The sequence below is a fragment of the Anabrus simplex genome, chromosome 1, assembly GCF_040414725.1.
Source record: "Anabrus simplex isolate iqAnaSimp1 chromosome 1, ASM4041472v1, whole genome shotgun sequence".
In the NCBI taxonomy this organism is placed as follows: domain Eukaryota; kingdom Metazoa; phylum Arthropoda; class Insecta; order Orthoptera; family Tettigoniidae; genus Anabrus; species Anabrus simplex.
Genome location: NC_090265.1, coordinates 989,205,505 through 989,277,593, shown reverse-complemented (window position 1 = coordinate 989,277,593; position 72,089 = coordinate 989,205,505).

The window sequence follows — 72,089 nt, the reverse complement described above, 5'->3', positions numbered from 1 at the left end:
ACCTTTCTGGAGTTTGTGGGCGTTTCCTTTCCAGTTTGATCGTATATACTATTAATTACGTTAATTTATTTTTTGCGACGTAATGCAAATAGTAAAAACATTATATATATATATTGTAACAGTAAATTTGGTACTTCGGTAGAGATGAAACGCAGGGCGTGTACCAGTCGCTGAAGTGCATACAGAGGGAGAGGGTTTGTTTAAAATAAATCCTAAAAACTTTTGTTTCAGAGTTTATTAAAAAATTGAAATTAATATCACCTCTGTACAGCGTATACAGTCGAAAATGTTCCTCGTCCTATGGCTGGCGATGTCCTTGGATTCCGGCAGCTCCACTTTCCATAGCAGCGAACCACCATTCGTCCCCCGATGGAAGTTCTAGAAGATCTATTCGGTGCTTTGAAGATCCACGGCGTCGAGGTAGTCCTTGTAAATGGTGAACATGAATGAACATCGTTCAGCTCTGGGGCGAGTTAGTGCAAAGGCTGCTTCTGCACAGATGATAGAGTGTTTATAAATGCTTTTAACAAAGTCCAAACACAAATGTCTCGGTGAAATGTCACTTAATTTTATCACGTGTCAAGTGAAAGAAATATTCATAAAATAAAGTCCACTCGGAACTGATTGTCGAGTTTAAAGTTACTTAAAGTTCGTTGCACCTATAACAACGTAAAGTAATGTCACATTACTTAGTTCATTGAAGCACTGTTCAATTTAAATGAAATAAAGATGTTCCACTCGTGAATCAAAACTCATTCACGTATTGAAACCAAAATACGAAATTAACTGAGTACTGACAGTCCTTGGTCTGACTGTTCGTAAACTAAATGTTCGCAGAATTGAAATACACTGTTCATTAGAATGCACTGTTCATTAAAATAGAAATGCACTGTTCACACCTGCACAGTTCACAGTTCATGACCTAAAACGTCGACACAGTTTATGGATTGGTAAATTAAATTTGGATTCAAACACAGTTTATAACTTAAAGTATCGAGTCCTCGGCAAGGAGCAATCAGTTCTAAGTCCATAAAATTTCAATTTCGAACACTCGAAAATGTTTGCGGGTCTTGGACACTCGTATAGAGTAACAGTCAATAAATAATGTCCAGACGATACACAATTCACCTCACGTCCTATCGAAGTAAAAAGTTGTCACTATAAAGAAATTTGGATAGGTCCACATTCAACATGACTATATTAAAGTCCACGAACTTGAAACTTAGCAGCGGCTTCACGCCCGATTACGGTATCCGCGAACTGACTGTGTGAATACTACGGTCTAGTGTGCTTATAGAAATCCCGGCCACAAACTGGTATCACATTCTGCAGCGTACTGCTGCTCACTATAACATGCTGTAACACACACTGATCTGCTGAGCGAAGCAGTACGTATTTATATTTGATCCGGGCCTCCACCTCTTGTTCCATAACTTTATAGTCTCAAGTCAGATTCACGTGAAATTTGGCAGGAACATAGCTAAAGGATTACGTTATGTGGTGATGTAGTTCAATTTGTTAAATTATCATCGTGGGAAAAGTTATTACCCGTCGAAACTCGTAGAACATTCTACATCAGTCCAGGCTCTGTAGTGCGGCGAGGCATGCTGTGACGTCACCCGCTCACTACGTCATACGCGCGCAGCTGTTGCTCGCTGCCTAGTCAGTCCTTCGTAAGCGGTCCGGAGCATAACACGTAAGTTTAAGATTTTTATGACGGGGACTTAGTCTGTACCGCCGTTACCGGTACAATATATATATATATATATATATTTCTTTTCCATTAGCCAAGAGATCGAGCTCAATAGGTACAGTCGCTTAAGTGCGGCCAGTATGCAGTATTCGAGAGATAGTGGGTTCGAACCCCACTGTCGGCTGGCCTGCAGATGGTTTTCGGTGGTTTCCCATTTTCACACCAGGCAAATGCTGGGGCTGTACCTTAATTAAGGCCACAGATGTTTCCTTCCCACTCCTAGCCCTTTCTTGTCCCATCGTCTCCATAAGGCATATCTGTGTCGGTGCGACGTAAAGCAAATTGCAAAAAAAAGAAAAATCACCCAAGGGAAGGATATGAATATAATGTGTGTACTCAAGACATTTAGTGACAAGAGGAATCTAAAGAGAAGGTAGAGAACAAATATAGGTCTTAGTTCACATGTTGGGCTCTTCTATTCCTTTTTCTCCTCTTTAGTTCGCGTGGGAAGTTGTTCAATAACGTTAAATGAACTTAAACTCCTACCTATTGGAAACTATTCGCGAACGGGACAGAACAGTCAATGTACAGTAATGGGGAACGCTTTTCAATTATCAACCTGAGTCTACAGACGTGCTAGAATAATTTCTGTGACCGAGTAAATGAAATAGAATAAGACTGCAAAAGTTTCCGTTTATATTGCAGAGATGCAAAACTCCATAGCTACTTTCCTGTTTTTGCCTTTGTTCTTTTTTCAGGGGCTTGTACATTATATTAATGGTGATCTTGAATTTCCATCGTGTGTAATATGTTTGGCAACCTGTGGACATTGATAGACCTATATAAATATAGGCCTATCAACTAACCTTAACAAGCATCATCTGGACAACAACTCTGTACATGGACTCAGGGTCGGCGTTTGGGGGACGGTTCCCAAATTTCTTGTGGAATTCTGGAATCGTCTGAATCTCAACTGGACTGGACTGGACTGGACTTGCATGACATGGCCATCAGTGTTGTAAGAGAGTCACTGACAATACTCCGGCATCACCTGAATAGTTAACCACAACAGTGCACATGTGCCTTCGTCTTCATGTACACAAGGTATTGTATTTTCTTTCGTTTCTGTTTTAGCCATCTTTCAATACATAATCCTGTGTTGATTATACTTTGTCCTTGTGGTAGCCTCGTTAAGAAGGGATTTGAAATAAATTAAATAAATAAAAAATAAATAAATTCATATGTTACATTATTGTTTGTTAAATCTTCAGTCCGGAGTCTGGTTGGATCCCTAAATTGTGATACCAAAGATGTTGTTGTTAGAGGGAAACCACAAAAACCGATGACGGCGCCATAAGGAGGCACCCAAGACTTGCTGAGGAGTGATGTAGTTGACCGTTGTTTTCCTCGATGGACCAGAAAATTCCATTACATCATGACTGGTCCTATGAGCAGCACACTTTTTCCTTCTTTTATTTTCAATTTGTTTTACATCGCACCGACACAGATAGGTTTTAATGGTGACGATGGGATAGGAAAGGGCTGGAAATAGGAAGGAAGCGCCGTGGCCTTAATTAGGGTACAGACCCAGCATTTGCCTCGTGTGTAAATAGGAAACCACGGAAAGCCACATTTAGGGCTGCCGATAGTGGGGGTCGAACCCTCTATCTCCCATATGCAAGCTCACAGCTGCGCGCCTCTAACCTGACGGCCAAGTCGCTCGGTAGCACACTTTTCATAACCAAATTGAAGATGAGTATTCAACAATTGGTGAAAGGTGGAAAACGTAGAACTTTCTGAGGGCATGTGTATCTCTGTACAGCAACCGAGGAGTGACCTTGTTTATGGGGAGGGGGAAACTATAAATTATCAAAATGTACTCCCAAGACTGTCTGCTCATCAAGAACTGAAATCGGTTTGTTAAATATCTAAATACTTGCGGAATACTTGTCTACTCTTTAATACTTTTTATCCAAGATCTTTCGTGTTCAGTACCACCCATTTTAGCTTTCAATTCTTCTTCTGCTTTTTCAATCCCTGCCCGGTATTCCGGACACTGGTTTTTTTTTAATTTCATGTGGCTATTTCTAGCCGAGTGCAGGCTTTTTAAGGCAGACCCTCCGATGAGGGTGGGCGGCATCTGCCATGTGTAGGTAACAGCGTGTTATTGTGGTGGAGGGTAGTTTTATGTGTGGTGTATGAGTTGCAGGGATTTTGGGGACAGCACAAACACCCAGCCCCCGGGCCAGTGGAATTAACCAATGTAGGTTCAAATCCCCGACCCGGCCGAGAATCGAACCCGAGATCCTCTGAACTGAAGACCAGTACGCTGACCATTCAGCCAACGAGCCGGACTCCGGACGTTGGTGATCAATATGGAGAGTTCTATTCAATCTTCAGCAACACGATATAGTCATTTCAATTCTTTTTTTCATGCTCGTCGAGTCCTGAGTAGAGCATGATATTCACCTCATATCTACTCCTCTGCGTCCTTCAATTTTGCCTTTCAGAATTAGATGTAACAAGCTTTAACAGCTTCATTTCTAATAACAATAACAATAATAATCGCGTATTGGCTATATATCAAATAGAGAATAATTAAGATAAACTTAAATACTGTATTATAAACAAGTGGTCCGCCTATTCAATACAATTTATAATTCATTATATTAGAACACGTTCTGTTCCCCAAGGGACATTATCAGCTATAACAAATTAACATTAATATATCAGAATACAAAATAAATATTGTTAAAATTGACAAGACACATTATAAGACATTGATGTATGGCACGACATTTAAAATACAATTTAGCAAATTTTGTTAAAATTATAAGTCATATGTTCGATAAAAACAGTTGAATTGACAATTAAACTCTTGATAATGTTATTGAGAATAACAGTTGTGCTTTATATATATATATTTTTTTTTTTTTTTTGCTAGTTGCTTTACGTCGTACCGACACAGATAGGTCTTATGGCGACGATGGGACAGGAAAGAGCTAGGATTGGGAAGGAAGCGGCCGTGGCCTTAATTAAGGTACAGCCTGGTGTGAAAATGGGAAATCACGGAAAACCATTTTCAGGGCTGCCGACAGTGGGGTTCGAACCTACTGTCTCCCGAATACTGGATACTGGCCGCACTTAAGCGACTGCAGCTATCGAGCTCGGTTTATAAAATCTTAAATGATGACTGTTGTGAATAGCACTCTTGATTTAAAGTTTTTCTTGATGAAAGATTGTTAGGTCTTTGATATGCATTTCTTAAATAGTATATACAGTACATTGAATGCTTCAGAATTTAAAGTCAACTCGGCCCCGAATTGCGAAATTTTTGTCCCTCCGTCTGTTCCATGTCCGAGTAGGGAAGGCATATTCACAATACCACCTTCAAGAAAATGGAGTTCCACAGGGATCGGTTCTTAGTGTCACTCTGTTCGCGATTGCCATAAACGGTATTGTCGCTGCTGCTGGTTGAGCAGTAATACCGTCGCTATTTGTGAACAATTTTGCTCTGCATTATAGCTCGCATAATATGGCAGTCACAGAGCGACAATTACAGTAAGCTATTGGGAGAGTGAGACAGTAGACTTTGGAAAATGGCTTTCTGTTTTCAACCGCAAAGACCTCTGTTATGCACTTTTGCCGGAAGCGCACTCTTCACTCGCATCCTGAGCTTTATTTAGGAAATGTCGCTCTTCCCGTAGTTGACACCGACTTCTTGGGCTCCTTTTCGATAGCAAATTATCGCGGGAGCCACATGTGCGGCAGTTAAAAGTGCAATGAACTAAGAAGTTGAATATTTTGAAGTTTCTTAGCAGTACTAATTAGAGGGTTGACCGCACGGTGCTCCTACGATTTTATAGGGCATATGTTTTAAGCAGGTTAGACTACGGCAGTGTAGCATATGGATCAGCAAGGCAAAGCGTCCTTGCGAAACTGAATAGCATCCACCACAGCGGGTTAGGCTGGCAACGGGAGCTTTTCGTACAATCCTCATTGCTAGCCTGCTCGTTGAATCTGGTGTACCGCGTTTAGACCTGAGGCGCCAGCAAATGCTTCTGTCCTATGCTGAAAATTTGCGACAGATGCCTTCACCAACTATCCTTGCGTGTTCCACAATGGAAAACGTCGGCTGTACGCTGTTTAACCTCGAGCAACGCGGCCGGTCGGAATACGCTTAGATAGCAGTCACAGATAGATTGATGTACCTTTGGTTCCCTGCCTTGTCAGACAACCAAGTGGGGTACCTCCGTGGATAATACGACAACCTGAAATAATCCTGGATCTGCACACTGGCCCGAAGAAAAGCAAGGACCCTTCGATTTATCGGAAGTTCTTCCCGTCCGTTCTTGGCCGGTATCCAGGTTCAGTCATCGTTTACACAGATGGTTCGAGGGCAGGAATGAAAGTGGACTGTGCGTTCGTTGTCGACAATGATAGGTTTCTTTTTGCTCTCTCGGAAACCTGTAGTGTGTACACAGCAGAGCTCTATACTATATGTGAAGCTCTGCATTACGCCCTGTCCGATGAGCGCCGACCCTTTCTGCTGTGTACTGACTCCTTGAGCTCGCTACAGTCTATTGATACCTGTTTTCCTCGGCACCCTCTGGTGCAGCGGATCCAGGATCTGCTGGTCGGGTGTTTGGATGCCAGCACCAGAATCACGTTTATACAGCTCCCAAGCCACATGGGTGTAGAAGGAAACGAGTTAGCAAATAAGGCTGCCAAGGTGGCAGTTACATTGGCCCCGTTGCCCTACAAGGTTCCAGCAACTGATATTCGCTCTCAGCTGAGACATTTGGTTCTGTCCCGTTAGGAGATGGAGTGGCAGGCCACTCCACTTCCAAATAAAACTGAGAGTGATAAAAGGTACAACGAATTCACTCGCCGCCGCACACTGCCGTGCAAATGTGCTCGGTTCAGCAGAGTAGAGGAGCCAGTACAGTGAAGGCGATGGAGTCACGTTATGTCAGAGTATTACCTCTTGGTTTCAAGCGGGAAAATAATTTTCATGAAACAACACACCTTTGAAACAAACTTTGAAAATGCAGGTCTCGAAATCATAAAAGAATGGGAAAAGGTTCGATAGCTGTTCCCGGAAGCTAAAAAAATAATGTAACCTCTAGCTTCACTCTTGGGGCTGTTGAATACCGCAATAACGTGTTTTTTCTTTTGATTTTAGCATCCCAATCTTCAGAACATATTTCACTGAGGTCATCCTTAGGCACATTTAATATTCCAACAAAACATCCAAGGCTAGCTTTCTTCCTTCTTTTAAAACACTTCTTTCTTTGTCTCTTTTCCTCCATACCGATAGCTTCAGTGATGGTGTTGATGGTGATTATATGGTTTCAAAGTACTGACGCTAGTATAGTTTTGTGCTTGATGAAAATGAGTTCTGTAAGAAACAGAAAGTTCATTCAAAATTGTTTAGCTACATTCTTAGATGCACTTCTTCGAGAAGTCACTGAGGGCCTTTCTTTACAATTTGTTTTACGTCGCACAGAGGTAGATAGGTCTTATGGCGACGATGGGATAGGTCTTATGGCGACGATGGGATAGGAAAGGAAGCCTTAAGGTACAAACCCAGCATTTGCCTGGTGTGAAAATGGAAAACCATGGAAATCCATCTTTAGGGCTGTGAATAGTGGGGTTCGAACCAGCTATCCCCCGTATGCAAGCTCACAGCTGCGAGACCCTAAACGCACGGCCGACTTGCTCCGAACTGAAGCTATTGACATGGATGTAAACAGACTGAGTGAGAGAGATAGGCTTAAAAGAAGGAACACGAACGCAGCATCAGCTCTCCTGCTGGGAGAGCTAATCTAGAGGATGTGTTGACCGATGAGAGTGGCTTCGGCTCTACAGGTCTACGTTCCCACAGTCGGCTGTACTCACAATGACTTTCCGTGGTTTTCTCTTCACTAAAGGCCGGTTTCATCAAACGTGGGTTAAACCTTAACCCTGAGTTATACAGTTTTAACTCTGAATTTGACTATTCATTCTATTTCATCAAGGAGGGTTAATTTTATCTCTCGGTTAAGGCCGGAGTTAAGTTAACCCCTCCTTTCACCCGGGTTAAACCGTTAACTCGAGGTTAACAACAAAATGGCGCCGTAAATCAAGCGTTTGATGTAGGGTTACAATATTTAGATTTGTTAAATGCTGTTCCCTACAGAAATAGGCCTATAATAAGGAGGAAGGACTTTCAAAATCTATCTAAGGAAGAATTTCTGAAGAGGTAAAGACTGCCAAAAACCGTCGTCAGTAAAGTCGTCGATGAAATTCGCGAAAGGTTAGAATACACAACTGACCGAAACAACCTCTATCTCCAATACTAAAGGTACTGATTGCATTAAGGATTTATATCAAACGGTCGTTTAATATAATGGTTGGAGATAACAGGGTTATATTTCTGTCAATTGTCAAGTAATCAGTGATTCTAACCTCAAAATTCGTTATATAGTTGCAAGATGGCCTGTAACGTGGGCAACGCTATTAAGTTCCCCTATTAATTTTCATGTGTCCTCCTTTTCTTTTAATTTTACACCGTCAGTCTTCTTGCATTCTATAATGCTTTGGTACTTGGTGGCTAATTCATAAGTAATGTTTTTTTTCTAAAGCAGAAAAATTCGTGCCCCTATTTCTCTTCTGAACTTCTTCCACTTTTTTCGATCACTGCAATCAGTTTTAGGGGCTGACTGGCCGAAGCGGTAAAGGCGTGTTCGGTTTGCCCGGAAGAACGTGGGTTCGAATCCCCGTCAGGAAGTCATAAATTTAAGAAACGATGTTTCCACTTCTAGAGGATCACATGGCCCTCAGGTTCACTCAGCCTACATCAAAAATGAGTACCAGGTTAATTCCTGGGGGCAAAGGCGGCCGGGCGTAGAGCTAATCACTCTACCCCCTCAAGTGCCGAGGTTACGGATGTTGGAACCTTTACCTTCCACCCCTCCAAGGGCCTTCATGGCCTGTACGGAGATCACTTTGCTTTGCTTTTTTGCAATCAGTTTTATCACTATCACGAAAGAATAATATCTGCCACGGAACTGAGGAATAAAAGGAAATACTGGAGAAAAAATAAACAATGGAATCACGCAAGAAGTGCGTTCATAACCTCCGATTTTTAGTCACGGCCTTCTTGATCGGTATGGCAGCTGTTTCCGGTGAGGGTTAATACGGTGTTAGTTAACCCTTTGCCGAAATAGCTTGGTGAAACGCGTGACTCGTAAGAATGAGTTAAAATACTACCCCTAAGTTGACAAACCTAGGTTTAGAGTATATTTAACCCACGTTAAATGAAACCGGTCCTGAGGCGATGGCCGGGACAGTTCCTTTTATAGGTCACGGACGCTCCCCCTCTTCCGTCTCTCCACATCAAATCGGAGAGGACGTCACGGTCTAAGAGGTTCACCGTAACCCATCAGGGTATGATATGGAAACTTATTGGCTTACGTCCCACTAACTAATTTTATGGTTTACGGACGTGCCGAAATAGTCCTGCAGGAGTTCTTTTACGTGCCAGTAAATTTACCGACACGAGGCTGACGTATTTGTGCACCTTCAAATACCGCCGGATTGAGCCAGGATCGAACCTACCAAGTTGGCGTCAACTTTAGTAGGTAGGTAGGATGTGTTTGAATAAAAATTGTTTCTTAGGATGACCCCAGCGAAATATGAAGAACATCTGAACATGGAGAACGACAAAATCTATTTTATAACAACAAGAGTGAAGCTCGAGGTGTCCGGTTTCTTGACTGAATGGTCGGCGCACTGGTCTTCGGTTCAGGGAACCCCTGGTTCGATTCACCGCAGGGAATATGGTTAATACCTCTGGACCCCAGCGAAATATGAAGAACATCTGAACATGGAGAACGACAAAATCTATTTTATAACAACAAGAGTGAAGCTCGAGGTGTCCGGTTTCTTGACTGAATGGTCGGCGCACTGGTCTTCGGTTCAGGGAACCCCTGGTTCGATTCACCGCAGGGAATATGGTTAATACCTCTGGACCCCAGCGAAATATGAAGAACATCTGAACATGGAGAACGACAAAATCTATTTTATAACAACAAGAGTGAAGCTCGAGGTGTGCGGTTTCTTGACTGAATGGTCAGCGCACTGGTCTTCGGTTCAGGGAAGCCCTGGTTCGATTCACCGCAGGGAATATGGTTAATACCTCTGGTTCGGGAATTAGGTGTTTGTGTTCCTCTTAATACACTTCTCTGCATAAACACACAACTGTGAATATATTTCTCCACAAATCCATATCAAATGCCGACCCTCATATACTGGGGAGGAGGGTAAGTCCACGAAGAAGAAGACTGAAGCTCGAGTTTACAGCTCTACAAGTTGCAACGTTTCATCTTCACATATGAAGCAAAAATCCACAGTGCTAGATCTTCAGGCAAGCTACTCATTGTTGAAAACATCCTAAGGATATGAGCTGCGAATTTTAGGTAAATGCAATAGAATAAAGTATGAGTATATTTATTTTTTATGGATTCCTAAACATTACAAATCTTTTCTTAATCATCGTTATCCGATCGATTAGATTAGCAGTTTACATGTCTTCTACCACTACATGCGCTAACGTGAGTCAATGCATTGTTTCACTTAAGCACCACTACAAGCGCTAACGTGAGTCAATGCAAAGCACCACTACAAGCGCTAACGTGAGTTAATGGAGAGTTTCACTTAAGCACCACTTCAAGCGCTAACGTGAGTTAATGCATTGTTTCACTTAAGCACCACTACAAGCGCTAACGTGAGTCAGTGCAGAGTTTCACTTAAGCACCACTACAAGCGCTAACGTGAGTCAATGCAGAGTTTCACTTAAGCACCACTACAAGCGCTAATGTGAGTCATGAAGAGTTTCACTTAAGCACCACTACAAGCGCTAACGTGAGTTAATGCATTGTTTCACTTAAGCACCACTACAAGCGCTAACGTGAGTCAGTGCAGAGTTTCACTTAAGCACCACTTCAAGCGCTAACGTGAGTTAATGCATTGTTTCACTTAAGCACCACTACAAGCGCTAACGTGAGTCAATGCAGAGTTTCACTTAAGCACCACTACAAGCGCTAACGTGAGTCAATGCAGAGTTTCACTTAAGCACCACTACAAGCGCTAATGTGAGTCAATGCAAAGCACCACTACAAGCGCTAACGTGAGTCAATGCAGGTTTCACTTAAGCACCACTACAAGCGCTAACGTGAGTTAATGCATTGTTTCACTTAAGCACCACTACAAGCGCTAACGTGAGTCAATGCAGAGTTTCACTTAAGCACCACTACAAGCGCTAATGTGAGTCAATGAAGAGTTTCACTTAAGCACCACTACAAGCGCTAACGTGAGTTAATGCATTGTTTCACTTAAGCACCACTACAAGCGCTAACGTGAGTCAATGCAGAGTTTCACTCAAGCACCACTACAAGCGCTAACGTGAGTCAATGCAGAGTTTCACTTAAGCACCACTACAGGCGCTAACGTGAGTCAATGCAGAGTTTCACTTAAGCACCACTACAAGCGCTAACGTGAGTCAATGCAAAGCACCACTACAAGCGCTAACGTGAGTCAATGCAAAGCACCACTACAAGCGCTAACGTGAGTCAATGCAAAGCACCACTACAAGCGCTAACGTGAGTCAATGCAGAGTTTCACTTAAGGACCACTACAAGCGCTAACGTGAGTCAATGCAGAGTTTCACTTAAGGACCACTACAAGCGCTAACGTGAGTCAATGCAGAGTTTCACTTAAGCACCACTACAAGCGCTAACGTGATCAATGCAGAGTTTCACTTAAGCACCACTACAAGCGCTAACGTGAGTCAATGCAGAGTTTCACTTAAGCACCACTACAAGCGCTAACGTGAGTCAATGCAGAGTTTCACTTAAGCACCACTACAAGCGCTAACGTGAGTCAATGCAGAGTTTCACTTAAGCACCACTACAAGCGCTAACGTGAGTCAATGCAGAGTTTCACTTAAGCACCACTACAAGCGCTAATTTTAATTTCGTGTGGCTATTTCTAGCCGAGTGCAGCCCTTGTAAGGCAGACCCTCCGATGAGGGTGGGCGGCATCTGCCATGTGTAGGTAACTGCGTGTTAATGTGGTGGAGGATAGTGTTATGCGTGGTGTGTGACATGCAGGGATGTTGGGAACAGTACAAATACCCAGCCCCCGGGCCATTGGAATCAATCAATGAAGGATAAAATCCCCGACCCGGCCGGGAATCGAACCCGGGACCCTCTGAACCGAAGGCCAGTACGCTGACCATTCCGTCAACGAGTTGGACACTACAAGCGCTAACGTGAGTCAATGCAGAGTTTCACTCAAGCACCACTACAAGCGCTAACGTGAGTCAATGCAGAGTTTCACTCAAGCACCACTACAAGCGCTAACGTGAGTCAATGCAGAGTTTCACTCAAGCACCACTACAAGCGCTAACGTGAGTCAATGCAGAGTTTCACTTAAGCACCACTACAAGCGCTAACGTGAGTCAATGCAGAGTTTCACTCAAGCACCATTACAAGCGCTAACGTGAGTCAATGCAGAGTTTCACTCAAGCACCATTACAAGCGCTAACGTGAGTCAATGCAGAGTTTCACTCAAGCACCACTACAAGCGCTAACGTGAGTCAATGCAGAGTTTCACTTAAGCACCACTACAAGCGCTAACGTGAATCAATCCAGAGTTTCACTTAAGCACCACTACAAGCGCTAATTTTAATTTCGTGTGGCTATTTCTAGCCGAGTGCAGCCCTTGTAAGGCAGACCCTCCGATGAGGGTGGGCGGCATCTGCCATGTGTAGGTAACTGCGTGTTAATGTGGTGGAGGATAGTGTTATGCGTGGTGTGTGAGATGCAGGGATGTTGGGGACAGTACAAATACCCAGCCCCCGGGCCATTGGAATCAACCAATGAAGGATAAAATCCCCGACCCGGCCGGGAATCGAACCCGGGACCCTCTGAACCGAAGGCCAGTACGCTGACCATTCCGTCAACGAGTTGGACACTACAAGCGCTAACGTGAGTCAATGCAGAGTTTCACTCAAGCACCACTACAAGCGCTAACGTGAGTCAATGCAGAGTTTCACTCAAGCACCACTACAAGCGCTAACGTGAGCCAATGCAGTTTCACTTAAGCACCACTACAAGCGCTAACGTGAGTCAATGCAGAGTTTCACTCAAGCACCACTACAAGCGCTAACGTGAGTCAATGCAGAGTTTCACTCAAGCACCACTACAAGCGCTAACGTGAGTCAATGCAGAGTTTCACTTAAGGACCACTACAAGCGCTAACGTGAGTCAATACAGAGTTTCACTTAAGCACCACTACAAGCGCTAACGTGAGTCAATGCAGAGTTTCACTTAAGCACCACTACAAGCGCTATCGTAAGTCAACGCAGTTTCACTTAAGCACCACTACAAGCGCTAACGTGATTCAATGCAGAGTTTCACTCAAGCACCACTACAAGCGCTAACGTGAGCCAATGCAGTTTCACTCAAGCACCACTACAAGCGCTAACGTGAGTTAATGCAGAGTTTCACTCAAGCACCACTACAAGCGCTAACGTGAGTCAATGCAGTTTCACTTAAGCACCACTACAAGCGCTAACGTGAGTCAATGCAGAGTTTCACTCAAGCACCACTACAAGCGCTAACGTGAGCCAATGCAGTTTCACTCAAGCACCACTACAAGCGCTAACGTGAGTTAATGCAGAGTTTCACTCAAGCACCACTACAAGCGCTAACGTGAGCCAATGCAGTTTCACTTAAGCACCACTACAAGCGCTAACGTGAGTTAATGCAGTTTCACTCAAGAACCACTACAAGCGCTAACGTGAGTTAATGCAGAGTTTCACTCAAGCACCACTACAAGCGCTAACGTGAGCCAATGCAGTTTCACTCAAGCACCACTACAAGCGCTAACGTGAGTCAATGCAGAGTTTCACTCAAGCACCACTACAAGCGCTAACGTGAGTTAATGCAGAGTTTCACTCAAGCACCACTACAAGCGCTAACGTGAGTCAATGCAGAGTTTCACTCAAGCACCACTACAAGCGCTAACGTGAGTCAATGCAGAGTTTCACTCAAGCACCACTACAAGCGCTAACGTGAGCCAATGCAGTTTCACTTAAGCACCACTACAAGCGCTAACGTGAGTCAATGCAGAGTTTCACTCAAGCACCACTACAAGCGCTAACGTGAGTCAATGCAGAGTTTCACTCAAGCACCACTACAAGCGCTAACGTGAGTCAATGCAGAGTTTCACTTAAGGACCACTACAAGCGCTAACGTGAGTCAATGCAGAGTTTCACTTAAGCACCACTACAAGCGCTAACGTGAGTCAATGCAGAGTTTCACTTAAGCACCACTACAAGCGCTATCGTAAGTCAACGCAGTTTCACTTAAGCACCACTACAAGCGCTAACGTGATTCAATGCAGAGTTTCACTCAAGCACCACTACAAGCGCTAACGTGAGCCAATGCAGTTTCACTCAAGCACCACTACAAGCGCTAACGTGAGTTAATGCAGAGTTTCACTCAAGCACCACTACAAGCGCTAACGTGAGTCAATGCGGTTTCACTTAAGCACCACTACAAGCGCTAACGTGAGTCAATGCAGAGTTTCACTCAATCACCACTACAAGCGCTAACGTGAGCCAATGCAGTTTCACTTAAGCACCACTACAAGCGCTAACGTGAGTCAATGCAGAGTTTCACTCAAGCACCACTACAAGCGCTAACGTGAGTTAATGCAGAGTTTCACTCAAGCACCACTACAAGCGCTAACGTGAGCCAATGCAGTTTCACTCAAGCACCACTACAAGCGCTAACGTGAGTTAATGCAGAGTTTCACTCAAGCACCACTACAAGCGCTAACGTGAGTCAATGCAGAGTTTCACTCAAGCACCACTACAAGCGCTAACGTGAGTTAATGCAGAGTTTCACTCAAGCACCACTACAAGCGCTAACGTGAGTCAATGCAGAGTTTCACTCAAGCACCACTACAAGCGCTAACGTGAGTCAATGCAGAGTTTCACTTAAGACCTTATAACTATATTCGGTGTGGACATTTTTCAAAAAATCTAAAAACTTCGGAGGGTATTTAACTAAGGAACACATTACAGAAAGAATTATGTAAGTATGTTAATTTTGCTAGGATTTGAATAAAAAGAAAACAAATAGGCCTAAGGAAACAAGCGATTTTAGACTTTTTTTTCGAAACAGCATTAAGGCCGGAAGTGAGTTTCGAAACATTTTTTTAGTTCGATATTGCTATCCAAGATTAACAATTTGAAACTTTTCCGGGCCCTTTAGCCCTTCAACGTTCTAGACAATTATGGAAATTGCTTAATTTTACGTTTTTCGTCTTGCCTGCTGCCATTTCCTGATGGATACAGTACTTTTGTTTCCATCTCTTGGCACAGGCCAGAGTAAAGTGTAGCTTTCACCGAAGTCCCAATCTCATCCATGGCTGTGACAGTATGAAAGCTGCTTGGAGTATGGGTGGTGCTTAGGAATGATATTCAGAGCACGACTAGTGCATCTGAGTGTTAGGAAAGGTGCTGCTCATAGGGTCAGTCGTGCTGCAATAGCACTTTCTGACCCAGTGAGGAAAGCAATGGCAAACTACCTCACTCCTCGTCTTGCCTAGTACGCCTCATTTTGGTGCTGCCATTGGTTTTTTCGGTTTCCTTATAACCGCTATTTGAGGATCCAACCAGCCTCTGGGCTGATGACCTAACAGACAGACATACGTTTTTCGTAGCCTGCTGTGAAATGTTTTCAATATTAAACAGTGCCCTCACTGTACTCGCCTCATTGCCCTACCCGTGTAAACCAGCTTTTGGTAAACTAAACTGTTATTTTTCAAATCGTAACTCATAGTTATAAAAAGTAATGAACTGACGCTCTCGTTACAAAAAATCTGGTCACAGGGTACTTCCAAAATATAAAAATAAAATAACAGTTTACAGGACTGAGCTCCAACCACATATCGATGATGAAATAAATTCTCAGCTGCTCTCTAAGGACGGTACAAACGCATATAACGTAGGTGCGATGATGTCTTAGCGTACTCACGACAGTTTCTTATAAAGCATCAATTAATTAATACTACAACATTTTCTCAGGCTGATCAATGAACAATTGTCAATTAAAAGGAGACCCTACGCAAGCTTCAAAGTAAAACATAGTCCAGTCTCTCAAAAGAGAGGATAATAATGAAATTGTGTCTTTCACTCTCTTTACTCACGTAAAGTCTAACTATTGCCATTACTTGGTATTTTCTGTCCATCTTAGCTACATACCAGGCTACCTCCGGTCCTTAACGTCTTATGAACTAAATTACAATATATGGATAGTACAGTATATGTCTTCTTTTTCTTCCTCTTCTTCCACTTTCCCCTTATGTATTCACTATTGTGTGTTTCTGTGGTGTTTGGTAACGTGGTGTTTGCTATGTATGAAGAAGAACAAATATTAACCCCCTCTCCCAGCCTCCTATTTAGATGAATTAACCAGATACGATTATCACCTTTGATTAATTCTTCTGGCCCGGGAACTGGGTGTTTCTGTTTGTCCCAACACTTTCCTCTTCATATTCAGACAACACACTACACTACCAACCACCACAGAAATACGCAACAGTGATTACATCCCTCCATGTAGGGTTGGCGTCAGGGAGGGCAACGGGTCGTAAAACAGGTCCAAATCCACAGGTGCGACACAGATCGCACTCGCGACCCCACAGCTAAACTGAAGGCCTCAACGCTGGCCATTCAGCCAAGGAGCCGACCTTGATACCTGATTAAAAAAAATTCATCATTATAGAATGCCTTATAAATAAATTACGGTACCTTCCTAAACTGGGAACCAATTAAACGTCATTAAACCTTTCATATCTATCCGACTCTTTGGCAGAATGTCAGTATCGAGTCTTCCAGTTGAGACGGTTCTGGGTACGGGTTGGGAACTTAAGCCACTACTGAAATGCGTAATAGTGAAAAATTATATCCCTCCGCATTGGATTGACGTCAGGAAGGGCAACCGGCCGTGAAACAATATCAAGTCCGTATGTGCTACATGGATCGCGCCTATAACACCACCAGGATGTGGCAAAGTTAAGTTAAATCTATCCCTGTCAACTACAGTGATAAATGTATCTTCCTTCTCAAGGAGAAGAAATTTTAGTCCATTCTTATCTATGCCGCAAAATTGTAAAGCAGCGTTGTTATAGAGTCCGTTATTAAATGAAAAGTGAAGCTCAGATGGAGTTATAAAGTGCTGGCATGTTTCTCTGTCAAATTAATATGAGTGAAAATGCATAGGTAAGATACTTAAATGTTGTCTCTAGAAACGTGAAAATCATAAAGCACAGCGTGTGGTGAATTGCTTGATCGGTGTCGGCAGATTTCAGGAATGGCAGCGTTTACGAGGAAAGCGAGCTGCATGGATTTATATGACTTTCGGGCTTACATTCTCGTCTTTTCCTTTCCCTTCTAGTTCTTCCTCTACCCATGATTCATTTTCTTTCTTCTTATATCTTCGTTTTGTCCAACTACAGACTTCCTGCTATCCAATAGAATGTGGAAGTAAAACTATAAAATCTCTCTCAGAGAAATTTGTTTGACTATTCCTTCTTCAGACAATAATCCACCTCTATAACATGGTAAGGACATCCGTCTTCTATGATACTGGGACTAGTATTGTCTAGGGTTTGCAAGTTTCTATCAATTTACCATAATAAATGTATCTAACTTTTACCCTCACAGGTGCTCTTCTGTAAAATAAAGTTGAAAAGACATCCGAATGCTGTACATTTTATTTATTTCCGGATAATCATTTATTGACAGTAGTCTGTCACGAAAATGTCCAGAGAATTTAAAAAATATTGGCAGTTTTAAACCACTTGCCCCATTTGTGAGACCTGCATTGCAAGATGTCCGTGGAACATACCTACCGTAATAAAACAATTTCATATTCCATTGATTTATGTATGTATGTATGTATGTATGTATGTATGTATGTATGTATGTATGTATGTATGTATGTATGTATGTATGTATGTATGTAGAGTCCTCCGTCTGAAGACTAAGGTGAATTCCCAACAGTTTCTTCATAAATCTGTCTCTCAATGTAGAGATAAATGAGGTAGTTTCCCGTTGTCGACATGCATATACCAGGTGTATGCATAAGTCTTTATCGGTTTCACTAAGAGATGGCACCAGCGAACAGAATGCAGCGTATGAACAGTATTGCCAGATCTACAAATTAAAAAATCGGTACATTGTACGTACAAAGTTGGGGAGTTTTAATGAAAATGTCGGTAGTTTCTCGAGCACCTAAATGTTACAATAACTAAATTAAAGTATGCAAAAGTCGTTTGAAGTTATTATGAGAAATATATACAATTTCACTCACTCGTACTCTCTGACCACTCTAGTCTTCGTATTCTTATTCTTCTTCTCTTTCTCCCCATTATTCCTGTAGATGTAGTTATTCATCAGGCGTAGTAGAAATTGTGTGCCAATTTTGAAGTCGTAGCAGGATGCAGATTTTGTATTGTATATGCGGGTCGGTGATTTCCCTTCGAATGATGCAGTCAAGCAAGAGGGGACAGATTACGTAATTTCACCATAAAATTAATGTGTGGAAGTACCTAACGAGAGATTTTATCGTTCAAACATCGTGCAGTAAGACGAGGAAAGAGTGTTTCGGCACAAATATACTATGCTCCTTAAATTTGGATCAGAAGAAATGTCGGGAGATTTTTTGAATTTCTGGTGTGTTGCAAAAAATCGGGAGATTTCCTGAAATTTCGGGAGATCTGACAACACTGCGTATGAATTTGACACATACGTCAGTTTGTTCGTCTAACATTAATCTACCAACACACGCAAGTTGAGCTCGCCAAACACTAGCGTCTGTGTTATATCGTTCAGTGATCATGTCGACGTTTGTACCTGCAATAGAATATTTGCGGCACGCATTGCTTTTCTTATTTAATCAAAAGAAGAAGGCTGCGGAAAGACACTGTTTGCTGCTAGAAACATATGGTGAACACGTTTCATCGATTAGAACATGTGAGACATGGCTTGGACAAGTTAAACGTGGTGATTTCAATGTGAAAGACAGTGCGTGCTCTGGTAGACCACAACAGTATTATGAACTCTTGAAGCCCGGCGAAACCGTTAATGCACAACGCTATTGCAAACAAATGATTAATTTAAATCACGCATTGATCGAAAGACGACCGAAATGGGCCACAAGACATGGCAAAGTGATTTTGTTACGCGACAATGCACCGTCTCACATAGCAAAACCAGTGAAAGACACATTGAAATGCTTGAATGGGACATCCTTCCGCACCCGCCGCCATCTGAGATATCCTCTTCTCATCAATGGGGCACGCGCTCGCAGAGCAGCACTTCAGCAATTTCGAGGAAGTTGGAAAATGGCTCGACGAATGGTTTGCCGCAAAAGACAAGCGGTTTTTCTGGCATGGTATTCATAACTTACCTAAAAGATGGGCGAAGTGTTTAGAAGCTGATGGCCAATATTTTGAATAAACAGAAGATGAAAATTACATGTTTCCTTTACCAGGAAAACCTGCAAAGATTTGTGCATACACCTGGTATAACTCCAGACACTTCGACGTTTAAGATAAGTCCCTTCCTTTTCAGTATCCAACTAAACATTTTCTGTTTCCAGTCCTTGTTTATTTCAAATGTCTTAGGCATTTTGGAAAGTAAATTAAATTTGAGCATTTATCTCGTCATTCCGTATTTCCCACATCCGCCGAAAATTACTAATATACGGCATGAAAAGTGTTAAAGAATGAGGGTTTGAAAATGGAAACATAACTTTTAGACCATCGGATTCCCATACCAAAGAAAGACTTTTCGTCGTTACATACAGAATGCTGATTAGTGTATTAACAATACACTACCTCCTGATAACATGGCCGTTGTCTACACTAATAAGTGGAAGTCGAATATGGTGATGTAGATATAAAAATGAATATAGACGTGAAGTAATATGGCATATCGAGGCACCTTGGTAACTTAAAAACCGAGCTCGATAGCTGCTGTCACTTAAGTGCGGCCAGTATCCAGTATTCCGGTGATAGTAGGTTCGAACCCCACTGTCCGCAGCCCTGAAGATGGTTTTCCGTGGTTTCCCATTTTCACACCAGGCAAATGCTGGGGCTGTACCTTAATTAACGCCGCTTCCTTCCAACTGCTAGCTCTTCCCTGTCCCATCGTCGCCATAAGACCTATCCGTGTCGATGCGACGTAAAGCAACTAGCAAAAAAAAAAAAAAAAAAGAAAAAAAAGTAACTTGAAATTTGATACCAGACAGTCTTATCAACCCAAGATCCCTAGAAAAAAAATATTTCTTTTTAAACTCTCTGAAGGGTCAAGCTGAGGGGGAAAGGGATCAGCTTTAGGGCTCAGAAGCAAAACAACATAATAAAGTTAACCGAGAGCATTATATACCCCGCGGAACCAGTTCTTTCCAAGTGAAAGACCTGGAGTTTTTGCTGGGTTAAAACGTTTCGCAAAGTCCAAATTCATTTTGCCCATCAAATTCCAGGAATGTATTGAGAAAAACTTTTAGATATTAAGGAGATGAGGGTACATAATTGAACAATAATGGAAGCTACACCGATATGGTCCTGTTGATTGGCAATAGACGAGGGGGCTGCTACAAATAAAATATCCAGTTTAACATCTTCGGGCTGAGCAGCGGTCGCGTGAGAGGAACGTATTTCATTCTGGAATGTCCCGAGGGAGACTAACAAGACTTGAGCCTTTAACCTTGGAAAGCAGTATTGTATTAAAGTCTTTCAAAAAATAATAGACTATTTTGCATGCTAGAAGGAAATACACCTCCAGTATGGATTTTTAAGAAAAATTGTGTTCTCATAACATATAGGCCGAAAGAGGTACTGATCATTTTTCCATTTCTGTAGTGCCGGTAACAGATATATATCTTTCAAAGCTGTTCTCATTTGCCCGTGCATTCTTACCTAGAGATGGCTAGAAAAGGGGCCCGTAGTGAGATCCCAGCCATGGGGTCCTTAATGTACATTTACTACCCTGACTAGGTCTACACTAATAAAACGTTAATCGCACGTCACCGCGAGTTGGGTACCTTTAAGATTGCAGCGTTATTGTATCACCCGATGACGTCATAATGAGTCAGACTCTTGTTGTTGCGTGCAATGGTGGTGCTTCTTTGTAATAAGATATTAAACATCATGCGAGGGGCTGCGTGGTTTGAGTAACGTAGCTGTCAGCTTACATTCAGGAGATAGTGGGTTCGAACTTCACTGTCGGCAGCCCTGAAGGTGGTTTTCCGTGGTTTTCCCATTTTCATACCAGGCGGAACTTTAATTAAGATCACGGTTACTTCCTTCCTGCTCCTAGCCCTTTCCTATCCGATGGTCGCCGTAAGACCTATCTGTGTTGGTGCGGAGTAAAGCAAATTGTATTTTTAAAAATCTGGCATGCGTGTTGTCTAGAAATAATCTATATCTATTTTAAAACTTTCGTATTTTTGCAACGCTCACCGGCTCAATTACGACTCCGAAACTGAAGAATCTACGTCAAAACTTCCGACTACAAGGAATCTTCCAATATACAAATAAAAGGACATCTCTAACCAATAAAGGAAGTCAATCACAATAATGTCCGATTCGTTGGCTAAACGGTCAGCGTACTGGCCTTCGGTTCAGAAGGTCCCGGGTTCGATTCCCGGCCGGGTCGGGGATTTTCACCTTAATTGGTTAATTCCGATGGCACGGGGGCTGGGTGTATGTGTTGTCTTCATCATCAATGCATCCTCATCACGATGCGCAGGTCGCCTACAGGCGTCAAGTAGAAAGACCTGCACCTGGCGAGCCGAACCCGTCGTGGGATATCCCGGCACTAAAAAGCCATACGACATTTCATTTCATCACAATAATGATCTATGGAAGAAAAAATATGAGAAACGATGACTTGTTGTCAGGGTAGATATGTTATAAGTCAGTCTTCGAGAACTTACAAGCCATCTAGAGGTAATTGGAGCAAGGTACTAATGGACTCGGTGCCACGTGGCTTGCAAGTCGCACTTCACTGTAATCTGTTAATTGTTTGGTCACACACTCGTGACCACTGCTGCCCGCATCCTCGTTGCGTGCAAAGCCACAGTCATCGATTTAACACATGTCTCTCAGAATGATCCGACGTGAACGATTCCTGTTCGGTTATAACAAGCGTAAAAACAGACTAATTCCTACAGCACTTTCCATACTGATAAGACTAACAGCACCGAGGAGGATTCGAGAGTGGTTGCATTCCAGACCTACTCAGTGCAACCATCCAGAGGCGGATCAAGGATTCCATAAAGTGAGGGGCTAACTTTTAAAAAAATCTACATTCCTCTTAGGATGCCAATGTAAGACAATGCAGGTGATAAATATTGTTTAGGATCTTACAAGAAATTGCTTAGTTAAACAGTGTGGGCCAAAGAGTGAGCAGTTGTTTCCAAGATAATTGATTAATATTTATTTCGCTACAAAATTCTATTAAATAATGTTTAAAGTACTACATCAATTTTACTATCTACAATTATACATTAGCAGTTCACATCAATCAACATTTGACCAGTTAGAAATATCCAGGCTTCGTGGTTTTGACTTAAGAGATCTTCAATATTGATTGCCCTTTCGTTATGGATGTATGCTAATGCAGAGCCATTAAGCCGGTTCTCTCCCGTTGTACTTGCAGGTTTTTAGCTTTCATAGAGACGAGAAACTTCTCTCTGAAGAGGCTGTTGTAACTGGCAGGATGGCAAATTCTTCATTACATAGAAAAGTCATCATTACATAGAGATAATTTATAAAAATATTTGACCTTCTACTTTCTTCTGGATGAAACGTTGTCCAATTATATCTCTATAGTGATATTTCTGCTCTTAATTCAGCACTTGCTGCTGTGCGATATGCTTCATACGTCTATCCTGCTTTAGTAATTTCGTCAATTGAAAGCTTAGAAAACTTACTGGGAGTATGTTTTCTTTAAATTTCGTGTGGCTGTTTCTAGCCGAGTGCAGCCCTTGTAAGGCAGACCCTCCGATGAGGGTGGGCGGCATCTGCCGTGTGTAGGTAACTGCGTGTTATTGTGGTGGAGGATAGTGTTATGTGTGGTGTGTGAGTTGCAGGGATGTTGGGGACAGCACTAACACCCAGCCCCCGAGCCACTGGAATTAACTAATGAAGGTTAAAATCCCCGACCCGGCCGGGAATCGAACCCGGGACCCTCTGAACCGAAAGCCAGTACGCTGACCATTCAGCCAACGAGTAGAACTGAGAATATGGTAAGACCGTGTGACGCGTCACATGTTTCTATTAAGTACATTTATTATTTTAGCAAGGGTTTGGGATTGACAACTTTTTGCACAAAGGCAAGAACAACATGTACGCTTGATTACCTGACTCTTAGTTTGCTATATAAAACTCATGTAGGTCCATTATGAACCAAAGAATAGAAGGGTACGTAACAGGAGAGATGCCGCAAGGACGGGTGACATGCCGCACACCCGGGAGAGATGGTGCAATGAGGTAAACATGATAGACTATTCATAGACATTCGTATTTTTATAACATCTAGTGTGGAGAATATGTACAAAACATTTGGTAAATATGTTACCTACTATTATAGAATGATTAAATATAAACTCAACAAATGATTTTAATGTTAATTAAATTTAATGACTGTACTGAACAACATTAGCCAGTGGACGGAGGCGATTTAGGTGTGATAACTGAGAAAATGCAGACATCTCTTTAAAAATTCACTGTTACAACAGTTTAGCTCATATTATTTTCAAACTTTTACAGTAGAGACTTGAAATAAAGTAGTTTGCATCCATTGTCTTCATGTTTATCTTGAAATCTACTAATGGAGAAGAGACCTACATTGTATACGGAATGAAAGTGGCGTTCTTTTATTTGCATGGGTTGTTTCACCATGTCAGAAAAAAATAAGGACAATTGTTGCCTCGGAAACTTTGAGCAGAATAACCGGAAACAATAGTTCAAAGGTTTATTTAGCACGAATTTCATCTTTATGTGGCGTGTACGTTGTCATCCGTTACTTTCCCGCGCACCATGCCCTCCCAATCCCAATGTTACGCGTCCACTGTCACTTCGCTCAGTTCAGTCTTGTTTTGTGCTGTTATCGTCTGATTTATTAAAACTTAAGTACTACTTTCAAACTGCATCGTGCCATGCTTCTGCACCACGCAATATCGTATTTTAAAGTGACAGCGAGTCAAGTAATTAAGAGCTTTCAAGGAGTTGAAAATATTGTGGGAATCCTCAACAGATTATGTCAACATGCACATCATTGAAAAGATGGTGATTTATACTATTAACATAGCGTATTGAAAGAGGAACTGAGTGCTCTCTCGTAGTTAATAGGCGGTGGCGGCAGACTGCGCTAGTGTAGCTATGGGTGAACAGCGCTGCTCGCGTTAATACAAAAAGCAGGCGCGGCACTATACAAAACGTACACGAAATAAATTCTCTAAGACTTCCAGTTGCCAGAATGACCTTTGAATTATTCCCTTTCATGTGCCATGTGTGTACGGTCCGGAATATTTGAATAGAGGAAGCTGGTAAACACACTAGTTTAATGGCTTAATGTTATCCTCTGAAAAGATTTGAACATCAGTAATCCTGAAATGACTTACAAAGTATTGAGATATAGTTGAAACTATTATGCATTTCGTATTATCTAAGACATATACAAAATGTTTTAACTCACCCTCGAAAGTGTTAGCCGTCCGAAACCTTGGAGAAATTTCGGGACGATTTCGCTTATTTGGACGATAGCAGCTCCTTCCTTATTTTCTTCGTACGGAAGAAGATTAATGTAATGAAACACTAATTTTCCCACAAGGTCATATCCGTGTAGTTGTATTAAATCTAATGTCTTCTCTCAATTTCACTTAATCAAAAATCACTATACCTAGTCGCTTGTTTTCGTCTTGCTCGTTTACATAAAAAAAATTAATTGCATTCACGGAATTTCCATTAATACCATAATTACATTTGAACCCTTTGCATAGTCGTCTCAAATGAGCTTCGGCAAGGAGAGGAAGTGACTCATGCTTCAAACAATGTCTGTAACCCTTAAGCCTAGGGGATTTGATTTTCAAATGCAAACAATCTAATATAAATGCATTAGAACAGCACATACCTTTCGGGCTGGTGCTACATTTTTTGAGCATTGTGTCCACAATTCTTTTTTGTTTCTTGCTAAGTGTTGTATGTCCGGCGCTCCCTTCTCGCTCCGCCAGCCAGCTACACGCGCGCCAAGTGTCATTCTTCTAGCCTCGACGCGCAGCCCTCAGTGCGCGTGCCTGAACCATCGTGTGTGTACTATAAAGAGGAACTCCCAGCCTGTCCAGATGCTCACTTGCCCCGGTGTCCAGCTCCAGAATACACCCTACGTCGAGCACGGAGGCTACTCCTCTTGAAAATGTGCTTCGACCAGGTGGACTGAATTTCTGGCAGTACGAGGTCTCACCTCTGGTCACCGCTCCTCTGGCCTATTCCGCTGCCCATATCCAGTCATACTATTACATACCGTAATATTTCCCTAATTAATGCAAGCTCCCTTGGTTTCGCCAAGTAAGAATTCTTCCAACATTGAATTTGCTTTTATGAACTCAGCAAGGAAGGACTTTCCAAAACATTTATGTCAGTACTTCTGATAGTTTTCGACTATCGACTTTTCATATCAAGGACTATCTTTTCGAGATAGTAGTGGATGTAAATACTGCAAACTTGTATATAGTGTACAAAAAATAGACTCTTTCTCAAGATTCCTAATTCATTTTGCTTCAAGTTAAATTTCAGTTTTATTTGTGTAAATAGTGTATTTTGCATTTGAAGTGAATAATAAAGTTGTGTTTTGTAAATCTCAACCTTGGTTACAACACTAAGGAACTTAACTTCAGCTTAACTTGAGTCATTGACTTTATTTGCAATCTGCTTTAATTTAGCTCTGCATGCAACTAATTTCTCTTTGGTTCTAATTCAATTCCTACCAAAGTTTTTAACTTGTCTCCTCAAATTTAGAATAGTTCTAGAAGCATCAACGTCACTATCGGCTACTTTACAGGGCAAACTGAGACCCGGTTCTTTTATTTTTACATTATCGTTACTATTGAGCATTTCAGATGTCGCGGGAAAATTTAGTTTCTAAGCTACTACTGTTAATATTGTCATTGCCAACATGTTCTCTGAGTAACTCTCGTTTTAATGGGAGTTTTCGAATTTTCAGGGACTTTCTTAAATAGGACGGTTAGTTAGGAAAAATGTGAGAGACAGCTTTTGGCTTTCAGCTCCACCTTATTCTCGGAATTTCAACTTTTTCCCCACTAATAATAAACGAGTCTACCTTTATAATAAGATCGTCCGAAAAATGACACTCACGAATCCTAGACTTACGCGTAAGCTGCATGTCTTTTCTTGGGATCGCTCTAGCCCACTCATTTTCAGGTAGAGAGAAGAAATGTTTACCTTCACCTGACCGGTAAGCACATTGATACCCCGGCACAACGGCATTTCCACACTCACTATATTCCAAAACATAGTTATTACACTCAAAAAATCACTCCCGCTACGAGTAAAATCTCGCGCACCCAGTATAAACAATGCCATCTGTTCACCCAAAGCGATCGTTGCGCTGCAGTGAAAAATCTTCGCACTGTAGCCACTAGTTTCTCCATTGTTGTAATGGGAAGCGAGTCGAAGTGCTCTCACTTCCTCTTTCTATTCGCTATGCTAAAGAAACATCGCATAATGACACGTACATCTGCTGGAATTCAACAGAAATTTAAGTCTACTGTATATGTTCCCAAAAGGAAAGAGGTCAGACTAATTCCAAATCTTTAGAAAGAAAAAAGAAACACCAATTAGGACCGATTCATACATACAAGGAAGGCAGAGATCATCACCTTCAAAGATATAATATTTACATCTCGCCAACTTCAAAACCTTACAAGCTAGAACAAAATGAAGTTAGGCCTCCAGAGGTCTATACCACGCATGGAGGTCGGTGGCATGTGAAGAGAAGGTCTATACGACACGACGTATGGAGGTCGGAGTCAAGGCGTTCAACAATTCCAATCCTTTTTTTTTTTTTACAGAAAATGTGCATAGCAGTCGCTTAAGTGCGGCCAGTATCCAGTATTCGGGAGATAGTGGGTTCGAACCCCACTGTCGGCAGCCCTGGTTTTCCGTGGTTTCCCATTTTCACACCAGGAAAATGCTGGGCCTGTACCTTAATTAAGGCCACGGCCGCTTCCTTCCCAGTCCTAGCCCTTTCCTGTCCCATCGTCACCATAAGACCTATCTGTGTCGATGCGACGTAAAGCCAATAGCAAAAAAAACTCTAGCTACCACTCTACGGAATCGAACAAAATAATAATAAAACCTTATTTTTAATATTGGCCACGTTGCTTTTCTCCTTCCCTTTTTTATATTCAGTTGGAATTATTAAATTTATAACTGAAAAGCAAAGGAAAAGCTGTTTCGTACTCTATAAAACTGAATACACGGTGCGGCGTGTCACCCTTGAGAGCACTGCGTCACGTGTCCCAAAACTAACGGGACAGATGCCGCGCCCTGCTTTCAAGACTGTATTGAAGTAGTAATGGCAAACTCCTCATACACAACCTTCACAACATTCAGTACCATCTATTAAAACTACTAAAGGCAAAAGAATTGAAACAAAATAATTTAAGAAGTCCCTAAAACTTTCACAAGGAAAATATTGTTCTTACATGTTTAAAACCAGCAACACATTGAAAATATAGGAGAAATCTCGCTCACGAGTGATAGAAACCTTTGCTACTGAGCTAACTCAACTACTTTCAGCACATATAGTGACATCTACAGCCAAACTTTCAAATTGAAAGGGGTGCGGCAAGTCTACCGGTACGGAGTGCCAGCCGGTCTTGCTATAACTCCTTCAAAAAGGAGTCACTTTGTTAACGTTATCACAGCGGCTTATTAAGGGGTCGACAAAAGGTAAGAATAGCCTACTACCTTCCTAACTCATTCGTTGAGTTTGCCTGCCACAAATACCGGATTTCTTCACCCATAGAAGCAGTAATAAAAATGTTTTTACATTTTTCATCGGTATTTTCCTCATTCTACTCAACCTTCTTACGGTGCCAATATAAGACAATGAATATGATAAATGTTGTTTAGGATTTTGCAAGAACTTGCTTAGTTTAACAGTATGGGCCAAAGAGTGAACAGCTGTTTCCAAACCAATTATAAATTCACTTCTTCTCAAAGGCGTACCTAAGGCAACAGCTTTACTTAAAGTCTCACTATCTGGATCTTCTTCTATGTGTTCAAGAAGCCTTACAAAATGTAACATTAGTTCCTGAAATACAATTAAGCTATCATATCTTACTACTCAATGAGTAGGACAAAATGCTTTTACTTGGACTTTTTGACTCACTGATATTATGTTCACTAATAACAGTCTTTGAAGAGTAGATATTCTTCTTTCCTCAGAAGCAGATATAAATGTTGTTACTGATTAGATAATCCGTAACATATTACTGATCACAGTTTTTTGTAATGCACAAGTTCAATTGATGGCTGAAGCAGTGTATGTAAAATGCCAGAGGTTGCTCATTTAAAATCAGTGCTTGATCCGATATGAAACCCATGAGCCAGAAAACCTTGACAGTTTAATCTAACTTTTAAACTTTTAACTTGTAAATGCCACTGGAAGTGGGGGTGGAGGGAGAGGGGTGCTAAAGTACTCCTTAGCCCCTCCCTGGATCCACCTTTGCAACCATCCTGTATTTCTATTTCCTCCCTTTTACGTTCCATATACATAACAACATCAACGCACTTACTGTGTGCGACCACAATGATCCTGACATTTACAGAAATGCCAGTGCCGGGCTGAGTGGCTCAGACGGTTAAGGCGCTGGCCTTCTGACCCCAACTTGGCAGGTTCGATCCTGGCTCAGTCCGGTGGTATTTGAAGGTGCTCAAATACGTCAGCCTCGTGTCGGTAGATTTACTGGCACGTAAAAGAACTCCTGCGGGACTAAATTCCGGCACCTCGGCGTCTCCCAAAACCGTAAAAGAGTAGTTAGTGGGACGTAAAACAAATAACATTATTATTATTAGAAATGCCAGTAGATGTAATTTTACAATATTTATAGGTTAATACACAAATAAAAAGCTGTTTGGACACAATCAAAACTCTCACTACATGAGAAGAAACTACAACAATCACATGATGATTACTGCACAACATCGGCTGGATTGGCAATCATAACGAATAGAGGTGTTGGTACAGAAAGCTTGACGAGTCCATCATGATATTATTAAGCGTATTTCAGGGGATACCTAATCCTTTCAAAATATTCCAGTTGTATGAGTATTTTGTAATACCTTCCCTGTTATGAATAGGTTTATTTTAACCGAACAATTTTCAAGTCGAATGTTGTAATGTTCGTTCAGATATGAAAGTCATTAGACATGAATATCTTTATTGTCTGAATCACCGTCAATAGCCTGCTCAATGTCTCTTTCAAAACGTACAGTAGCATACAATACTAAAACGGTGTTCTGTCTTGGATGAATGGCAATAATGTCCGCTCTGCTGTTACATCCCGTAGAAGACACACAGCGAACGTCTTCGTAAATTTGCTACTTCATTTTTCTTAAGCTGAAGACAGAGCGCATGTAACCCTTTGATGGTGTTTATTCCTTTTAAGCCTGACCCACGGTGTAAGAGTAGCGTGCCTGACTCTTACTTGGAGGCTCCGGGTTCGAGTCCCAGCTTGGTCAGGTAGGTGTACTTGGATCTCAGGGCTGGTTCGAGGACCACTCAGCCTACATGATTACAACTGAGGAGCTATCTGACTGACGGTGAGATAGTGTCCACGGTCTAGAAACCCAAGAATAACGGCAGGGAGGATTCATTGTGCCGAACCGAGCTCGATAGCTGCAGTCGCTTAAGTGCGGCCAGTATCCAGTATTCGGCAGATAGTAGGTTCGAACCCCACTGTCGGCAGCCCTGAAAATGGTTTTCCGTGGTTTCCTATTTTCACACCAGGCAAATGCTGGGGCTGTACCTTAATTAAGGCCACGGCCGCTTCCTTCCCACTCCTAGCCCCTTCCTGTCCCATCGTCGCCATAAGACCTATCTGTGTCGGTGCGACGTAAAGCAACTAGCAAAAAGAAGAAAGCATTGTGCCGACCACATGATACCTCGTAATCTGCAGGCCTTCGGACTGAACACTGTTCGCTTGGTAGACCATGGTCCTTCGGGGCTGTTGTGCCATGGGGTTTGGTTTGGTTTGGTTTGGTTTGGTTTGGTTTGTTACTCCAATGCAGCGCTCTTTTGGGACAGATGCCAAGCATGTGTCCTAAAGTTTCAATCTCGCCACAGTCAGGTTGATTTCTACTTTTACGGTTTGGAAGACGCTGAGTTGACAGGATATTGTCCCGCAGGAATTCTTACACATGAAGGTAAATCTTCCGACATGAGGCTGGCCTATTTGAGCGCCTTCAAATATCACTGGTCTGAGCAGGATAGAAGTCGCCAATGCTCCACCGTTTGAGCTACTCAGCCTGGCGCTAGTTTCAGAGCGCAAAAAAATAATGAATCCATCACGTTCTTAAAACGACGAATCTCTTTCATCCAAAATGTAACTTTTGTGTGTTAGTGGCTTTACGTCGCACCGACACAGAAAGGTCTTATGGCGACGATAGGACAGGAAAGGCCTAGGAGTCGGAAGGAAGCAGCCGTGGCCTTAATTAAGGTACAGCCCCAGCATTCGCTCGGTGTGAAAATGGGAAACCACGGAAAACCATCTTCAGCGCTGCCGACAGTGGGATTCGAACCCTATATCTCCCTGATGCAAGCTCAGAGCTGCGCGCCCGTAACCGCATGGCCAACTCGCCCGGTAAATGACACTTAATTACCATCGTTGTTTCACTTTAAGACATTTATTTGGCCTGTGTTAATAAACTATTTTGTGGGGTATGAACAGTCCAACACCGTTCACACTCTATGAACGTTCAGCAAACATGATTAAACAGAATTTCTCTTGAAAAATCATGTTTGCTGAACGTTCATAGAGTGAACAGTTGCTTATCAATTAGTTACATCTCACAATATTTAGAAAGTCAGGCATGGCATGTAGTAACTCATGTATTTACTGGAATCTTCCCAGTGTATAACTCTCTTCAACTCGCATTTATTGCTGGATATTATACCATTTGGACGCTGTAAGCTGTACGTCAGTAGGGCCAGGAAGTTCATGTAATATCAAAGTACGAAGTATATACATAAAAATGTAGAAACTATCAGTGAAATATGTAATATTCACAAAATATGTAATAGTATTAATGCATTGCGTTTACAAAAATGCTTGTATATTCCTTTTATTGTGACTTATGCCTATGATATGGGACAATAAAACTCTTTTAAATACTTCCATATTTCATGACAAAGTAATCGTTGTTGGTTTAGATAAGTTATATACTCTACTGTTTTGAGTCTCTGTGGCTCAGACGACAGCGCCCCGGCCTCTCACAGCTGGGTTCCGTGGTTCAAATCCCGGTCACTCCACGTGAGATTTGTGCTGGACAAAGCGAAGGCTGGATAGGGTTTTCTCTGGGTACTCCAGTTTTCCCTGTCATCTTTCATTCCAGCAACACTCTCCAATATCATTTCATTCCATCTGTCAGACATTTATCATTGCCCCAGAAGAGTGCGACAGACTTCGACAGCCGGCACAGTTCCTATCCTCGGCGCTAAATGGGGGATTCATTCATTCCATTCTTGACCTGGTCGAATGACTGGAAACAGACTGTATATTTTCATTTTATTTCATATACTCTACTGTTTTCTAATTTTGACAGTATTAAATAATCAACTCACAGGCGTAATCAAAATACTTCAAATGTTGAAAAATAATCTCATGCACTGTAAATCACGGAATATATTACACAATGTATTTTTGTAGCTAATTTCCTGTTGCCCTCATGCCCAGAAACTGAAACAAATAAATGTTACTAAATAAAGTTAACAGAGAATCTGCCTTTAAACCCGTATTAATTAACACAAACACTACGGTAACACTTTTATTATGATGCGCAGTGTCACCAAGTACTTCTCCATGTTTTCCATTGTGATGTTTCGGCGCTGATCCGATAAAATTCTCTTGCAGGCTGAGAAGGACCGTTCAACATCGCAGGAAATCACCGGTGCATATTTTAAAAATTAAAACTATCTGGGTGAAATATCTTCCGGGGACTCTTCTTGTTCGCCACTAATGCTCTTGTAAAGAGATAAAGAGCTTGTATAACCCAGATTTCGTTTCGAGACTGCATGGAGTTCCTTCCAATTCCTAGCCCTTTCCTGTCCCATCGTCGCCGTAAGACTTATCTGTGACGGCGCGACGTAAAACAACTTGTAAAAAAAAGCGTTAATCTTGCTTATGGATTGAAAAACTTGTGAAAATAATTCATGTTGGGAATGGGAGAGATTCGGAGCAGTATACATGGTGTGAGGAGCGAGTTTTGAAAAGTTACATCATTTTCTAAGCTAATTCACGCAGAGAAAGAACAAGTTTAGCCAGGATATAGGTAACATATTTGTTATAATAATAATGTTATAATAATAATGTTATTTGTTTTACGTCCCACGAACTACTCTTTTACGGTTTTCAGAGACGCCGAGGTGCCGGAATTTAGTCCCACAGGAGTTCTTTTACGTGCCAGTAAATCTACCGACACGAGGCTGACGTATTTGAGCACCTTCAAATACCACCGGACTGAGCCAGGATCGAACCTGCCAAGTTGGGGTCAGAAGGCCAGCGCCTTAACCGTCTGAGCCACTCAGCCCGGCAACATATTTGTTAGAAGAGTCTCTTGCCATTACTTCATTTTTAAAGTGGAAGGGAGCATTTTTGAAGTGGAGTCTTCAATAGTAGCCTACTTGTTAGTTCATTAAATATTGCGTTCTATGAATATTGCCAGTACTTTATTTACAGCCCTCGTATTATTTTCGTACATCCACGCACGGAGACTGAGTTACAGTTACATCAAACTGAGCTCTGGTCTCAATATTCGATCTAGAGAATTGGATATACGTGAATTGGTTTCATTTGGTGGACAAGGAAGCATTATATTTCAGTTCCATTACTTTCGACTGTCACGTAGACTGCTGAAATGAGAGGCAGACACAGAGTATTGGGTTGGGTGGCAATGTGAATGTAATTGTATGTAAAGTGTTCTCAATCCCATCAACTGCTTTCCAACCGTCAGCGGCAGATTCGTGAAATTAAAACGTTGGGAGAATCTCAATTGCAGTTTGAATTTAATGCACATCCACCTCATTGCATAAAAAAAAAATCCACTACCATTTGGATACATATTTAAGTGTGTTATTTACTCGTAAAACAGATGCAAAGCCACACAAACAGTATCTAAAATATATTGTGAAATTTGTGCACAGTTCGGTAAACAAAATAAAAACAGAAACAGAAACAGATGAGGTCAAGACTATTGTAAAAAGGTCTAAGGAGTAACAAAATGAATCAATTTAATTCATTCATATTATTATTTAATAATTGACTAATTTCCGTCTCCATGGCTAAATGGTTAGTCTGTTGGCCTTTGGTCCAAGAGGTTTCGCGTTTGATTCCCGGCTGGGTCGGGAATTTTAACATTTCGCTTGTTAATTCCAAAAGCTTGGTAGTTGTGTGTGTGTGTCGTCTTCAGAAACAGAATTCATCATAGGTAAGGCCCCATTCTCACAGAGGAGCAGGTCGCCTATATGTGTCAAATCGAAGGACCATCACCAGGCCTCTCGGAGGCACTCGCCATTAATGAACCAATTAATTATTTAACCAATAAATAGTAAAAAAATTCAAGATAGTATACAATGCAATGTAAGACTACCTCGATAGACGACTGGGCAGATTACTGCAGTGTCATCATTGTCTCATCGTCTGTCTTACTTCTAGTTATGAAGAAAGCTTGTAGTTTTACGTGACTGTTGATATCGTGACCATAGCCACTCCAGTTATGAGTTTTAGGTGATAAAATTTAAACAAGAACAAGGTCCAACAGATAAAGCAGTCAACATTTCCATTATATAAAGTACTCCTATTCTAACACGAGTGAATATTTGCGCACGGCACCCGCTATCTTCGTGGATTCTGCAAACAGTACATGCGAACGACTTCTGCAACCGACGATAAGGTCCATGTTTACCACATTATACGGTAATCACACAGTTAAAAACTTTGTAGCCGGACTGAGTGGCTCAGACGGTTGAAACGCTGGCCTTCTGACCCCAACCTCGCAGGTTCGAACCTGGCTCAGTCCGGTGGTATTTGAAGGTTCTCAAATACTTCACCCTCGTGTCGGTAGATTTACTGGCACGTAAAAGAATTCCCACAGGACAAAATCCGGCACCTCGGCGTCTCATAAAACCGTAAAAGTATTTAGTGGAACGTAAAGCAATCATTATTATTATTATTATTATTATTATTATTATTATTATTATTATTATTATGTCCGACTCGTTGGCTGAACGGTCAGCGTACTGGCCTTCGGTTCAGAGGGTCCAGGGTTAGATTCCCGGCCGGGTCGGGGATTTTAACCTTCATTGGTTAATTCCAATGGCTCGGGGGCTGGGTGTTTGTGCTGTTCCCTACATTCCTGCAACTCACACACCACACATAACATTATACTCCACCACAATAACACGCAGTTACCTACACATGGCAGATGCCGCCCAGCCTCATCGGAGGGTCTGCCTTATAAGGGCTGCACCCGGCTAGAAATAGCCACACGAAATTATTATTATTATTATTATTATTATTATTATTATTATTATTATTATTATTATTATTATTATTATTATTATTATTATTATTATAAAAACACTGTAATGGCTACCAGTCTCCTCTCATTATTTATGTATTTATTATTGTATTTATTTATTTCTTCTTCGTTTAGGCCTACGATGGACCACGTGGTTCTTAACTCTGGTGAGCTCTTTTCTTCCTCTTAGCCCACTATTAGTAGTAGTAGTATGACCTGGTCTAGAATTACAATTTAGGCATATTCCAAATTATAGCACCACAATTCACTAAGTAACTCAAGATTCAACCCTGTAAAGAGCCGTTTCTTAAAAAGGGCTTCTTGCTCTTCACTTCTAATTAATTCTACATTCATTTTATTCGAAATTAGCAGTGAAGAGGGGGTTTCTCCTCTGGTTTGTTGGAAGAATTTGCCTCCAAGTCAGATATATTTTTCCGCCGCCAGTGTAGTGAATTGAGATTTTCCGACTCATTGGGTACTCCTAGAAAACAGATTAGTAAAAGGGCATACTATTTGCCCTGGGAATCTTCACTATTCCACCCCTCCCCCCCCCCCCCACCACTCTGGAACTTTGGACTGTTAGATCGGCAGCGTAGTATTGTTCGTTAAACGTGAGAAAATGTGTGTTTTTTTATTTGTTCGAGTATTTCATGTGATATCATTGCTTTTACTCGCGCCATTCATACTGACGTCATTCTAATGACCTATGTTCATTTCAGTTGGGAAAACCACTAAGACAGTTGTGGTGTTTGGGACATCACTGCATGTTTTTAATTATTGAACTATGAAATACACTGGCGGCGGAAATATCTATCTGACTTGGAGGCAAATTTTTCCTCCAAGCCAGAGGAGAAACGGCCTCTTCACTGCTAGTCTATATATATAAAATAAGAGTTTTGTCTGTACATTGTTCAGAATTGGAAAAGAATGGTATTTCTGTATCGGTCATGTCCATAGTAACAAGGAAATGCACTTTTCACTTTTCCGTAATTTATGTCTGTCTGTCTGTCTGTCTGTCTGTCTGTCTGTCTGTCTGTCTGTCTGTCTGTCTGTCTGTCTGTCTGTCTGTCTGTCTGTCTGTCTGTCTGTCTGTCTGTCTGTCTGTCTGTCTGTCTGTCTGTCTGTCTGTCTGTCTGTCTGTCTGTCTGTCTGTCTGTCTGTCTGTCTGTCTGTCTGTCTGTCTGTCTGTCTGTCTGTCTGTCTGTCTGTCTGTCTGTCTGTCTGTCTGTCTGTCTGTCTGTCTGTCTGTCTGTCTGTCTGTCTGTCTGTCTGTCTGTCTGTCTGTCTGTCTGTCTGTCTGTCTGTCTGTCTGTCTGTCTGTCTGTCTGTCTGTCTGTCTGTCTGTCTGTCTGTCTGTCTGTCTGTCTGTCTGTCTGTCTGTCTGTCTGTCTGTCTGTCTGTCTGTCTGTCTGTCTGTCTGTCTGTCTGTCTGTCTGTCTGTCTGTCTGTCTGTCTGTCTGTCTGTCTGTCTGTCTGTCTGTCTGTCTGTCTGTCTGTCTGTCTGTCTGTCTGTCTGTCTGTCTGTCTGTCTGTCTGTCTGTCTGTCTGTCTGTCTGTCTGTCTGTCTGTCTGTCTGTCTGTCTGTCTGTCTGTCTGTCTGTCTGTCTGTCTGTCTGTCTGTCTGTCTGTCTGTCTGTCTGTCTGTCTGTCTGTCTGTCTGTCTGTCTGTCTGTCTGTCTGTCTGTCTGTCTGTCTGTCTGTCTGTCTGTCTGTCTGTCTGTCTGTCTGTCTGTCTGTCTGTCTGTCTGTCTGTCTGTCTGTCTGTCTGTCTGTCTGTCTGTCTGTCTGTCTGTCTGTCTGTCTGTCTGTCTGTCTGTCTGTCTGTCTGTCTGTCTGTCTGTCTGTCTGTCTGTCTGTCTGTCTGTCTGTCTGTCTGTCTGTCTGTCTGTCTGTCTGTCTGTCTGTCTGTCTGTCTGTCTGTCTGTCTGTCTGTCTGTCTGTCTGTCTGTCTGTCTGTCTGTCTGTCTGTCTGTCTGTCTGTCTGTCTGTCTGTCTGTCTGTCTGTCTGTCTGTCTGTCTGTCTGTCTGTCTGTCTGTCTGTCTGTCTGTCTGTCTGTCTGTCTGTCTGTCTGTCTGTCTGTCTGTCTGTCTGTCTGTCTGTCTGTCTGTCTGTCTGTCTGTCTGTCTGTCTGTCTGTCTGTCTGTCTGTCTGTCTGTCTGTCTGTCTGTCTGTCTGTCTGTCTGTCTGTCTGTCTGTCTGTCTGTCTGTCTGTCTGTCTGTCTGTCTGTCTGTCTGTCTGTCTGTCTGTCTGTCTGTCTGTCTGTCTGTCTGTCTGTCTGTCTGTCTGTCTGTCTGTCTGTCTGTCTGTCTGTCTGTCTGTCTGTCTGTCTGTCTGTCTGTCTGTCTGTCTGTCTGTCTGTCTGTCTGTCTGTCTGTCTGTCTGTCTGTCTGTCTGTCTGTCTGTCTGTCTGTCTGTCTGTCTGTCTGTCTGTCTGTCTGTCTGTCTGTCTGTCTGTCTGTCTGTCTGTCTGTCTGTCTGTCTGTCTGTCTGTCTGTCTGTCTGTCTGTCTGTCTGTCTGTCTGTCTGTCTGTCTGTCTGTCTGTCTGTCTGTCTGTCTGTCTGTCTGTCTGTCTGTCTGTCTGTCTGTCTGTCTGTCTGTCTGTCTGTCTGTCTGTCTGTCTGTCTGTCTGTCTGTCTGTCTGTCTGTCTGTCTGTCTGTCTGTCTGTCTGTCTGTCTGTCTGTCTGTCTGTCTGTCTGTCTGTCTGTCTGTCTGTCTGTCTGTCTGTCTGTCTGTCTGTCTGTCTGTCTGTCTGTCTGTCTGTCTGTCTGTCTGTCTGTCTGTCTGTCTGTCTGTCTGTCTGTCTGTCTGTCTGTCTGTCTGTCTGTCTGTCTGTCTGTCTGTCTGTCTGTCTGTCTGTCTGTCTGTCTGTCTGTCTGTCTGTCTGTCTGTCTGTCTGTCTGTCTGTCTGTCTGTCTGTCTGTCTGTCTGTCTGTCTGTCTGTCTGTCTGTCTGTCTGTCTGTCTGTCTGTCTGTCTGTCTGTCTGTCTGTCTGTCTGTCTGTCTGTCTGTCTGTCTGTCTGTCTGTCTGTCTGTCTGTCTGTCTGTCTGTCTGTCTGTCTGTCTGTCTGTCTGTCTGTCTGTCTGTCTGTCTGTCTGTCTGTCTGTCTGTCTGTCTGTCTGTCTGTCTGTCTGTCTGTCTGTCTGTCTGTCTGTCTGTCTGTCTGTCTGTCTGTCTGTCTGTCTGTCTGTCTGTCTGTCTGTCTGTCTGTCTGTCTGTCTGTCTGTCTGTCTGTCTGTCTGTCTGTCTGTCTGTCTGTCTGTCTGTCTGTCTGTCTGTCACTGATAGGTCATGTTTAAATTAATATTTTTATATATAGGGTTTTTATCATCCATTTCAATCATCATTTCATTTCTTTGTATTGCGGCTATAACGTATTCTGAACGAACAAATTATTGGGTAAAATATTTCAACATCATGGATATTTATAACTTGCAGTAAATTTTCCAATAGCCGTTGTGAGGTGACCAGAGTCAGCAGGCTAATTTCAGCCCAATTCCAGGAAAAGTACGTCATATAGGTTACGAGAGACCTTACCCTCTCTACCTCATGAAGAGACAGTTGATACATTATTAACACCCACTTTTCAAACTCCGCTTCGGGACGCGTTATTTCAGCGGGAAAGTTCAACCTATGTGAATGAAAGTAATGAAGCAACGTGATGGATTCACAGCAATACATAGGAGGAGGGACGAGACCTCGAATCTTACTGGACCATGTGATATGGTGATGGAAGGAGACTTTTGAACCGATATATACCACCGACAAGAGCTGGAGAGGACATTCATACTCTTATTCTTACTCGTGAGCAGATTGTCACTTGTATTCGGACATTCTGATTCTGATTCTCACTCTTGGAAGACACTCTTACTACGATTCTACGTCTGCACATCGGAGAACATTTTAACTTAGTTCACTTCGCATCTGAGTATATACTACTCAAAAGTTACTCTCATTGGGACTTGTTATCTCAATGACGAGAGGTAGTCAACGGGAGACCGGTTCTGACTAGTATAGGGGAGGAGAGCTTTTATTATGAATTTAGCTACGCTACTATTCCGTAAAACGGAAGAATACAAGTGTATTCTCTCCATGAACATAACCCATGGTGGTTTTGCATTTAAAATTAGGACTCATTACGACTTTATGCAAGGAGTACAGTAGGAAGTGTTAAGGACAGGAAATGTAAAAGTAGGACTGGAATCCAACAACAGAGAAGGCAGCCGGTACGAGATCCACACAACATCAGCTTCAAGACAACAGAGTCTACATATGGTGAGCTTATGGCATAAGTTACTGCAAGTCTTCGCGCAACAGTTCATTTTTAAAATTAATTTCATTCAATTTTTCTTTTGCTTCCGTAAGTTCAGATGTCGTTAAAACGCCGTTACGTCACGTTTTTCATCTTAATAAATAGCTGTTTTACTTTGTATTTTATGAAATGATTATTAATGATCCTTAAATACCAAGTTAGTGTACTTAATGATTTGTGTTCCGTTCACCTCACCCCTGGGAGTTTTTTGAGTCTCATTACGTATTATTATTATTATTATTATTATTATTAATTATCTACTTTTGTTTTCAAGCCATAAGCTTGAAGACTGGCACCCTTGGGATACTGTTTATGAAGAAACAATGACATATCATTTATTTATTTTAATATTAAAGTGACCCGCCACGTTATAATTTTGTCATACATCTGTGGGCCAAGTGGGTACGTCACACAGTCTTCCTGAGGATGTAAAAAGGCAGATGGAGGCGGAGTGTCTGCCATTATAGAGAAAACCCCAACCTGATTGTTAATGGTGGTAGGCAAGCGGGCCTACCATTACAATGAAAATTCCCTACCGCAGTCTTCATATGAGAAAAGACTTTTGGTGATTTATCCGTTGCGTTTCTAGGGTAACAGAAAGATCTATGCAATTTAATACAGTCTTGCTCACAACGTGTACTCTACCTAACCTACAATTCTGTATACAATCTAGAATTCCGTAGCGAAGCACGGGTACATCACCTAGTTTGGAATAAAATGAATGCAGAATTCAATACAAAAGAAGAGGAAGAAGCTTTTCTTAAGAAAAGGCTCTTTTCAGGGTTGAATTTTGAGTTATTTAGTGATTGTGCTGCTATAATTTGGAATAGCTCTAATTGTTATTCTACACGATACCATACTACTACTACTACTACTACTACTACTACTACTACTCTACTAAGTGAGCCTCTGCCTTAAGTATGCCCACTGCTCCATCAAAACAGCGCGTCAGCGTAGGGATCGAATAGCTAGAATACTATGATGTAGCACTGTGTGTTACGTACCAGCTGTATCAGAAAATGTATGAACCAGAGGAATGGCATGTTAAAGAACAAAGTTTTATAACTCCCTGGCTATGTCCCGCCAATATTCAGTCAGGCTGTTATACTCGGTACGCAGCAGTAATCCCATCTATCGGAGTTGAGCGGCAGCATATGAGACAAAGAACATCACAACAAACAATGGTCAATGTAATGTTATTGTTGATCAATTGTTATGCGCTTTCGATATTGTAGCCGGCCCCGTGGTGCAGGGGTAGCGTGCCTGTCTCTTACCCGGAGGCCCCGGGTTCGATTCCCGGCCAGGTCAGGTTTTTTTTACCTGGACCTGAGGGCTGGTTCGAGGTCCACTCAGCCTACGTGATTAGAATTGAGGAGCTATCTGACGGTGAGATAGCGGCCCCGGTCTAGAAAGCCAAGAATAACGGCCGAGAGGATTCGTCGTGCTGACCACACGACACCTCGTAATCTGCAGGCCTTCGGGATGAGCAGCGGTCGCTTGGTAGGCAAAGGCCCTTCAAGGGCTGTAGTGCCATGGGGTTTGGTTTGGTTTGGTTTCGATATTGTAGGCCTTCACATTCAGTTTTATTCCGACTCTGAAATACCACTCTTATCATAGTCGGTACGTTAAAACTGAATAAAACATAAATGACCGGAAATTGTATTCTCTATAACTTTTGTTCTGTAGTACTTTCAATGACACAGGTATTTAAAAATTACATTTTAGGCACCTTCCCTTAAACTACAATTTCATCCAGGGTGAACACAATTGTTTATAGTTTAGACTGTAGTTTCTTATTCCCCGACTCTATATACCGATTTTCATTAAATTCTGTTTACCTATTTCCTCGTGGCTCGGCGTTGATATGGACTTAGCAACAAAAATACAAATTCATGAATATCTGTGTTATCATAGCCAGTACGGTAAAAATGTATAAGACATAAATGGTCGGAAATTTAATTTTATATAACTTTGGTTATGTAGTATTTATCGATACGACCGCTAATAATATAAATATTTGAGAATTAAATTTCAGGCCTCGCACTAAACTACCATTTCACTCAGCGTTAATTAAATGTTTTATAGCCTATATTGTAGTGGCTCATTCTCCGACTTTGCATACCAATTTTCAATGAGATAGGACCACTAATAATGCAAATATTTAAGAATTAAGTTTTAGGCCTTCCTCTAAACTACCATTTTACTCAGTGTGAATAAAATTATTTATAGCCTAGATTATAGCGACTTATTCCCTGACTTTGTATACCAGTTTGTATCAAGGTAGGACCACTAATAACACAAATATTTGAAAATTACATTTTTGGCCTTCCCTTAACTACCATTTTACTCAGCGTGAATAAAATTATTTATAGCCTAGATTCTAGTGGCTCATCCTCCGACTTCACATACCGATTTTCATTAAATTCTCTTCAGCCGTTTTTTCGTGATGCGTATAGGCTACACACATACATACATACATACATACATACATACATACATACATACATACATACATACATGCATACATACATACATACAGATAGACATACAGACAGAAATTACGGAAAAGTAAAAAGTGCATTTTCTTGTTACTGTGGACATGGCCGATACAAAAATACCATTCTTTTCAAATTCTGAGCAATGTACAGACAAAACTCTTATTTTATATATATATATATAGATTTAAACTATTTGGTCCGCAGCCTGCCAATATGACGTCTGTCGGCTTCTTCGACATAACAGAGGTACGTCCTGTTGATTGTAGGGTCTGTAGTCAAATGTATTATTGAAGACGACTGAAGAAGGCCAAAGAAGCTACAGAGGTATTTCAGTGCACTCTTCTGATAAATTTGCATTAAAAACGTGCACGTAAGTGTGATATATACTGTAGGTGATAGGTAATAACACAAATATTTGAAAATTACATTTTTGGCCTTCCCCTAAACTACCATTTCACTCAGCGTGAATAAAATTATTTATAGCCTAGATTGTAGCGACTTATTCCCTGACTTTGTATACTAGTTTTTATCAAGATAGGACCACTAATAACACAAATAACTCAGCTGCGACTGGTTGAAATTCCTGATATTCCTATATCCAATTGGTTACTGAATCAAGAGCCAAACAGTGCCTTTGTGAAATTTAAAACATAGGTTTACCATATTTTCCAATTATCTTATGTTCAATGGATTTTGACATACCTAAGACTGCCTTTCCATGAAAATGTTTCCGTTATTCCACAATATCATTGACTCGTAGATCGTTATTGCCGAAAAGTATATGTGAGCAGTTACTTCGGCATCGTCATTTTCGGGGAGTACTTTTTGAAACAAGAAATTATGAGCTTTTCGTGAAATTTTTGATGCATTTAGGGAAGGTGATACAATTGTTAATCGTCATTTCTAGGTTGGCAGCACTAAACAGCGTTTCACAGGTGATAGGTAAATATTGTCTCAAAATGAAGCAATGACGTCCTTAGTTCACAAGAACGGACGTTGGTTCAAATCCCTCTCAGAAAGTAGAACAAATTAGAAATGGATTGTCTACTTCTCAAGAGACTTGCGATTCGGCGGCTGTCTCAGCCTAGTTGTTAGGACAATTCCTGAAAGCAAAGGCTGCCAGGCTAACTGCTCTATCCCATTTAGCACACATCATCAATCCCTTCTCACCAAGAAGGCTGCGGTACGGACACTGGTAAATAATTATGAGATTTTTGAAATGTAGTTTCTGTAGTTTGAATGCCATGTAGAAGTGGAGGTCATGTAATTATGAACAACAATCTCGTGCTTGTTGTTTGTCTTCCACCTCTACACGAGTCTACACAGCCTGTAGGGAGATGGCCTTGCTTCGATCTGCTTACAACACCCTCCATATTGGTCACGTATAGCGTAATATAACATTATTTTCTACAATATCTACAAATTCTTTGAACAGACAACATTTTGTTAACCCTCGAAGTGCTATCGTCTCACTACGAGACAATTCGGATCCCAGTTGAAGTGCCATCATCTCGCAGTAAAATCGATATAACTCCTAAAATCGGTATAACAATCAATTTTAGGAATATTCTCGCTGCGAAATTAAATTCTTACGAATCGTCTCACTGCGAGACGATAGCACTTCAGCTGGGATCCGAATCGTCTCGTAGTGAGACGATAGCACTTGGAGGGTTAATTGAACGCGGTAAACATTTGTATAATTTTTGTCTCAATCCAGCCCATTTCTTCGGAGACATAATTTACGCCGGGATAAACTAAAAAATGTAATCGAAGGCATAGAGGATAACTTGATAAAGAGAAAATAGGTAAATACATGATTATAAGCTGTTAGCGTTCTAGTAAATGGCATATTGAAGGTAGGGCCAATAGCGAACGTCTTTTATTTTCTGTATTTTATTTTCAGAAATTGCTTTCAACTTCTTCAAATTTCGTAGTTTTATTTTATTGCCAAAGGGAAACAAAATATTTCGGTTACTGGAATTCAGTGAAACTAGCCCGGCGGCTATGGCGTCAGTCCGTTTCTGGTATGGCCTGCGGACCTCATTTGGAGAAAGAGCGATGATACTTTTGCTTTTATCGTGGCAATCTCGTATGGTGAAAGGAGACAGAGTTTAGAATTTCACACGAACTCAGACCACCACCAGTGGTGTTGTAACCAAAGATTGAAATTTACAAAACACAACTTTTATTGCTTCACTTTATGATATTTACACAAATAACTGAAATTTATTTTGAAGCAAAAAGGAATATTGAATCTTGAGAAAAGTCTGTCTTTATACAATATGTACAGGTTTACAGTCTTTATATACACTTCTATCTTGAAAAGATAGTCTTTGTGAATTGACACGTTGATAGTCGAAAACTATCTGGCACACTAACATAAATGTCTTTGAGAGTCCTTGTTTGTTGAAGTGCCTGAATTCCTAAAAAGCAAGTTCAATTGATTGAAGAAATTCCACCTAGCGAAACTAAGGGATCTTGCATAACTTAGGGAATGAAAATGGCTTGTAAAAGAATTACGGAACATAGGCAGCGGAAACAGGTAAGGGAGCGGTGACCAGAGGTGAAACCTCGTACTGCCAGAAATTCAGTCCACCTGGTCGAAGCACATTTTCAAGAGGAGTAGCCTCCGTGCTCGACGTAGGGTGTATTCTGGAGCTGGACACCGGGGTAAGTGGGCAATTGAGCAGGCAGGGAGCTCCTATTTATAGTACACTCGATGGTCAGGCACGCGCACTGAGGGCTGCGCGTCGAAGCTAGCAGAATGATACACAGGCGCGCGTGCAGCTGGCTTGCGGAGCGAGAAGGAAGCGCCGGACATACAACAAGTGGCGTAGCCAGGCTCGGTCGATTGTGGTGGACGGGGGTGTTATAGTTACAACATGATGATAAAACACAATGAAGGTGCTTGTGCGTGTGTGGTATGTGCATTGAAGACTTGTCATTGTAAGGACACCGATGGAAGTGAATTATGCTGATATTCAGATTACAGTACCCTACAAAATCTTATAGAACAAGAAAATTACGATCAAGATCAACATTTTTACAGGGAATGGTTTGTTCAGTTTACAGTTTAAAATCCAACTTCCGAGGTTTCTTAGAAAATAGATTGAACATATCTGTTGGTTCTACAGTTCCGTCTGAATGTTTATTTACTTTATTGTTTACTGTCAGCTTCGTCAGTTTCGATTTCTTTTCTTTTTTGTAAAAATTTCCATGAGGATATTCTAACCCCCCAATAAACACCCCTCCCCCCTTTCTCTGGCCACGCCCTTGCAGACCACAAAGAAACATAATTTACCTCAAAAATCATACAGTCGATGGCAGCTATAGCAGGTTCTCTCTGCAAAGCATTCGACATATCATAACTGAGTTAGTAATTTGACAAGTCAGTCTGGTAGATAATTAGACGGTAGAAACTCTGTATTTCTAAACCGAAGGTGTCGGATTCGATCCGAGCTCAGTGAGGTGGTAAGGTCTCCAAAACTCCAGCCTAGTGTCGGTAAGTCTATTAGCACGTAAAGGAACACTTCCGGGTCAAAATTCCGGCACCTTGTCGCCTTCAAAAGACTAGTTATTAGTTAGTGGAACGTAAAACCAATGACATAATAATAATTATTATTATTATTATTATTATTCTAATAACATATTATATATAATAATATGATATTATTATTATTATTATTATTATTATTATTATTATTATTTGCATAACTCTTCCCTATCCTATTTTCCTTTCCACTTTCCTTGGCCAACTCTTGTTCTCTTTTAGCTCTGTTAACTTTGGGGAGTATTAGGGAATCGTCCGTTTCAGCGTGATTTCTAGGTTATTTGACGTTTACGAATATCAATGAAACATATGTCGTTCTACCTCCTTTGTCAATATCGATCTCGATGTTGAGCTCTTTAAACTATACATCAGGTCATCAAACAGTATTGATCTATGAATTAGATGATTGGTACAGAAAAAGCAGTCCGCTGATATTCTTGTTTCAGATCGTGATTTTATCTGATGCTGTTGATAATATGGAGAGTGTGTAGCAGGAACTTATTCTACCTATCACCATTTCACTATCTGTACTATTGGTTGGTTCATTTTATGACTTCCATACATCTTTGATCGTCAACTCCTAATACTTCAGTGTACGGATATATAATGACCTGCGGAATAGTAGCTTCAAGTGAGCTCTGCATAACTGCAATAATTTGAGATAAGTTTGTGCAGATATTCCTTAAATACGAATAAAAATTTATATCAGAGGATAATTTTTGTTAGAAACAAAAACCATACTTAGAATTACTTCTTGCTATGGAATTCGAAACTCGGACGTCTCAGATGTGAGGACTCGGAGACAAACTATGGATGTAATATTTAATAAATTATTTTAACAAGTCTTGCGAGAATTGTATGTTCGTAAGAGCTTCGTCGTTTAAAAACTACTCTTTCGTAACCTAATAGAAACCGGGCGAGTTGACCGTGCGGTTAGTCGTGCGCAGCTGTGTGCTTGTATCCGGAAGATAGTGGGTTCGAGCCCTACTGTCGGCAGTCTAGAAAATGGTTTTCTGTTGTTTCCCATTTTCACACCGGGCAAATGCTGGGGCTGTACTTTAATTAAGATCACGGCCGCTTGTTTCCCACCCCTAGGCCTTTCCTATCCCATCGTCGCCATAAGATCTATCTGTGTCGGTGCGACATAAAGCAAACTGTAAAAAAGATCTACTAGTTAATGTATTATCGAAGTTTTGCACATCGATTGACAATTTTAACGAGCTAAAAGTTCAAGACCAAAATTATTTCAATGGCAATCCTGGTTTGGCGCTATATTTAGAATGCACAGAAAATAAAGTGAAGTTAATTTTCAGACTGGTACTGTTATATTACAGAGATTTCAAGACTTTTAAATGTTCGCAAATGTGATTATCTCTTCTGAAAAGACTCAAGACCTAAGTTTCCACTCAGTCTACAAAACAAATGAGTACCACGTTAATTTCTACGGTATTTTAGGGGTTGTAGTAAGAATGTAAAGGAGAGGGTGTATGTCTCTGGTAAAACCCCAGTTAATTAGAGTATGGTTCCAGTGTATGGAACCTACACCCGTACTAACTTGATACGAGAACTAGAAAAGATCCAAGGGAAAGCTGCAAGATTTCTCTTGGTGATTTCCGACAAAAGAGTAATGTTAGGAAAATGTTGCAAGCTTTGTCTTGGAAAGACTTGGGAGTAAGGAGACGAGCTACTCAACTAAGTGTATGTTCCAAGCTGTCAATGGAGAAGTGGCGTAGAATGACATTAGTAGACTAATAGGCTTAAAAGAGGCTTTTAAAAGTAGGAAAGATCATAATACCAAGATAAAATTGGTATTCAAGCTGACAAGTTGGGGCAAATATTCATTTATAGCATGAGGAGTAAGGGATTCGACTAATTTATCAAGGGAAATGATCGTTACATCTCCCTTTGAAAACACTTAAGAAAATACTAGGTAACAATTGATACGGTATCTGCCTTCTGTGTGACAGACCCAAAAGACAGATTGAACAAAGGTGGTCGAACATAGAGCAAACTACTCCGTACTATTTAGTGCCGAGGTTACGCAGAGTTTTCGCTACTACTTCTGAGGCCTTCTTTATCTGTAAGGTAACGACATATTTTTTTTTTATTTTTTTTTTTTTACTTTTAAGGAAAACAAGATGTCAGCCGAGGGTTATTCCTGATTGAATCTAGTATCATATATGCGCTATGGCTGTCAAGAAGATGACAATGTAGTGAAAAATGTACTTTTTGCGTAATCTATCGGAAACCAATAAGATGAAAAGAGGCACAGGACGGAGAGTAGGCTATATATTTTGTTCAGGTCTGAAGAGCCTACGGGGAAGAAGAGAAAAAAGAGAAGCAGAAATATTATACAAAGTGCCAATACGGATATTCTGATATACGTGAAAGATTTGGGGTATCAACTGGAATTATTGGTCAAATGAACTTGTTAAAAGTGTCAGCCCTGTGACGTATGAAGTTGTAAATATGACTGAATCTAGTATAATACTGTATATGCGCTATGGCTGTCAAGATGATGACAATGTAGTGAAAAGTAATTCAAAATACAATAACAACAATCACAATGGAAGTTAATAAATGAAAAGTCGTATCCTATTATTCGGAAATCCAGTTCCGTTTTTAGGCTTTACTCACTCACACCAGGAAACGAGATTCTGGGAAGAGGTAATCAGGTTACCGAGCAAAGAATAACAACGGAAAACTACGATTTAGACAAAGAGTACTTCCAGCTCCCTGGCTGAACGGTCATCATACTGGCCTTCTTTCAATAGAGTTCTGGGTTCGATGTCTAACCGGATCGGGAATTTTAAATGCGTGGTCATTCCTCTGGCCGGCCCCGCGGTGTAGGGGTAGCGTGCCTGCCTCTTACCCGGAGGCCCCGCGTTCGATTCCCGGCCAGGTCAGGGATTTTTATTTGGATCGGAGGGCTGGTTCGAGGTTCACTCAGCCTACGTGATTACAATTGAGGAGCTATCTGACGGTGAGATGGCGGCCATGGTCTAGAAAGGCAACAATAACGGTCGAGAGGATACGTCATGTTGCCACACGAAACTTCATAATGTTCAGGCCTTCGGGATGAGCACTGTTCGCTTGGTAGGCCATGGCCTTTCAGGACTGTTGCGCCATGGCGAATGGAAGTTAATTCCTCTGGCTTATTGTTGTTCTTTTAGTCCTAATACATATATCGTCATATCCATACAACGCAGTACATCATAATACCAGCCACCACAAAAAAAGAACACAATAGCGGATACATCCCTCTGCAAATGGTTGGCGTCGGGAAGAGTATCCGGTCTTAAAACTGAGTCAAATTACACGAAGCGCTGACCCCAAGAACGTAGAAAACGGCCAGTAAGAAGACGAAGGAGAAGAATTTGATAAATATATATTGAACAATATCGTTCATGATGTGATAAATTGATATTTAACGCAATTATAGTATTGCACCATAGGACTTAATTTACAATTGGCGCGAAGCCATATTGGAAGCTGTCGTTGAGGCATAGTCCACTGGGACGGGCGTGGTATCATGTGTGGGTGAGAGGAAACGTGTTGGAAAGGGACAGAGACACTTGAATTTTGTTTGGGGAAGCACCATGCCATCGTGATAAAAATTAAAGCGGCAAAAAGCAGGCTTGTCACGTCAAAGAAATCGAGCCATAGCTATTCTTCCAGAGGGTTATTAGAGAATATAAAATCATAATAATAGCCCTCGTAATTTTTCGAACGATAGGATGTGTCTTGAGACACTAAGTTATAATTAATTCAATAAAACAGCATTCGCTCGCGCACCGTGGGAACTAGTGGAGTAGCCGCATACCAATATCAAGGATGTTTGCTGGTGGCGTGGCGTACCTTGCTCTTCCCTATAAGAACTGAGAGATTTGAAGGGAGGCATCTCATTCTGTTCCAAGATTTTCTCCTGTGCGGTCGTATGTCGATTTGATCAAGATATTGCGCCACAGACTTTGTGCTGAACAAAGACTTAACATTTATTCACTGCGGTCATGTAATAGTTTGGCCGATAATCGCGCAATGAACCCATTATAGAACAGTTTTGACTTAATTATTTTGTTTGAACATTTCACAGTGCGGTCGGGAGTGAATTTCGGTATGACTGATAATAACGCCGTATGCATAGACTTCGTCGTAGAAGCTGTATGGGCAAACTGTGTAAATATGAAAATGTAGAGTATTACTGGAGACATAGACTCGAGCAGCCAATATAATTACCGCCAGATTAATATGCGTATGCAGCTGAGCACAAGACAGTAACACTTATTTTCAACTAACTAGGCTATCATTTCTGCCTTCAGTTAGAGTCATTTTTCACCCAAGTTCGCGTGCGGTTGAGCAGTGGCTTTGCATATCGCCAATTTCTGTCTTAATGCTCATGTGAGTGAAGTAAGAGCATCCCTTGTACAACGCAGTAGACTAGTTAGGCGTCTGATTACAGTTAGGACCTGGAGTCGACCTCAAGAGCTGATATAGCACGAGACCTTCTTGCATTTACCTCAAGCAGACGACATCACCATGGAGCCATCCAAAGAGATGAAACCAGGACTGTCAACCCTTGATGAGGGCAGCCTGATGAGGGGCTAAAAGGAGTAGCCGTGTCCGAAATGAGGACATCAGCAATGAGATAAGTGAACAGGTGTTTTGGGATGTGTTAGTGCAGTAATGTTTCGCAGATAGGTTTCTTTAATGTAAATAAGATGCTGATTAACCCCTTCAGGCAACCTTTTTATGAAAGTAAGATGTTGGTCAAGCCCTTCAGGCGACCTTTCTATGTATGTAACATGTTGATTAAGCCCTTCTGGCAATTATTTAATTTCCACAGGACTGTTGCATGTGTAGGTAGTGTTTTTAGCTTTGTTTTATGGGTTACGAGGGAGATGGGTATAACTTAGGTTTGTTACTATGTAAATATTTCATTTTATCCCTTTATGCATGTTAACGTAGCTAGTTGTACAGTTAGTGTCTTCAAATGGAAAGTTCTGCCAACTTAAGGTGTCGAATGGGAATTTATTACGAAGTGTTATTTAACTTTAAGAGAGGATTGGCATGTTTACATGTGTGCATGTATTTCGGAGTGATGGGATAAGCAGTGTGCATGCATTTGCAACGTTGAATCAATAGGGATTTTCCTAAATTTTCCGGAAGAGTTTTTTCACAACTGTCCACTCGATTTGAACCAGGGACTTAGGGACAAAGTGTTATATTGAACGAATTATACTCCGTAAATTATGTGAGGAATACATACATGGAAGTGTTTTTATTTTGATGAAATGGACCCGTGATGAGGTCAGGCACATAGGCCTTAATGGGAATGAGAAAAGATTGATCCCACGTGTATTGTGAAGAGGCCAGTGAGCCAATGAATAGCTGCTTTAGAGGGGCAGAAGATTTAAAGTGTCCCATTTTGTCGAGACAGTGTCAGGTATGTGTAGAACTAGGCCGTGTAAAAAGGGTCTGTTTATAATTTTTGTCGTTTAAGACGACCTTTCCGCATCCCACTATGCCAACGAACAACGACATAGCATAGCACCCGGGGCCACGGTGATATTCTTTAAGAAGACTGCGTCTCAATTGTATTTCTTTCCATTTAGCTTGCTTTTAAATTTCAGGTGGCAGAATCTGCGTCCTATTGTGTGTTGTAATATTATTGTGCTTATAGTGTTGCTTATATTTTGTTGTATTGTCGTATGTGTCATTGACTAGAGAGTGAAGTAGGACGACAGCTACCTAGTTGGTTGCGGGTTCAATCCCATCCTGAACTTAGTGAGATTCAGGCCCACATTTAACTTCTGTGATTTTGGAATGGAATGTTTTAGTCCTGTTTTAATGTACATGTGTAAATATATCCCGTATGTGAAGGAAGTTCTAATAGTGATAGTTTATAGATCTGCGAAGTATTACTACTCCTAACATAATATATTTCAACGTCATAACAATCCATTATATACAAAGGGCCTGTTCAAACTTACCATAATTCCTCAAGGCGAAAGCAATGATCGTTGGACACCATGAATTAGTGTTTGATTGCCACTTCATGCCATGTACGGTTATTTAACTTGTAATTTGTTGCCATTGCATCATGCATGTTTTGAGTTTCTTTTCTACTTTCATTTTTGTGCTTTCGATTATTAAAGGTGTTTAACCTACTTTGTTCCTCATTTACTCCCAACACGACGTTTCCTGTCCGATTAGATCTTTGACATCCTCTTAGTTCTAATTTATTAAGGCCACAGGCCCGTAACACGCGTTCTTTGACTACTAGCCCGGTGCAGTCAGGACAGGAAAGATAGGCAAGTTGTATAACCCCGTACCCCCTCAACTTATCTAATTAAGTACCTATAGGGTATAATATATATATTAAATGTGCACAACTCACTGAATTAAATTAAGTATTGTACTATATCAAAAGTATAGATTTGATAAGGTATATAAAATATTCAAAGCGAATGAATAGAGTTTCACATGAAACATTATCTTTATTTATTACTAGCGAATGTACCCGTGCTTCGCTACGGTATTCTACATTGTATTCGAATATCGAAGTAAATAGTGTACATGCAGTAAATAAGATTGGTTTTAAATTGCATGTCTCTTAGCGTTACCCGAGAAAGAGCATGGGGAGGTCCCCGTACGTTGTTTCCAATGTAAAGTGTTTGTTATGGATTTGTGATATAACGGCAGGCTCACTTGCTTACTGCCATTCACAATCGAGTTGGGAAGTTTACATTATAATTGCAGGCCCCATTGCCTACTACGCGGACAGAATCGATTTCGGGAGTTTTCGTTAAATGGCAGCCCCCCTTTCCTACTTCCAGACAGATTACAGTTGAGAAGTTTCTATTATAATGGCAGGCAATGACCCTACTATCACTCGAAATTGAGTTGTGCAGTTATCATTATAATGCCAGGCCCATTTTCCTACTGCCAGCCAGCTTACTGCCAGTTACGCCAAGTTGGTGAGTTTCCATCAAAATAGCAGGCCACTATGCCTAATGCCAATCACATTTTAGATGAGGACATTTCTTTATAATGGCGGGCACCCTTGCCTACTGCCAAACACAATCGGGTAGGGGTGTTTTAAACAAAACTGCATGCTCACTTGCCTTCTGCAAGTCAAATCGAGAAGGGAACTATTCATTACAATTGTAGGCCTACCTTACTAATGACAGTTACACAGGAGTTGGAGAAGGAAACCTTTCATACTGCCAGTCAAAGTCGGTGTGGGGAGTACTGATTACAATAGCAGACCCACCCTTTCTCGATCGCTAAAAGTCGACATCAGTGAATACATATACATCGACTTACGAAAGTATATGCGTGTTTACAATATTGAAGACCTTCATTTACAGATTAACTGCTACTAAACGTACGTCATATCGACAAAGGATTATACCATAATACACGCCGGATTTAGTGGCCTAAATGGCTGGTCCTATGATATGTCATCTATTCTTGGGTCAGATTGAGTTAGAAACGTGGAACAGGGTAAAGTTTTTGTAAGATTATCTCACATTACATTACTTTTCGGATAATTATGTAACAGCTACATACATAGCATTTAGCTCACATATGGCTACTGGGTGGGCCAATTTTCGTGAAGAGTTTGATGATTCTGTATTTCATATAAGTAATTGAAAGTATGAATTATGCATGTGAAAATTCCAAATTGACTTAACATCGATTAATAGAGAAAAATCAAACGTAAAAGGGATACAGATACGGCAAAAAGTCATAAGACCTAGGTTGTAGATCATTCCAAATTGAACGGAGATTGTGCAATCCGTTATGTGATTGAAATTTCCGAAGGTGTGCACCATCATTAAAATTGCCTGCATATTTCGATATTCTTCGGGATAAAAAGTGAAAAATTTAATGATCTAGAATATTTTCCGTTCGTTACAGGCTAAAACGTATAATTTTGTCAAATTTCAATTATATTCTTTTTCTTCTGGCAGATTATGCCGCAATCTGGATTTTGGGTGAGGCGGGTAAAAATTAGAACTTTCAGGAAACTAAACCAAAAATTATGGAGATGGTCATTATTACCCCTTAAACGGAAAGCTGTACGAAAATTTCGCCAAAATAATCAGTGTAGAGGCACACACACGTTACGATTTGATTTATATAGATAAGGAATCTGCTCCATGTAAAATACCTTTTGAGCTATGTCCGCTGGACTTAACCTGCAAAAGTGACCATTCATGATATCTCCCTTATTAATCCTCCTGACGAAAAAATGCACATGAAAAAAGAGGTTTAGAGGTGGAATTCCATCACGTTTGGTCGATTTCCAGTCAGGTTGGTGTTGTTCTGTATAGATTGTGGAAGAGTAAAATCACCATTTGTGTTCCCTATAAACCGCCAGTCCATTCCGGAACATGAAATGTTATTTACGTTTAAAACCTACCTTTGGACAGGTGGATGCTAAATATCAATTTTGGTTCGAATGTCTTCAGTAGTTTTCAAGTTGTAAGGAATACGCTTTACACGCACCCGCTCGTGAGTTAAGTCCGATGGGACTTGTACAGGAAAACGGCCCGTTAATGATATCTCCCTTATTAATCCTCGTATCGAAATGATGCACATGAGAAAAAAGGTATAGAAATGAATTTCTACCAAGGCAGGTATATTTAAATTAACGTTGGTTGTGTATATTTTGTGGAAGTGCAAAATCACTGTTTCGGTTTCGTATAAACCCCCAGTCAGTTCAGGGATTTCGAAACAACATTTGCCCTAAAACCTATCAAGGACAGGTGTATCTATATAAATAAAATTGTAGGGGGTCCGCTGTCTGTAATTTCTTTTGTTTTGCCAATTTTTCAGATATTTATCCGTTTTAGGTCAACTCAAGACCGAATCGGTGGTTTTTACGTTTCGTGTCTGTTTGTCTGTCTGTTTGTCTGTCTGTCTGTTTGTCTGTTCCACCATCACGTCGAAACGGCTGGATAGATCTCAACCAAACTTCATATTTGGAGTATACTCATCCCGGGGAAGGTTTCGATATGCATATTATTTTAAAATCTTTAAATAGACCGGGGGTTTATAGGAAAACCAGAATGGTTTTTCCACCGTCACTTCGAAACGGCTGGATAGATCTCAACCAAACTTCATAATTAGAGTATACTCATCCCGGGGAAGGTTTCGATATGCATATCATTTCAAACTCTTTATAGGAAAACCAGAATGGTTTTCCTCCATTTTCTCTTATACTATTGATTTTCTGTAAACTTCGTTTACCGTACGTGAAACACCTCTTCATTATAAACAACTTTCGTTATGTTCATAATTTACCTTACTCTTCACATGACGGAGAAATTTACAATTTTCCGCTGGTATCATGGTCTGCACTGAGTGAGGTGGTGGTGGTGATTATTGTTTTAAGAGGATCCTCTATATAACACTAATCAGAGGGAAAATTGGAAGGGGTCCAACACTTCGAAAAATGAAGATATCGGCCAAAGTAAGACAAGGGCCACGAAGGGCGTGAAAATGAAAGACTCCCTAGCCCTCGCAAACCTAATAGCGTCGGGGTCGGAAAAGAACAAGAGTTGACCAAGAAAGGTCGGATAGGATAGATGAAAGTAAGGAGCCTGGCACAAGTAAGTGGAAGCAATGCCAAAACTCAGCTGAGGGCCCCGTGGTCGCCAACCCACGCTCCAAAGTTCAGAGCCCTTGAGGCCCCTTTTAGTCGCCTCTTACGACAGGCAGGGGATACCGTGGGTGTTATTCTACCGCCCCCACCCACAGGGGGGTCTGCATTGAGTGACCGATAGACCGACAACGAACCTGCAGGTTACCATGGCAACGTCTCTGACTGCATGCCAGCAGGGAAGTAACGTATTGCCATTTTCCTCATCATGCCTTTAAATTCGTGGTTGTTCCTTGGGTAGAAGGCAAGAGAGGCGTCAATCGGCCTATCTGCGTGATATTGGTGGAATGTCGTTGGATGTTATAACCGCCCTCGAATAGATTAAGTAATAACACCATTAGTCATCTTCTTATTATTTGTTTACCTAAGAATCACTGGACCTAAATTTCTCCTCTGTTACCGCTTTATTATATCCATAACTCACACTAGCATAATTTATTGAGAGGCATTTGATTTTCCAATACATTCACTTGGCATTTACATATTTGTCGTTATCCGGCTGTCCTCAGTTATAATCCATTTTCTATTACTTTCAACATTCTTAACTGTATTATTTTCTTCCTTAATTACGCCGTATGTACGCGAGTGCTACAAACTACTGGATGTATTTCCACCAAGACTCATATTTAGAATACACCCGTCCTTGATAGGTTTTAGGGCAAATATTGTTTCTAAATCCCTGAACTGACTGGGGGTTTATACGAAACCGAAACAGTGATTTTGCACTTCCACAAAATATACACAACCAAACTTAATGGAAATCTACCTACCTTGGTAGAAATTTATTTCTAAACCTTTTTTCTCATGTGCATCATTTCGATACGAGGATTAATAAGGGAGATATCATTAACGGACCGTTTTTCTGTACAAGTCCCATCGGACTTAACTCACGAGCGGGTGCGTGTAAAGCGTATTCCTTACAACTTGAAAACTACTGAAGACATTCGAACCAAAATTGATATTTAGCATCCACCTGTCCAAAGGTAGGTTTTAATCATAAATAACATTTCATGTTCCGGAATGGACTGGCGGTTTATAGGGAACACAAATCGATGGCCTAGAATGAAAACCTCGTATCTCACAAAGTTCTTCCTGTCCATTATTTCCCTTAATACTGGTCACGCCTCCCAGCCACACATGAATATGCAGTCCATCAGAACAATGTTCGTTGTGTTCTTTATTCCTATGCCGACGTGTGAAGGAAAATGAACCTTACCGTACCGTACTACCGGAAAGTATGTCTGCGTGACGTATTTACTAACTCCTAGGGTATAATTTTTATAAGGTTCATTTTCCTTTATGCGTCAGCATAGGAAAATAAACCCAACGAACATTGTTCTGATGGACTGCATACCCAAATGTGGCTGGGAGGCGTGACCAGTCTTAAGGGAAATAATGGATAGGAAGAACTTTTTGAGATACGAGGTATTCAATCTAGGCCATCGAAATGGTGATTTTACTCTTCCACAATATATACAGCACAAGACCAACCTGACTGGAAATCGACCAAACGTGATGGAATTCCACCTATAAACATTTTTCATGTGCATTTTTTCGTCAGGAGGATTAATAAGGGAGATATCATGAATGTTCACTTTTGCAGGTTAAGTCCAGCGGACATAGCCCAAAAGGTATTTTACATGGAGCAGATTCCTTATCTATATAAATCAAATCGTAACGACTGTGTGCTTCTACACTGACTATTTTGGCGAAATTTTTGGTCCAGCTTTCCGCTTAAGGCGTAATAATGACCATCTCCATAATTTTTGGTTTAGTTTCCTGAAAGTCCTAATTTTTACCCGCCTCACCCAAAATCCAGATTGCGGCATAATCTGCCAGAAGAAAAAGAAGATAATTGAAATTTGACAAAATTTTACGTTTTAGCCTGTAACGAATGGAAAACATCCTAGATCATTAAATTTTTCACTTTTTATCCCCGTAGAATATCGAAATATGCAGGCAATTTTAATGATGGTGCAGACCTTCGGAAATTCCTATCACATAACGGATTGCACAATCTCCGTTCAATTTGGAATGATTTACAACCTTGGTCTTATGACTTTTTGCCGTATCTGTATCCCTTTTACGTTTGATTTTTCTCTATTAATCGATGTTAAGTCAATTTGGAATTTTCACATGCATAATTCATACTTTCAATTACTTATATGAAATACAGAATCATCATACTCTTCACGAAAATTGGCCCACCCAGTAGGCATATGTGAGCCAAATGCTATGTATGTAGCTGTCACATAATTATCCGAAAAGTAATGTAATGTGAGATAATCTTACAAAACCTTTACCCTGTTCCACGTTTCTAACTCAATCTGACCCAAGAATAGATGACATATCATAGGACCAGCCATTTAGGCCACTAAATCCGGCGTGTATTATGGTATAATCCTTTGTCGATATGACGTACGTTTAGTAGCAGTTAATCTGTAAATGAAGGTCTTCAATATTGTAAACACGCATATACTTTCGTATGTCGATCTATATATATTCACTGATGTCGATTTATAGCGACCGAGAAAGGGTGGGTCTGATATTGTAATCAGTACTCCCCACACCGACTTTGACTGGCAGTAGGAAAGGGTTCCTTCTCCAACTCCTGTGTAACTGTCATTAGTAAGGAAGGCCTACAATTGTAATGAATAGTTCCCTTCTCGATTTGACTTGCAGCAGGCAAGTGAGCATGCTGTTTTGTTTAAAACTCCCCTACCCGATTGTGTTTGCCAGTAGGCAAGGGTGCCCGCCATTATAAAGAAATGTCCTCATCTAAAATGTGACTGGCATTAGGCATAGTGGCCTGCTATTTTGATGGAAACTCACCAACTTGGCGTAACTGGCAGTAAGCTGGCTGGCAGTAGGAAAATGGGCCTGGCATTATAATGATAACTGCACAACTCAATTTCGAGTGATAGTAGGGTAATTGCCTACCATTATAATAGAAACTCCTCAATTGTAATCTGTCTGGAAGTAGGAAAGGGGGCTGCCATTTTAACGAAAACTCCCAAAATCGATTCTGTCCGCGTAGTAGGCAATGGGGCCTGCAATTATAATGTAAACTTCCCAACTCGATTGCGAATGCCAGTAGGCAAGTGAGCCTGCCGTTATATCACAAATCCGTAACAAACACTTTACATTGGAAACAACGTACGGGGACCTCCCCATGCTCTTTCTCGGATAACGCTAAGAGACATGCAATTTTAAAACAATCTTATTTACTGCATGTACACTATTTACTTCGATATTCGAATACAATGTAGAATACCGTAGCGAAGCACGGGTACATTCGCTAGTTCTAAATATGAGTCTTGGTGGAAATACATCCAGTAGTTTGTAGCACTCGCGTACATACGGCGTAATTAAGGAAGAATAATACAGTTAAGAAAGTTGAAAGTAATATAAAATGGATTATAACTGAGGACAGCCGGAAAACGACAAATATGTAAATGCCAAGTGAATGTATTGGAAAATCAAATGCCCCTCAATAAATTGTGCTAGTGTGAGTTATGGATATAATAAAGCGGTAACAGAGGAGAAATTTAGGTCCAGTGATTCTTAGGTAAACAAATAATAAGAAGATTACTAATGGTGTTATTACTTAATCTATTCGAGGGCGGTTATAACATCCAACGATATTCCGCCAATATCCCGCAGATAGGCCGATTGACGCCTCTCTTGCCTTCTACCCAAGGAACAACCACGAATTTAAAAGCATGATAAGGAAAATGGCAATACGTTACTTACCTGCTGGCATGCAGTCAGAGACGTTGCCACGGTAACCTGTAGGTTCGTTGTCGGTCTGTCGGTCACTCAATGCAGAGCATGATACCAGCGGGAAATTGTAAATATCTCCGTCATGTGAAGAGTAAGGTAAATTATGAACACAACGAAAGTTGTTTATAATGAAGTGACGTTTCACGTACGGTAAACTAAGTTTACAGAAAATCAATAGTATAAGAGAAAATGGAGTCTGGTTTTCCTATAAACCCCCGTCTATTCAAAGATTTTAAAATAATATGCATATCGAAACCTTCCCCGGGATGAGTATACTCTAAATGTGAAGTTTGGTTGAGATCTATCCAGCCGTTTCGAGGTGATGGTGGAAAAACCATTCAGGTTTTCCTATAAACCCCCCGTCTATTCAAAGATTTTAAAATGATATGCATATCGAAACCTTCCACTGGATGAGTGTACTCTAAATATGAAGTTTGGTTGTGATCTATCCAGCCATTTCGACGTGATGGTGGAAAGACCATTCTGGTTTTCCTATAAACCCCCCGTTTATTCAAAGATTATAAAATTATATGCATATCGAAACCTTCCCCGGGATGAGTATACTCTAAAAATGAAGTTTGGTTGAGATCTATCCAGCCGTTTCGACGTGATGGTGGAACAGACAGACAGACAAACAGACAGACAAACAGACAAACAGACACGAAACGTAAAAACCACCGATTCGGTCTTGAGTTGACCTAAAACGGATAAATATCTGAAAAATTGGCAAAACAAAAGAAATTACAGACAGCGGACCCCCTACAATTTTATTTATATAGATGGAATGACCAAATATTGATCGGGCTGTAGGTATTGATCACGATACCTTCAAACTCTCAATATTAAAATCACATTGCATCAATCGCCGTTCAGTACGAAAGCTCCGTATTTCCATTCCTCTCCATTCTGATGTTGAAAGAATGAGCACATTCTCGTATTCCCAGTTAGTGTGCAAGTAATGGTGTAATCTGATCTCCATCTATTGCCTTGGATTATTTCCTCAATGCAAATTATGTTCAAGTCGCTGATACTTTCCTGTTATCGTCTCCTAAAGCATGCAAGATGTTCAATAGAACACCAGACGCAACAAGGTGCTAAGCACCTGGAAGAGAGCATCCAAATGATAATATTTGATACAGCGGTACGTCAGCATGAGATATATAAAAGTGATTTTAATGACAAGGTCATTCCTTACAAAACTTATGAAGACAGTAACTCAAAGCGTGACCATTCTGTAGTAAATAATAATAATAATAATAATAATAATAATAATAATAATAATAATAATAATAATAATAATAACATTTGGGATGTTAAGGAAAAATCATATTTCTTTCCTGAGCTCATTTTAGCAGAAATCTGAAAAATAAGCGTGAATAGTGGAACCCTAACCCAGCTTAAAGCAATTTTATGTTGCATATAAATGCATATTTTGGTAATGTTTATTGGTTTGGTCAGTGATTGGTTAGTGATAAAAGGTCACATCTGATTGTATTTTAGCACTTTTGTTTATACCGAGGGGTGGTTTTTAATAAGGTACATGTTATCTGCGTCGGGTTTCAAACACAGCATTCCTAGACACTGTAGTAGACATATATTTCTTTCTTTCCCGAAACAGATAGGTAGCAGGGTTAGAAGACATGTTTCCGAGAAAGAGTCGCTGTGCGGACTTACGCCGACAGATACCAAAAAGCATGCTAATACTTTTTTTTTACCGAATGAGACCTGCACCTCAAGGCTATTATACTGAAATAATCTGTAAAGTTTTAATGTACTGTAGCTCCATCAGTTTGTATGTTTAAATTTGTCTGCTGTATTAATGCCAATCACTTTTTGTCACTTAAGACGTTTAATGCAAGTAATACTCTAATACTTACTACCTATCCCTAAAATACTTGTCATATTTTTACCTTTTCAGGTCATATTTAGGTAGTTTTTAGGACCTATTTGCTTGCGTATTTTATACTACTTCTATAATAATAAAAGGGAAAGGGGGAGAGAGAGAGAGAGAGAGAGAGAGAGAGAGAGAGAGAGAGAGAGTGTGTGTGGTGTGTGTGTGTGTGTGTGTGTGTGTGTGTGTGTGTGTGTGTCCAGCGAAATCTACGACACGCAGATATCTGATACATACCGGTATATATTTTTTTACAATTGGCTTAACGTCGCACCGACACAAATGGGTATTATGGCGACGATGGAGCAGGAAGGGCTTAGGAGTGGGAAGGAAGCGGCCGTGGCCTTAATTAAGGTGTGAAAATGAGAAACCACGGGAAACCATCTTCAGGGCTGCCGACAGTGGGGTTCGAACCCACTATCTCCCGGATGCAAACTCATAGCCGCGCGCCCCTCACCGCACGGCCAACTCGCCCGGTGATCTGATATATTGAACATAGGTAGGTGGAACGGGGGGTCCAAAAGCACCTAGAAGCCCGTTTTTAATTTTCGTTTCGTTGGTGAGTTATGAATGAAAAACCGTAAGAAAATGTGTATTGGGATATGACAGTCCAACGTGTTGTCACCAGGAGTAAATGCATAGATTCACTGTCGCTAGGCAACGCACCTAAGATAGGTAGAGAATACAAGGCAAGGAGCCCTTTTAAGTCCATGGTGTAGGAAGCCATTTTCGGTCCTCGACACGAGGAGCCACATGCAATCCATAATATCCGGAAGTGTTTGTCTGTGTGTATGAGTGCGTTTAATGTACGGCACGGAGAGATCTGGAATGATCAACATAGGTGTATTCTTAGATTATTTTTTTATATGTTTTCACAACGACATAACAAATATAGGATATCTAAAGGCAAATAAAACGCTTCTTTTCTCTGAATCTACCGCAGACAGGATGTCGAGAAGTTCTTATGTACTGGAACGTGACCTTTGAGAAGGCGTACAAAGTGAGAAAGATGGAAAAATAACGGAAAATAAATAAATAAATACTATTCGTAATGCATCACATTAAACGGACGTATTAAGGGATAATAATAGAAGAGAAAGACCAAGACATGAACGGTGAAAAACAGGCCACATTATAATAATAATAATAATAATAATAATAATAATAATAATAATAATAATAATAATAATAATAATAACCGACGTGATGCGGAAAAGGACGATTTTTTTAAGAACACACGGCCCGAATGAAGTCAGCACTGTTAACCAACAGCCTTTTCACTTTCCTCCAAGAGAAAAGGGCAAAGGGGGCATGGTTCAGTGAGGTACAGAAAGATCTGCAGGTGACTGGGATCTCATTTGAAAATAACCAGGAACGTGAGCCACTTAAGGAAAAACTCCACGAATATCAGAGTTTCCAACAAAAGCTGAAGCTTAAAACTGGAAAGGCATTGACGGAAGAGTGAAAGGAGCAACACCGTCTAGGAATGAAGGAATACTGGATCAACATTAAAGCTCAAAGGAAACAGTTGAAATGACGTGATCCTTAGTTGGCCGAAACGAAACAAGAATAATAAAAATAAACAGATGTAGAATTCAGTAACACCTCTCCGTGGTTTCCCATTTTCACACCAGGAAAATGCTGGGGCTGTACCTTAATTAAGGCCACGGACGCTTCCTTCCCACTCCTAGTCCTTTCCTGTCCATCGTCGCCGTAAGATCTATTTGTGTCGGTGCGACGTAAAGGAACTTGCAATTCAATAACACCGTAGAGATGGGCACTTCATGACTGAGTAACCAGCTTTACAGCCTTCAGCTGTGTGTGGAACTGATCACCTCAGACAGCAGAAGCGATATTTCAATGTGGTCAGGCACGAAGCCTCAAGGCGGTAGATTTACTGGCACGTAAATCAACCGTGCTGGACTTTAAAGGTAGTTATTGATACGTAAAAACAATTATAGTATTACCTAGCTCATACGGTTCTGTTTCATATCTTCGAATTACACACAGCACAGCACACTACCAACCACTGCAGAAACACGCAATTATTCTATATATTCTTCTACACGGGGTTGGTGTCATGAAGGACATTCAGTTGTAAAACCGGACCAAGATCTCACAAACCTAACAACGTTGGGGTCAGATCACAGCAAGAGTTAGGGATAACATGCACGTATTCTACATTCTGTGTTCAGAAAACTACGAAAATTAAAAGTTTGGTTAGGTCTCGCAAGCCAAATACTGTCGGGATCGGAAAACTACAAGGGTTGACTAAGTGAGGTCCGATAGAAACATGAAAGTGGTGAAGTTGGTAGATGGACGTGGAAGCAATGTCAGACATGGCTAGGAGTCCGGCGGTCTCAAGTTTAGAGCCTAGGGTTACCCCTTTTAATGACATCTTACGACAGGCAGGGGGTACCGTAGACATATCCTACGACCCAAGCTACGGATGTACCTTCTGTTTGTTGCACAGGTACTGTCAGAAGGCACCAACAATGACAAACATAAGTAACGAAAACATTACACCTAAGAAACTACAGCAAGAAGAAAATTCACAAATTATAGCACAATTTAAAAGGCAGTTGTACCTTACTTTACACGTGTTAATTTCTCAATGAACCAGTAGGAGATCGCATTTCACCGATCAAGTAAGTATTTGTCAAAGAGCGATTCTTGCTCCAAGAAATGGAGCTGTCAGCGACATCAACAAGCAATATTTACAAGAGTTATTTGGTGTTCTACAAATTTACATGTCTACCAACACGGTATGTAAAAGAAGATGAGGCTGTCAAATACACGACAGAGCTTTTGAACAACTTTGAGTCAACTAGAGTACCATCGAACATCTAGGAGCGGACGATTGTGGCATATGGAATACTAGCAAGATACCCGTGCTTCGCTACGGTATTATACTGAAATTTATAATTGAATGCTTATTGTTTTAGATATATAATCCGCCGAAATTCGCGGTCTGACTCGTTTTCTGCGAGAACCCACCAAAATTCCCGATCTGACTCGTTTTCTATTAGATTACGGCATGTTTCCTCCCATTTTTCAATCTTCTTTTCCAGCAATCGATTTCGTACTTCCCGGGCTAGGCTCAGGTATTCCTCCCGGTCAGTTGGGTCCGTAAATCTTTGCCATCTTTTCCTATAATCATTTTTAATATTAATAAAATCCTTCAGGAGATCCGGCGTGGTGTCATATTGGGTGCCTAGAAGGCACTGAACCCGCGGCCGGACTGCATTCTTAGTCATTACCCGTCCAGGAGCCGTTTCCAGCGCGGTCCGCAAATTTGAAGACGGTCCGGAACATTATTATTATTATTATTATTATTATTATTATTATTATTATTATTATTATTATTATGATTATTATTATTATTATTATTATTATTATGTGTTGCTGGAATGGATGATGACAGGAAAACCGGAGTATCCGGAGAAAAACCTGTCCCGCCTCCGTTTTGTCCAGCACGAATATCACATGGAGTGAACGGGATTTGAACCACGGAACCCAGCTGTGAGAGGCCGGCGCGCTGCCGAGGATCCTTATAAGTACATTAAAAACAGTAAAATCAATTGGTCTCACCTCCTTCTACACCCCACCGCCGTTAAGTTTATTTAACGGCACCCCCCCCCCCCCAAAAAAAATATAATTAAAAGAAGGCTTGTTTCTTATGTTTAAAGAAGATTTCAAACACCAATGTTCACGTCTATTACCTTCAGTTTTGAGATATAAGTATCCCCATAAAAATTATTTACTTTTTTCACTTCATTTCACACTACTCCCCCCCCCCCCCTAAGTGAATTTTCCCGCAAAAAATACTTGTTTCTTTAATAGTAAAGGATCTTCTAATTACCAATTATCACGACTCTAACTTCTTCAGTTTTTGATTTATGTGTCCTCATGAAAGGAATTCAACTCCTTTACACTCCCGCCCTCCAAGATGGTTTCCCCAAAAAAGCGTTTTTCTTTGTTTTTAAAGGAGATCCAAATACGAATTTTCACGTCTGTAACAACTTTAGTTTTTATTAGATGTATGTATTCTCATTCAATTAATTCAATTAATTTTTCAATTCTTTCACCCCCCCCCCCCTTCATTGGATTTTCCGAGAATACGTGTTTCTTTATTTTTAAAGCAGATTGCAAATATCAAATTTCACGTCTGTAACATCTTCATTTTTGAGATATCAATAGCCTAATTAAAATAATTCAACACCATTTTCAGTCACTTTTACCCCCCCCCCCCCCACTCTTCCTCCCAAGTGGTATTTCCGAAAGCTAAAAATACACGTTTCTTTATGTTTAATAGAGATAAAAAATACCATTTTTCACTTCTGTAACATGTTAAGTTTTTTGAGATAAACTGTAAAAATTCTCATTTTAAAATTTCACCCCTTTTTTGAGTTCCCTTTAAGTGGAGTTTCCAAACACAAATCACCTATATTTCTCTAGATTTACAGGAGATTACAAACACCCACTTTTTACGTCTGTAACATTTTACATTTCCAAGATATTCTGTAGATATAGTCTTTCAAAAATTTGTCACTCCTGTTTAACCGCCATTAATTGGATTTTCCAAAACTAAAAAATATGTGTTATTTTATTTTTAAAGGAGATCCCATATACAAATTTTCAGTTCTGTAATATCTTTCGTTTCTGAGATATATGTATCCTCATTAAAGGCATTCAACCCATTTTTCACCCTTTTACACCCCTCCTATTGGGATTTACAGGAAACAAAAAATACGTTTTCCTTTATTTTTAGAGGAGATTCTAACTACCAAATTTTACATCTGTAAATTTTAAAGTTTTAAGATGTATACACACTCATTTTAAAAAATTTACACTCCCCCCTTTTTACACCCCAATATTTGGATTTTCCAAAAACGAAAAAATACGTGTGTTTATTTATTTTTAAAGGAGATTCTAAATACCAATTTTCACATATATAACCTTTAAAAATTTTGAGATAGATACACTCATTTTAAAATATTACTCCCTTTTCACCCCCCCTAATTTGGATTTTCCAGAAACAAAAAAATACGTGTTTCTTTATTTTTAACGGAGATCTCAAACACCAATTTTCAGGTCTGTAATATCTTCAGTTTCTGATATATAAGTAGCCTCATTGAAGGCATTCAACCACTTTTTAGCCCCTTTTCACTCCTCCTATTGCGATTTTCCGAAAACAAAAAAATACGTGTTCCTTTATTTTTTTGAAGGTTCTAAATACCAATTTTTACATCTGCAAACTTTAAAAGTTTGGAGATATAGATTCACTCATTTTAAAAATTCACCCCCTTTTCACCCTCCCATTAATTGGATTTTCCAAAAACAAAAAAATACGTGTTTCTTTATTTTTAAAAGAGATCAAGAGTACCAATTTTCAGGTCTGTAATATCTTCAATTTCTGAGATATAGGTACCGGTATCCTGATTAAAGGCATTCAACCCATTTTTCCCCATTTTCACCCTTTTTCACCCCTCCTATTGGGATTTTCTGAAAACAAAAAAATACGTGTTTCCTTATTTTTAAAGAAGATTCTAAATACCAATTTTTACATCTGTAAACTTTTAAAGTTTTGAGATATAGAGCAACTCATTTTAAAATTTCACCCCCGTTTTCACCCCCTTAGCGAAGGAATATCCAAAAATCCTCTCTTAGCGAGCACCGACGTCTTAATATGAATATATCCCCAAAATTTCATCTCTTTATGTCCAGTGGTTTTGGCTCGGCGATGATGAATCAGTCAGTCAGTCAGTCAGTCAGTCAGGACAAGTTATTTTATATATATAGATGAATCTTCCTTCCCTCTGCAACGGAGCACGACAATCAAGATTGCACATGCCGCGGGCAAAGTAGCATTCATTCACCGGATTCAAATCATCCCTGCGGATACATCGTTTAATTTAGACGTCTTTGAGTTTCACCTTGTGCATCAAAAATGGACAAGGACAATCGCTTAAAGTTGTAGGACTCCATTTTCGAAAACGGTGCTTCTCCCATTGTCTATTGTAAGCGGGTTGTTCAAGAGTTGAAAAGGCAAATACTCTATACATCTTAACTCCAAATTGAAAGACACTTCATATAGTTTATCATAAAGCTCCATAAGGAAACATTCGTTTGATTTTATATAATATGATATTATATATTGTTTCAATATTATTTGTACCAACCGGCAACCCGGCATCTTAATTATTGAAAGTAACAATATTAAAAATAAAACAATGTATTTCATGCTATTTATATAAAAACTACATGTGTTAAGAAATGTATTTACCTTCTATTTTGCTTTCAAATAATTAGTTCAAAAACATCTAACGGCTGAATTAATAAACGCGAAGATGACCGTGCGTTTAGGGGCGCGCAGCTGTGGGCTCGCATCCGGGAGATAGTGGGTTCGAAACCCACTGTCGGCAGCCCTAAAGATGATTTTCCGTGGTTTCCCATTTTCACACCAGGCAAATGATGGCGATGTACCTTAATTAAGGCCACGGCCGCTTCCTTCCCATTCCTAGGCCTTTCCTATCCCATCGTCACCCATCGCCGGTGCAACGTAAAGCAAATAGCATAATAATAATAATAATAATAATAATAATAATAATAATAATAAACTCGAAGCCACGGGTACATGCTAGTTAGGTCATAAACTTCCGAACCCTAAGGAAAGGCTGAACTAAGAGAAGCCAAGGATTTCGATAGTGTATTTCTTCCTAATTGTTAACATCCTGAGTCAACCTAGCCTTCACTCTTGTACAGTAAAGTCGGTCTGGAAACAGACCGATGTAAAGTTAGTTGTTTAAAGGGAAAATACGGGATAAATTTACCGAGAGAATTCGTTACAAGGTTTGGGTAACATAGTTCTGAGCCTGCACTCAGGGGATAGTGCATTCGAACCCAATTGTCATCAACCTTTAAAATGGTTTCTGTGGTTTTTCATTTTCACACCTTAATTAAGGTCAGGTCGCTTCCACCCCTTTCTTATCCCAGAGCTATCCCATGATCGTCATAATATCTATCTATGTTAGTGCGACATAAATCCAATAGTAGAAAAGAAAAATTAAATAAACATCTCCATCAAATATAATCGCAGGATAAAAAAATTACTCCGATTCTTCGAAGTATCGTCAAAAGAATGGTAAAGGTCATAAATGGCATGAAAATGGAAGTTTCCCCACGCCCCATAAACCTAAAACTGTTGGGGTTGGTAGACAAGAAGAATTACCAAGGCAATTCAGATAGGAAAGATAAGATCGAAGATCCTAGCAATATCAGACTCAGGTATGGGGCCTGTGGTCACCACAGGTCGCTCCCAAGTTGAAACACCCCGGGGAATGCTATTAGAACAATCCAAAATTAAACTTAAGATATACATAATTATTTCTCTGTTTTAAGCGTTGTGGCCGATTGTAATTTCATCATCTATCTAGAATCCCTAGAGAGAGCGAGAGGGTGAAGTTGAGTGTGGGTAAAGGGGGGAGGGGGAGGGCAGACGAGGTGGATAGAATATTGAAGTAAATCTTCCTAATGCTCGCTTGAGCTGACCATTAGGCCAGGCTGACCGCTTTTAGAGCCGCGCATCCATCGAGTGAATGGGCGCTAATAAAGAGAAGATGCTAACCGCGACAGATGTTCCGAACGACCTTATCGTCTTCTGTCTCTGTTTCTCCTTGAACTGGGTAATCCAGCGCACTGATCTCGGCACTGACGAAACCTTGAATCCGTAATGGGCTGTGAATGGTCGCTGTTTAGCCGAACAAGTGAAACTTCACATCAGGGAGGTTCCCATCGAGAGAGAGAGAGAACAGAATACACGCAAGGACTTACGAATACACTACTCTCGAAGCAAGCTGCTACTTACACAAGATATTATGAAAATATTATTTATGTCGATTGAATTTTAGACACTCGGTCACCAGCCTCAAATGAAAAAAACTCGATTTCTCTAACAGTGAGAATATCAGGGAGCAAAAGGTGAAACAGAAGTGAAAATGAGACGTACGCTAGGCCTTGGGGAACTGGTGCGTGATAGCTGTATAGCACTTCCGCAGTCTTATCACTAAATAGGTCACGGTTCGAATCCCGGTCAATGCACATGGGATTTTCGAAATTAAAATTAGAATTCCACGCAATATTAGAGGCCTGGTGACTATTATCACGATCCCAACAGCCACGTAAAACTTGCAATGCTTTAGGGAATTACACAAGAATCGACCAAGAGATAATAATAATAATAATAATAATAATAATAATAATAATAATAATAATAATAATAATAATAATTTTATTCTGCAGGTATTCTTTAATGTGCCGGTCAATCTTCCTGCGATAAGGATGAAGTATTTTAGGTATTTTACGTGCCTCTTCTGGCGAGACTTAGTGTTTAGAGTGCACTACAGTATGTCTTCTACTACGGGCTAGATCAAATTTGTTACCTTCCTTGACCTGTCTTAGTCCCTATTTGCTTTACGTCGCACCGACACAGATAGATCTTATGGCGACGATGGGAGAGGAAAAGCCTAGTAATTGGAAGGAAGCGGCCGTGGCCTTATTTAAAGTACAGCCCCGGCATTTGCCTGATGTGAAAGTGGGAAACCACGGAAAACCATCTTCAGGGCTGCCGACAGTGGGGCTCGAACCCACTATCTCCCGATTACTGGATACTGGCCGCACTTAAGCGACTGCAGCTATCGAGCTCGGTAATGTCTTAGTCCCATCCTAGGCTTTGATGATATATGAAAGTGTGCGAGGTATGAGCGATGCTAGTAACAACATACCTTATTCTGGCAGTCCCTGTTAGAAGTCTGAAAATATCCTCATAGGGTCAGTTGGTCCGTGCATTTCAGTGAGCTTGGCAGACCGATATGTAATACCAATTCCTGGATCGGTGAGGAAAGCAACGGGGAACTATCCCCTCATTTTCATAGTATTCCCTTTCAGTGACGCCTTGGCCATCTACGATACCTGATGACGGAGTTATTGAGGATCAAACCAGCCTTCGGGCTGAATTCTCAACATACAAATACCATTAGACTTAGTCCGAGTCCACTGACTTGGACTGAGAACGTTTGCGAAATTACTGACTGGTTTGATAGAAGACAGTTCCGGTTTAGGAATGATTATTCCAGTGGATCTTAACTTGTAAGATTCGAGAAACATATAGGATATATTTTAGATTCAGATTAAATGGACTCAGTGGCGTGCACTGAACCCCATCTATCCCAGCGATGATGGGGTAAAGAACTTTGTATTAACATCTTCTAATTATTCCTTAGAACGCGTTTTATAATGTTTAAAAAATTGCGAACATCTAAGCCAAGCCAAGTACAGCTGCCTCGACAATCCGCTCGCACTACCGCAGTTCAGCTTCTCCAGCGAGCTGGGTTTCCTTGCCGGCGCGATAGAGAGCTACCCCCAGCGAAATTTAAGGTCTCTTGAGTGACGAATGCACTTGAAGCTTCCTCGAGGCGAAGCTGTGGCCCCTCGCCCGACAGCAATTTACGACAACAGGCCAGCTAGCTTAGGTAAGGGGTGTTAGTTTTAATACTTGACACTCGAAGTCTTCAGCGCTACACACTAGACTGCAAGAAAAATATCAACATCTTAACAATGCAGCCACTCGCACATCGTCTTGCTGATAAAAATAGAGCCAGTACAGTATATGAAATCAATTGTAATATAGAAGAATATATTTTAGTCTTGGGTTTCGGCATTTATATAGTTTTTTCGAGCAATTATTGACGGCACGTGTAGAGTATGTGTTCCAATAGCCGCAGAAAAAGATTTAGGTTGCCCAGCATGAACACAGAATGGTTGTCTGTGATGGTGGTATATAGTGAACTGTGTAGTGTTCCACTTGGATTGTAGGTGAAGGTTTCGCGAGTTCTGTGGCATTCTTCATGAATATAACGTGTGATATACGTCGTGACAAATATTTTCCCTCGTTTGTTGTTGATGCACGTGCACTCAGTATGTGAGTGAAACTATAAAACTTCAACGACGGTAAAATACCAGTTACATTTTGCTGATTAGGCTTTTTAAGTACAAAACAAACAGTTAGTCCCAGTGTATTTTTATGAAAACGATGACTGTACTAGCACGAAGCGTCACCGGATGAACCTGTAAGTAGGCCTACATTGTTCAAAATCTGCTATAGATTAAGTTATGATGCTATCATCACTGCCGTGAATATAAATTTGGAAGTATGTGGGAGCGTGTGGTTGAAAATGCTCTTGAAAGATCTTTATCAGGTAGACCTTTCCACGAAAAATTCAGCCTTATAAAATGGTAATGTTGACTTTAGGGACTGTAGTGGGGCTACAAATGTTTTATTTTAAAAACTTTTTTGCAGCTGGGGTAATGAATGTGTTCACCGCACGCCACTGAATGGACTGCATCGCTTTTGATCTATCGAAGGCTTTTGAGAGGGTAGATCATGAAAGACTGCTGCCGAAAATGATGGCTTCTGGACTAGACAAAAGAGATGTTGAATGGGTGGCTAGATTTCTACAAAATAGAACTCAAACAATTAGAGTAGACGAAGCATTATCTGACCCTGTAACCATTAAGAAGGGGTTCCTGCACCGCAGTATTATTGGGCCTGTATATGCTCTTATGTACGTGAAATATGGAGTAAAGAACTGGAATTACAGATAAGGCTTTTGCCAGACGATGTTCCAGTGTTTAATTGCAGAATTGTGAGGGACTGCAAAAAAGACCTCGACAATGTTGTGAGACAATGGAATGATAGTAAACGGGATGAAAAATTTTACCAAGAGGGAAAGTCTTCTCGGTTTTAATTACTGCCTTGATAGTGCGAAAATACTTAGATGTTAATAGAAGGAAAGATTTTCATTTGAGAGTAATCGTATTAACGAGCTTATAAATCAAACTTCAAGATCTCTTCATATGGTTTTGATAGTGTTTAGGGGCTGCAGTTAGGATGTAAAGAAGAGGTCGTATAAGTCGCTGGTTAGATCCCAATTAGAGTATGGCTCCAATGTATGGGGCCCTCACCAGGACTACTTGATACGAGAACTGGAAAAGATCCTAATGAAAGCAGTAAGGTATTTCCGACAGAAAAGTAGTGTTACGAAATATTGCAAACTTCGAGCTGGTAAAAGGAGTAAGCAGAGGTGCTGCTGGACTAAGCGCGATGTTCCGAGCTGTCAGTTGAGAAATGGCGTGGAATTACATTAGCAGAACCGGGCGAGTTGGCCGTGCGGTTAGGGGCGCGCAGCTGTGAGCTTGTATCCGGGAGATGGTGGGTTCGAACCCCACTGTCGGCAGCCGTGAAGATAGTTTTCCGTGGTTTCTCATTTTCACACCAGGAAAATGCTGGGGCTGTACCTTAATTAAGGCCACGGCCGCCTCCTTCCCACTCCTAGCCGTTTCCTATCCCATCGTCGCCATAAGACCTATCCGTGTCGGTGCGACGTAAAGCCACTAGCAAAAAAAAAGACATTACTAGAAGAATAAACTTAATTAGAGCTTATAAAGGTAGGAAAGGTCATAATATGAAGCTAAAGTTGGAATTGCAGAGGAGAACACATATTCATTTATAGGAAGAGGAATTGGAGAATGCAATAATTTATCAATGGAAACGTTCAATAAATTTTCAAGCTCTTTGAAATCATTTTAGCCTAGATAAACAATTGTTAGGGAATCTGCCATGTGGGCGATAGTTGTAAGTACATATCGTTGATTGATTTCTTGATTGAAACGGATAGTAA